Here is a 72,089-nt window from a genome sequence, read left to right as displayed (position 1 = left end):
TTGACAGCAGCGCCGGAGGGGTTAATGCCTCCGATCGGTCCGGGGACCGATCGGAGGCATTAGAGCCGGTTGTCTACTGCTTAAAGCAGTAGACACCCGGCGGGTATGACGGCCGCCCGGGCGGTCGCCATAGTTACAGACCCGACACGCGCCGTACTATTACGGCGCATGTCGGGAAGGGGTTAAATCCTATGAAAATGATGATAAATATAACGTCTATAAAAAGCTGGAGAACACAGAACACGAATGATTACACCACGGGCTATGTTTATTCAAAGAAAACATCTTTGATCAATATTATACCGAGATCTATTTTGAAGAGGTATCAACATCAAGGATCTCTTAAGCGAAGAGTGTCATTTAGCTCTTTGGAGCCAGGATCCGATCTTTCTAATTCAACATACAGTGATAGATAATCCTTCAGAGACATCTGTATTTACACTAACGAATAAAGGAATTCTTTTATGAAAAAGCGCCTTGGTGAGTGCCCCCATTTTTTTCTTCCTTGCAAATTGTCCAACAAGTATTTTTCTGGGTGTGAGAACTTCCCTAAAAAAGGCACAAACAGGCACATCCTGTATTTCCTCCTATAACAAGTGTCAAATTTTCAATAAGGGAGGTTACATATATGTCATGAAATATTTTTCTATTTAAGTTATTAAGCACAGTGCCACCGTTATTTCTTTTTTGCAAAAATTTAAGACACTTTTTTCGGTAGAGCACGCGTTTTTTATAACCAATTTTGACACAGTTATAAAAAATTCAGAAGAAATATTAAAAGAAAAAACTTTCTTCTGAAACACCTTCAGGCATAGTGTTTTTAAAAGATTTTTTTCTTTCTTTATGGAGGAAATGGAAGTTTCAATCCTATTAATATTATAAATGTGAAAGTTTGTGAGTTTGGATGTTTGTGGGTTTGTGTGTTTGGATGTTTGTTCCTCAATCACGCAAAACCCGCTCGACCGATTTGGCTGAAAGTTTCCACAAACATAGTTAATACACCCGATTGCGCAATAGGCTACTTTTCGTCACAACAGCGCACATACGTTTGTGCCAGGACCCCCACAAAACCCAAACTCACACCACCATCTCTGCAATCTCACACACTTTGGACCATAGCAAGCCACAAAATTCATATTGCCCTCTACAGCCTCGCCCCTAACCCCACACAATCACATATACATATACTTTACCACTTTGCCCCTCCCCTTAACGATACTCCAGGAGGCTCTCTTTAACGCTCCGGAGCAGCCATGTTTGCCGACCCCCACCGCTCTGACAATCCGCGACACCACCCACCCATGTCAATACCCCTAGGAAGTCTAATAAATGCAAAAAAAAAGTTTAAAAAAAGTAAAAAAAATATAAAAACAAATAAAAAGGATTAAAAATTCAAATGCATTTTTTTTGTCAAATCCACCCCATTCAGAATTTTTTCCCTGCTTCCCAGTACATTATATAGAATAAATAATGGTGGCATCATGAAGAAAAATTTGTCCCAAGAAAAATTAAGACCTCATATGACTCTGGGAGCGGAGAAATAAAAAAGTTATGGGGTTTAGAAGGAGGGGAGTCAAAAATGAAAAACCAAAATCAAAAAATGCCATCGACGGGAAAGGGTTAACTTCAAATACTTCTGTCCCAAAGTCACTATGTAAAGTTTCTCACAACACCGTATAGCAGCTCAAATACAAAGTAACTTCAACACAAAAGTCTCACGTATTCTCTGAATTACAGCAAAAACAAGATACAAAGTTACATTTCATATCCCATACCTTATACACAGTACGAAAACCTTACCCACGCCTGTATATACCCACTTCTACAATCACCGCAGACTAAGTCGCGGGTACCAGCTAGTAATTAATAATGGGAGAGAAGAGGCACGGGTGTTTTTTTTTTAGATGTTTAATCAAAAGGATGCATTGCAGGTTCTTAGTGTCAAATCTCTGGAACACAGAATTACCAATTTAGCGGAACGAGAAATGAGACATTTTTGGACATTAAACTCTCTCAAATCTTACAATACCTGTAATAGAGTGCCAAGAAGCCTCTAATATATATAAGGAACCATCAATTTTCCAGGAAGATCAAGAGTTCCTAACTGAATGGTGTCAATTACATCTTGAACATTCTTTAAAAATTTTACGTTTGGTTATTTAAACGGAATGAGAAAGAATACGAATCAGTGACATCAGATTTATGTAAAGCTAAAACAATTTGCAACAACTACCCAACGTTTAGAAAAAAGACTATCTGCAGTGCAAGCAGAAGTCAAAGAGAGAAAATGCGACAAATTCATCCGTGATAAAAACGACTTTGATCAAGGGAATATTTTTACTTGGAAGGAGAATAACAAAACATCAAGATGGACTCAGAGAAAACAAAGGAGAAATTACAGAAATTGAAATAGTAACAACAAAAATATTAAATCAGATGAAATAAAGAAACCTCGTAATAGGGATGGATGGACTACAGAAACTGATTCTAGCACATCAGATGATATACACTCACCGGCCACTTTATTAGGTACACCATGCTAGTAACGGGTTGGACCCCCTTTTCCCTTCAGAACTGCCTCAATTCTTCGTGGCATAGATTCAACAAGGTGCTGGAAGCATTCCTCAGAGATTTTGGTCCATATTGACATGATGGCATCACACAGTTGCCGCAGATTTGTCGGCTGCACATCCATGATGCGAATCTCCCGTTCCACCACATCCCAAAGATGCTCTATTGGATTGAGATCTGGTGACTGTGGAGGCCATTGGAGTACAGTGAACTCATTGTCATGTTCAAGAAACCAGTCTGAGATGATTCCAGCTTTATGACATGGCGCATTATCCTGCTGAAAGTAGCCATCAGATGTTGGGTGCATTGTGGTCATAAAGGGATGGACATGGTCAGCAACAATACTCAGGTAGGCTTTGGCGTTGCAACGATGCTCAATTGGTACCAAGGGGCCCAAAGAGTGTCAAGAAAATATTCCCCACACCGTGACACCACCACCACCAGCCTGAACCGTTGATACAAGGCAGGATGGATCCATGCTTTCATGTTGTTGACGCCAAATTCTGACCCTACCATCCGAATGTCGCAGCAGAAATCGAGACTCATCAGACCAGGCAACGTTTTTCCAATCTTCAATTGTCCAATTTCGATGAGCTTGTGCAAATTGTAGCCTCAGTTTCCTGTTCTTAGCTGAAAGGAGTGGCACCCGGTGTGGTCTTCTGCTGCTGTAGCCCATCTGCCTCAAAGTTCGACGTACTGTGCGTTCAGAGATGCTCTTCTGGCTACCTTGGTTGTAACGGGTGGCTATTTGAGTCACTGTTGCCTTTCTATCAGCTCGAACCAGTCTGGCCATTCTCCTCTGACCTCTGGCATCAGCAACGCATTTCCGCCCACAGAACTGCCGCTCACTGGATGTTTTTTCTTTTTCGGACCATTCTCTGTAAACCCTAGAAATGGTTGTGCGTGAAAATCCCAGTAGATCAGCAGTTTCTGAAATACTCAGACCAGCCCTTCTGGCACCAACAACCATGCCACGTTCAAAGGCACTCAAATCACCTTTCTTCCCCATACTGATGCTCGGCTTGAACTGCAGGAGATTGTCTTGACCATGTCTACATGCCTAAATGCACTGAGTTGCCGCCATGTGATTGGCTGATTAGAAATTAAGTGTTAACGAGCAGTTGGACAGGTGTACCTAATAAAGTGGCCGGTGAGTGTATATGGTGGATCTATACAAATAAACCCCAAAAGAAATAATAAAGAAAACAAATCAAAAGAACAAAGTATCCCTTTAGGCCGAACATCGTCAGAAGGGGAGGAAGAAGAACTCCGCATCGGAACAAAAAGAAAGCAGGTGTCCTGGAAGACGTAATCTATAACAAAGTGATGGTGGTCAATTTGACAAATATGAATCTGGACGAAACCTGCCTTTCCCTTCTATCAAAAGCACTGAACTTTTGTATTTCAGAAAATTTCAATGATGTAGATTTCGAAATCGATCTTTTTAAAGGAATAAGAAAGTTGAACCTATATAAGCATTTTAGTACTAAAAACAGCAATGTTGAAGCAAATTTATTAGGAGAAATCCCCTGTACTATAGGGCCATTAGGTTTTTTTTTGTCCAAGACAATTTACAAACAAAAGAAAAAGATGCCCTGCTTGATTTGTTGGATATTCCTAATGAGGATTTAGTTATAGAAAAAATGTGTTCAAGGGAAGTAATCCCTCAAACTTTAATCCCCCACTACAGAGAGGAGGAAATATAGAAATTTTCTGTAATAGAGTTTTACAAGATACAAAGGCTCTAATATATGAGAAGGCATCCACAAATCTAAGTAATAAATAATGAAGGGCTCTAACCAGGTTGAAACAACAAAAACATCTCGTTTTTAAAAAAGCGGACAAGGGCGGCAATACCGTCATTATGAAGAAAGAAAAATATCTTAAAGAAGCAAATAGACAACTAAATAATGGAACGAGTATATAAAAAATTAAAAAGTAATCCAACTTTTGCTATTAACAATAAGATAAAATCATTTTTAAGATCTTATGTAGATAAAAACATTATTTTAAAAAAAAACTGCTGAAAAACTTCTAATTGCCCAAATAAACCTTGCTGGTATTATCTGCCAAAAATTCATAAAAGTATGATAGACCTATAGTGGCGGGCATTGGTTCCGTTACGGAACCTTTATCCCAGTATATAGACTGGCTTTTAAGACCGTGTTTGCCAGCAATACCATCATATTTAAAAGACACAAACGACTTTCTCCTTAATATTGATAGTCTATACTGTGAACCAGAGTATATACTAGCCTCTATAGATATAGAGAGTTTGTACACAAATATACCACATAAAAAAGGCTTAGAAGCGATAACTAAAATTCTAGAAAATGCGGCTGAAGATAAAAATCTAATTGATTTTATTGTTGAAGGTACAGAGTTAGTACTGACCAATAACACTTTCATTTTTGGCGAGCAATGGTTTGTGCAAGTAGATGGTACAGCCATGGGCACGCCCATTGCATGTACATATGCAAATATGTTTTTAGCATATTTTGAAGATATCTATTCTCCAAATAATAAATTTGCAAGCAATATTCGTTTATATTTACGGTATATGGACGATATTTTTGTGTTATGGTCAGGTTCAGATGATTCTTTTTTTAGTTTTGTAGATCTAAATAAAAACAATATGAATATGCACTTTACTGCAAAGATTAGTGATCAAACTCTTGAATTTTTGGACATTAAGGTTATTAAAACTGAAGAAGGTCTTAAAACAGAAATGTTTAGGAAAACAACGGCGACAAATGCCCTTCTTCACTATAAAAGTTTCCATCCATCATATGTAAAAGATGCAATACCGTATGGGCAATTCTTGAGGCTAAAAAGGATAAACACTAACAATGATTCATACCTGAGACAAGCTGAACTATTAAAAAACTGTTTATTACATCAAGGTTATCCTAGCCATATTATTCAGAAAGCCTTCGAAAAAGCTGAAACAGTTAATAAAAAATCAATACTTTATAATCAATCTAAAAAATTTGAAGAAAATCCTAAACGTTTCTGCTTTACCTTTAAATATAGCCCATTAACAAGCTTTTGCTTCAACATGAGGTCTGGTGGATCATGAAAACTAACGCCCTAGGGCCATTAGGTGTAAATGAAAAAAAATGAAATGGGATGGTTTCTATAAAGATACGGAGAAAAAGATGTTAGATTCATATGTATAAATGTATATATTTGTATTCTTCTTTGCATGTCTGTGTGTCTATTTTCTCTTTCCGTTTGGTCTTTTTTTGTTCTTGGCATTTGATCTACAAATGTCTATCTAAACTGTCGGCACGGAGCCGATTGGTTAAGAGACTGCAATTAGCACCTCCCCTTGCTCTTAAATTACTATTAGTCTTGCTCTTTTATTTGTTGTATAGCAAAATGTTGGCATTGATCTGATTGGCCGATATACCATAGCTAGTTCTCATTCTAGTCCGCCATATGGGTGGGAGGAGCTTAAAAGATGGGAGGAGTTTCTTCTTCCTCTGACGTGATAGCCGGATGTAAGCTAATTGGTCGGCTCCTTAACATCATAGTTAGTCCCTCCCCTTGTTTTGAAACATCTACTGGTACAGTGTTGAAAACTACCTGAATGGCTGGCGCATCTTGACCAGTATAGGTGGGAAGAGTTAGAAAAACGGGAGGAGCTTGTTCTCCTCTGACGTTGCGGCCGGCTAAAATCTAATTGGTCGGCTCTTATTTCTAGCAACCAAGAGATGTCATTTGGGCTGTTATATATTCTTTTCTAGTTAAATGTAGGCATCAATCTGATTGGCTTATATTTTTGAGCCAGTTCTCACTCGGGTCCGATTGTGTAGAGGGAGGAGCTAAGAGAAAGGGGGAGTTTTTCCGGTCTCTCTATTGGCTGTATCTTAAATTAACCTTATTATATATACCTGCTAAGGATGGGCGTTTTGATGAACAGCTATATGGCTTGAAAAAGCGCTGTTTGCGCGAAACGGCTGTCGGCTTTTTTTCTTCGCCTTGATGCAAATGTTTTAAGCTCTCCCCATGTTTTTAAGAATGACGAATAAAGGAATTATTTTATGAAAAAGTGCCTTGGTGAGTGCCCCCATTTTTTTCTTCCTTGCAAATTATCTAATTCATCATCTACACCATACAAAGAGAGAAGTCGTTTTCGGAAGTTCTCGAGGTCCTCAAAAACGAATACACCGAGCGGGACGCAAGCATCCCCGCAAAATACAATCATCGGTATCACACTCAATCCAACAGGACTTCACATCAGAATTAACGAGTGTAGCGTCATCTAGGGAAGACGTATTAAATTTATCGCCATATTCCTTTTCACAAACTGAACTTTCAGTCCTTTCAAAAGGGTTAAATTTTGTCCCAACTCGTGATTTTAATTTTTTCCAAGCTATTAAAAACTCAGATAAAGGTGGCAAGGTTGTCATTATGAATCAAGAAGATTATAGGAAAGGTTGTCTTGACATTTTAAATGACAAAACCATGTACAGGAGGTTAGATAGTAATCCCACAGATGAATTTTAGAAAGCTTTAGTTTCTATAGTGGAAAAGGGGGTTAAATTAGGGATTTTTATGCAAAATCAGGCTAAATATTTGATTCCAGAACACCGAATATTGGCCATATTTCATGGTCTTCCCAAGACGCATAAAAAGCAGTTTCCCCCTCCCCTTAGGCCAATCATTGCGGGCATTGGCTCGATTAATGTAAGTATATGCTCATGGTTAGACAGATTATTACAGCCAATGGTGAGCCGCACTCCAGGTTTCATACGAGATACAAAGTCGGTGTTAGGAATGTTGTAAGATTTTTCGTGGAAATCTAAATATTCTTGGGTAGTGGAAAAAAAAAAAAGAAGCTTTAAAAAAAATATGATAAAAAATAAAGTAAATAAGTTCTAAATCCCTCCTTTCCCTAGAATACATATAAAAGTAGAAAATGACTGTGAAACACATACACATTAGATATCCCTGTGTCTACTGAATATAGGGGATCTGCAGGGCTCCTGTTCCGTCGGGAAGGGGTTAATAGGAGCACTGCAGATACCCTATATTCAGTCAGGCTGAATTCCAAGTGGGGGGAAAAACTCAGTCCTTGAGCTCAGGGAAGGGGCAGACAGACAACCAAAACACCCCCTCCCCTTCCCCAGCATCTACTGCACCCAAAACCTCCGACCATTTTAATTTTTGAAATTTTCCAGTAGCTGCTGCTGATTGGTTGTTGGGGCGTCGCTTTGCAGAAAATTTATGTTTAAATATGTGAGAGAACCAGCGTTTTGGCATTTTGTGAGGAGATCTTCAAGCAAGCCCAGGACATGGAGGAACTGCTGCACCAGCTCTTGAGGAAAGCCGAGAGTACCGGAGGGGAAGCCTGGCTGAGGCGCTGCCTCAGTGAAGCACCGGAGGAAGCAGAAAGAATAGAGCCGGCAGCTGAAGACGTCATCTTCGTGGGAGTTCTAGAGGAAGAGGAAGCCGAGCTGCTGGGAGAGGCTGGCAGTGAAGCGGAGGGGGAGAGCGTAGGCGTGGCGCCCGGCAGGCAAGAGGGCTCGCAAAAGCCGGAGAGCGTACACGCCTCCTCCTCCCTCTCAAAGCCGCAGCAGAGGCATTGCAGGCCGGCAGACATCCCATTCGTCGGGCCGTCGCCCCCCCCCCCCGGAGGCGGAGCTAACAGATCACTGGGCGGAGCTTCTCTCGTCGACACCCGGACCAGCGTCAGCACAGCCTGGATTACAGCATGGAGCCGGAGGATCGTCACGTCAGTCACAGGAATCGTCGCGGCAACAGGATGAACACCTGTTTAGAAGGCCTGAGCTATCCAGCCAGCCAGCAGTGCCGAGGGATTCACAGCAGCATCTGTCTTCTTCATCTCCTGGGCTTACAGCGGCATCAGGGAGCAGAACAGAGGAGAACAGAACACCTGCAGATATGGGTGAGAACCTCTCTGTATTGTCTGTCCCTAATAATGATGTTGTTTCTCAATTTGTCTCATTAATGTCACAATGTGTTAATTTGGCTAGGCCAGGCAACCCGCTAGCCAATGCTTGGTGTCCTGGCACATCGGTGTCTGCCACCTCCACACCCACTTTAAGCCGTCTCCCAGTATTGGAGAAGGGTAGCGGGGTGGCGGAGACATGTGCCAAGGAGGCCATAGCATGTGAAGTGACACCACTAGGGTTTCACTTGCCTATTACTTTAAAAGAAAAAATATGGAAAAATGAGTTTGTTGAAATGCTTTCCTTGTTACCCTCTTCAAAAGAATTTATTTTGCGGGGGGACAAGAAGGAGGCTAAGGATGAAGACAGAAAGCGTAATGTTCCTTGTTCTTTCAACAATTGGCTGCAGGCCTTTTGTAATTATGCGGCAGTGTTGGGAGAGCGTGGCCATAATTCCGAGTCCGCAATTGCGCGCATGCACATTCGGCTCTACTAGTGTCAGAGCCGACAGAGGTGAAGCCGCCGAAGAAAGAAGGGGAGGATCCAGCAGAAGATAGAGGCGGCGCAGGATCCTGTTCTCGGGCAGCCGTGGGGACGCCCTCATCGCATTTGCAGCGCTGGGTGCCCGTCCCCATCACTGCCAGAGAACTAATTTACATACAAAACCGGTATTACTAAGGAACAGATAGAAAAAGAGAATTACGCCGGCAGCTCTCCGTGGATAAAATATAACTTTTATTGACAACACATCTTAAAATGACAAAAAATAGATGCAAGTCATGAATTGAAAAAAGAAGAAAAGAATCCCCCTAAAAAACGCAGACGCGTTTCGGAACGTCTGTTCCTTCCTCAGAGCGTATAGAATCTGAATAAATCCAGGTATATATAGGAACCCAACAAAGGGACTTCCGTTCATTAATTGTTAATTCATTCAACCTGAAAACAGGGAGGGTGTAGTTTCTTAGCAACATGGACCTAATACAACTACATCGCTAGGTAGAAATTGCACCGCTAAACAAAAAACTTTCTATCACAAAGAAATACTACATATTTAACATTCATTAAAAAAAGTCATCTCAATATTGTCATACATGAATGATGGCATGGAAGTAATATATGCACAATAATATAAACGTCCCTAGAAACACTGAAACACTAAAATATATAAATTCAATTCATAAATTTTATGTCCTTAATAAAACGCAAAGATTACTTTTCTGACATCAAACTATCCTAGATTTAACCCCTGTTTATCCATTTTTTAATTTACGAGCATGTGGTTATAATAGAAACATTTGAGCACATTTATAGTGAAAGTGTTTGTGGTATCCGATGTAATTTTCAATAAATAATTAGACACTATTCACACATAATGCGTTTACTTCAAAATATTTTTTCTCTAGCCTACACTTGTCTCTCTCACTTCTTCATTATATCTGCGCCACGATACCAGAAGATATGACCCTGCAAATCACAAATGAGTCTAGATTAAATGAATTTCTATATTCCATATACTCACGTGGGTTGACGTGATATGGATTAGCGTTTGTATAATTCCAATATCCCACATTCGCTAAAGGTATTCCCCTAAGAGAATTTCCCCTAGCAGAGGTGGAAATTGGCATAAAGCCTTATTACAACGGGAGGCTTTTTGGATCTTACAATTCAATTGTAGAGCTCCTTTGGGAATGAATGTAAAAACAGATTTAAGTTATATTTATTAATATTGAGTTATTTTATGATGTTTGTCCATAGGGTTCCCCATGGGTTTCTTCTTCTTCTCTCTCTCCTTATTATAATGGTAACCTTAGTATTGAATGTTAATTATTAGGTGATCTTTTTGGGAAACAACATGAAGGAATTCATTTCTTGATATTTTCCTAATTGGTCAGTCTAGACTAAGTGATCCATTATTATAACTAAACAATAATAATAACAAGTAGTGAGAGTAGACAGCAACATAATATTCAGAAAAAAACTGGGATAGTAAGATCATTATAAAATATATTAAAATATTAAAATATTAAAATATATACATTTGTTTAGTTTTTCTCCACCTAGGGTATTGGAAACCATTTTGGTAAAATTTAAATATATCATCTAATGACTATTTATATAAAGTGGTTTTTAAAACCTTCTATTTATTTTATTGCACTTAAAAATAGTTTAAGAAGGTGAAATTTAATCATAGTATAGAGAGAAACATCTTTAATCTATAACATATACATACCTTGATAAATGCATTGGAGAATGTTGGTATCACGATCAAAGAGATCAGAACAAGTATCCATTAGAGTGATAACATATACTTACCAGTGTGATCGCTAGCTATGTCTTGCGGTCTCTGGATAGGCTGATTCGGGCCACGTGACTTGGTACCATGGTGACAGAGTCTCTATATTTCTCAATGTAGAATATACGGCATAGCACTATCTTATAAACCCGCTGATTGGCTGGTTTCGGTCACGTGACCTAGTACTATGGGAACAGAGTCTCTTAGGGGAATACCTTTAGCGAATGTGGGATATTGGAATTATACAAACGCTAATCCATATCACGTCAACCCACGTGAGTATATGGAATATAGAAATTCATTTAATCTAGACTCATTTGTGATTTGCAGGGTCATATCTTCTGGTATCGTGGCGCAGATATAATGAAGAAGTGAGAGAGACAAGTGTAGGCTACAGAAAAAATATTTTGAAGTAAACGCATTATGTGTGAATAGTGTCTAATTATTTATTGAAAATTACATCGGATACCACAAACACTTTCACTATAAATGTGCTCAAATGTTTCTATTATAACCACATGCTCGTAAATTAAAAAATGGATAAACAGGGGTTAAATCTAGGATAGTTTGATGTCAGAAAAGTAATCTTTGCGTTTTATTAAGGACATAAAATTTATGAATTGAATTTATATATTTTAGTGTTTCAGTGTTTCTAGGGACGTTTATATTATTGTGCATATATTACTTCCATGCCATCATTCATGTATGACAATATTGAGATGACTTTTTTTAATGAATGTTAAATATGTAGTATTTCTTTGTGATAGAAAGTTTTTTGTTTAGCGGTGCAATTTCTACCTAGCGATGTAGTTGTATTAGGTCCATGTTGCTAAGAAACTACACCCTCCCTGTTTTCAGGTTGAATGAATTAACAATAATGAACGGAAGTCCCTTTGTTGGGTTCCTATATATACCTGGATTTATTCAGATTCTATACGCTCTGAGGAAGGAACAGACGTTCCGAAACGCGTCTGCGTTTTTTAGGGGGATTCTTTTCTTCTTTTTTCAATTCATGACTTGCATCTATTTTTTGTCATTTTAAGATGTGTTGTCAATAAAAGTTATATTTTATCCACGGAGAGCTGCCGGCGTAATTTTCTTTTTCTATCTGATCCTGCTACGCTCATGGAATAGAGCGTGCCGTGCACCCCGAACTCATTGTTATAAGTCGATATTTCTACATATAAAGGTGAGCGAAAAACTTTTTCTATTTTTGATTACTAAGGAACAGCGCGGCGGAGAGCCCATCTAAAAGTAAGAGAAGAATAGCCTATCTAAAGGCTATTCCGACGTGTTAGCTACAGAAAAAAGATTTTTAATGGTAGAATCCCTTTAAGTTTGAGTTCCGATTGCCTGAAGAAAAGTTGTTAAAAATAAGTTAGTTTGATTGAAATGTTGTCAAGAGAAAAAACTACTCTTAAGGAGATGCAATCATTACTGGGTATGTTGAATTTTGCTACGAGAATTATGCCTATGGGTAGAGTTTTTTTGTAAAAGCCTGTATTATTCCACCAGGGGTTTAAATTCACCAATGAGTCGTATTAGGTTGACTTGGCCCATCAAAGATGATCTGGGACTATGGTTAGAGTTTATTAGTCAATTTAATGGTAAGAGTTACGTCCAGGACGATTTTATTGAATCTGATGCCCTTCAACTGTTCACAGACGCTGCTGGAAGCGTGGGTTATGGGGCATTCTATAATAATCAATGGTCAGCTGAGCGCTGGCCTTTAGCTTGGATTTTGGGTAAGGTAACGAGAAACATAGTAGTTTTGGAACTATTCCCAGCAGTGGTAGCTATCATGTTTAGGGATCTGCATTTAGGAACAAAAGAATTTTGTTACACACCGATAATAAAGGTGTTTGGTTTGCCATTAATACATTATCATCAAAGTGTGTTTTTACTGCACGGTTGTTAAGACATTTAGTTTTATGCTGTTTGAAGTTAAACATATGGTTGAAAGCAAAATTTTTGGAAAGAAAGAACAACCTAATTGCAGATGCAATCTCTCGTTGCCAGTGAGATGTTTTCCGGAAATTGGCTCCAGACGCAGACGAGAAAGGAATCCCCTGCCCCCCACATCCTTGGGATTTGATTTGGGAACAATAACGGCTAGTATAAGGAACTCGGTAACCCCTCGTACATGGGCAGATTATTCTGCCGCATAGAGGGATTGGTTATATTTTTGTAATAATATTAATATTGATTGTTGGGAAGTTAGCGGTAGTTCTGCATTATTGTTTGTGAATAGTTTGTTAAAGGTAAGGCGGTTACTACAGTCTCCACAATAGTTGCTGGTATCTCTTTTTTCTTAAAGCTAAATAGCAAGCCATCACTGCTCAGTTTCTTTCCAGTTAAACAGCTTATAAAAGGGTATAAAAGGAGATTAGTAAGAGATGATAATAGGAGACCAATTACTTTTAAACTATTGGCTGATCTATGGGATGTTTTGGATGCTGTTTGTCGGAACGAATTTGAGACCAGTCTTTTTAGGGTAGCCTTTGTTGTTGCATTTTTTGCAGCATTGCGCATCAGTGAGCTTGTGGCATCCAATGCCAAATCTATTTCTCCATTGATCATTTTGGATGTGTTTGTAAAACAGGATCTAGTTTTCATTAAGGTAAGAAAATGTAAAACTGATCAAGCAGGAAGGGGACAGCTGCTGAAGCTATGGAAGGTAACAGGTAATAAGGTATGTCCTGTAAATAATGTGGTAAGTTGGTGGCCTCTTGGTGAAGGCCCTTTCCTGATTCATTCCAATTTCTCTCCTCTTACAAAATATCAGTTTTCATTTGTTCTTAATAAAGCATTACGTGCATTGGGTTTGACGGATTTTAAGTTTACCTCCCATTCATTTAGAATTGGTGCTGTGACTGAGGCAGCCAGATTGGGTCTTGATGACTCAATAATACAAAGAATTGGGAGATGGAATTCTAAAAGGTTTAATATTTATGTCCGTCCTGAGTTATGTTTAGATGATTAATTATTTTCTCTCTTGAATAGGGAGTAATCTGGTCATCTGGATTTTAGGGCATTCATACATCCATTGGGCAAGGCAGCGCGCTATGAGGAGGACGTATACTGAGAACTTCGCTTTTTCTAACAAACTTTCGGTTCTATGGTGGGGAGTTAGAGGTTTAACTTGGAAGAGATTAGTCGGGGAGGTAAAAATGTTGATTAATGCTTGTCCTTCTCCTGATTTATTAATAGTTCATTGCGGTGGTAATGATGTGTCTAGGGTCGGAACTTTGCCACTGCTCTGTGAAATGAGAAGAGATCTGTCGCTAATAAAATGCTTGCTTCCAAATACGGTTTTAGTTTTTTCAGAGATTGTTCCTCGCTTGATATGGTCAGGCAAGCCTGATCGTTTCTGCGAAAAAATTTGCAAGAGAATTAATAGAGCAATGGCAAAGTTCTTACCCAGTATTTACGGGGTTTCTTACAGGCATATCGACTTGGAAGGATTCAGTGCTGGTTTGTACAGGTTTGATGGTGTGCATTTGTCGGATGTAGGCAACGACATTTTTAATGTTGGTTTGCAAAACATGATTGATACCTGGCTACGGTGTTTTGGGGTGGCCATGGCCTTGTGGGTCAGTCTATCAGCTAACGCTGATAGGACATCTTTTTATGTGGATTAATATTGATTATTTATTGATTATTTATGAATTATTTAATAAATTATTTACTGTTATTTAATTTCCCTTAATAAACACCGTGGCCAAAAGTTCCACTAAAGAAATTATATTTGTTGTGTTGTTATTTTTTAGATATACATATTCATGGTTCAATGGGTTATGTATTAAATGTCTATTAATTTTAGCAATGGGTCATATGGTGCCATGTGGTTGCGGTCTGCAATATGCGGTCCACATCACCCTACTCTAAGTCCAAAACATCCAGAGGATATTTAAAGCGCGGGGTCTAAAAACATGTGAAAAATTTCCAGAATAGTGAATTATCGTCCTTCATAGCATTATCAGTGGAATAAATTCCCACAACAGCAGAGGATAGATTTGAGAGATTATGTAAACGAGAAATGTTCTGGATTTTTAATTGAACACTCACAATCCTAATGGTTTAAAGGTCAGGGAAATTACCAATTAACTCTTGGCCAATTATATCCAGAATCTCTATATTACATACGCAACAAGTAATTATAGTCCTCTAGATTAATACGAGTTTATTCGTACTAAAGATTAACTTTAGACTCGGTTAAAGATGTTTGGGTAGGTCACCCGGATCCCCCCACCTTAGAACAGGCCATGACCCTAGCTGTTCGCATTGACTGGAGACTCCAGGACAGATGTAAAGAGAGGGTAGGGTCTGATTCTGTTAAGCCTTCTGTCTACCACTCTCTTCCTGTTAAAAAAATCTAATTCTCCTCCTGTCACCCCTGGGGACGAGCCTATGCAGCTGGGAGCGCTGAATACCAAGGCTAGACGGGAATATCGTGTCCAGAATAACCTCTGCCTGTATTGTGGTATACCAGGTCATTTCATTCGAGACTGTTCCGTCAAACCACGCACGCCGGCGGAAAACTTCAGGGCCTGAGTGGTAATCGGGAGAACCACTCAGGCCACCAGGTATCTTCTGAATACTCTCATAGATTGATGTTACCTGTTTCTCTGTCCTCTGGAGACAGATCTGTGTCTGGGCAGGCGCTGGTAGATTCTGGGGCTGCCACTAACTTTGTTAAACTTTCATTTATTTCTGCTTTGTGCCTGGATCTCGTGCCATTAGACACTCCCCTAGTGGTGACTGGAGCAAATTTTACTCCCCTGGCCAGGGGTAAAATTAGTTTTAAAACCCCGCTGATCTCTTTACAAGTGGGCTCAATACACACTGAGATCATAAGCTTCTTTGTTATGGAGAATTAGGATTTCCCTGGTTAAGTCTCCATAATCCTACTTTCGATTGGGCCACAAAAAAATTGGTAAAGTGGGAAAATCAATGCTCTTCTCATTGCATAGCTTTGTGTACCTCCAATTGTCTCAGTGAGGAGACGGTTACTCCTGAATTCCTGTCTGACTTTTGCGATGTTTTTGATCCTAAATCTGCTGAGGTTTTACCCCCACATAGACCATATGACTGTGCGATTGAACTCCTTCCAAATTCTAAATACCCAAAGGGAAGGATTTTTAATCTCTCTGCTCCTGAACGGAAGTCTATGCAGGAATACATCCAGGAAAGCCTTCTGAAAGGTCACATTCGTCCATCTAATTCTCCCATGGGAGCAGGTTTCTTTTTTGTGGAAAGATGGGGGTTTGCGACCATGCATAGATTATCGTGAACTAAACAAAATTACTGTTAGAAATCAGTATCCACTTCCACTGATTCCGGACCTATTTAATCAGATTGTGGGTGCCCGCTGGTTTTCTAAGGTTGATCTCCGGGGGGCATACAATCTGATCAGGATCAAGGAGGGAGATGAGTGGAAAACTGCATTCAACACCCCAGAGGGGAACTTTGAGTAGCTGGTTATGCCCTTCGGGTTGTGTAATGCCCCAGCAGTGTTCCAGCCCTTTATTAATGATGTTTTCAGAGATCTCTTAGGACAGTATGTGGTGGTCTATCTGGTTGACATCCTGGTTTTTTCTCCAGATTGGGCTACACATGTGGAACACGTCAGGAATGTTATGTTGCTATTACGCCAAAACAATCTGTTTGCTAAATTATCCAAATGCTTGTTCGGAGTCCAAAAAGTCACTTTCCTGGGTTATGTCATTACCCCTGATTCATTCTGTATGGACCCACTCAAGGTCATGGCAATAAAAAAGTGGGAACGCCCTTCTAGTCTGAAGGCACTGAAATGCTTCCTGGGCTTCTCTAATTACTACCAAAAATTTATTAAAAACTTTTCTATCATTGCCAAGCCATTAACAGATTTAACTAAAAAGGGTGCAGATTTGACCAACTGGTCTTTTGAGGCAGAACAGGCATTTGAACAATTAAGGACATGTTTTGCGGAAGCTCCGGTCTTAATACCACCAGACCTGGAGCAACCCTTTGTTGTGGAGGTTGATGCATCAGAAGTGGGGGTTGGTGCGGTTTTGTCGCAGGGTCCAGAGACTCTCACATGTTTGTGGCCTGTGGCATTTTTCTCCAGGAAGTTCTCCCCTGCAGAGTGCAATTATGATGTGGGTAATCGCGAACTTTTAGCCATCAAATGGGCATTCGAAGAATGGAGACACTTCCTTGAAGGGGCTAAACATAAAATCACAGTCATTACCGATCACAAGAATCTGTTGTATTTCGATGGGGTTAAGCGACTATCCCCTAGACAGGCTCGATGGGCCTTGTTCTTCATGCGTTTTAATTTTGTGGTAACTTATCGTCCTGGTACTAAAAATGTGCGAGCCGATGCTCTCTCCCATAGTTTTTCTCCCAGTGGTGAGCAAGAGATTGTGCCCAAAAAATTCCTGTCCCCTGGTGTGGTAATGGCCACCATAAACCCTGATCTTGCTTTATTTTATTATTTGTAACCCCCAACCTTCGTCTCCGTGTGTTGGAGGAGATTCATTGCTCCCCTTTAGCAGGACATCCTGTCCTGGCATCTTTGGTACCAAGTATTTGCTCTCTCGCTCTTACTGGTGGCCTAGCTGGTCCCGGGATGTACATGAGTTTGTAATAGCCTGTGAGATATGCGCTAGGATGAAGGTACCTAGAAGGTTACCAGAGGGCCTTCTTCATCCTCTTCCGGTACCTAGTAGACCGTGGTCCCATCTGTCAATGGACTTCATTACAGATTTGCCCTGTTCCCAAGGGAAAACTGTGATTTGGGTGGTTGTGGATAGGTTCTCAAAAATGTGTCACTTTGTACCCCTCAAGAAAATCCCAAGTGCTCCACGTCTAGCCTTGGACTTCATTAATCATATACTCCGTCTACACGGCATCCCTGAAAATATTGTATCCGATCGTGGTGTGCAATTTGTCTCTAAATTTTGGAAAGAATTTTGTGGTCGTTTGGGAATCTCTCTGTCTTTTTCGTCAGCATTCCATCCTGAGACAAATGGTCAGACGGAGAGATTCAACCAAACCTTGGAGCAATATCTAAGGTGTTTTGTGTCTGATGCTCAGGAAAAATGGAGAGCCTGTCATAATTTGATAAGGATTTAAAATTTTCCCCATACTGTTGGTTCATCAAGTCAGAATTCATTATCTCCTGAACAAACCTGAACTGGACTGAAGGTACATTGGAGACCAGGTAGTAACACCCACCCAGGCCTTCCTGTGTGGAAGAGGCTGGTCCAACAGGATTGGGATGGAGTAACAAATTCTGAAAAGTCATTGGAAAATTCTGGACATCTGGGTCATCTAAATCAAGGTAAAAACATATGCCTGAGTTTGTATGTAACTTGTATTTGTAGGGTCCATAGAGTTCACACTTGGGCGGTAACCCCAGGGTTCTGGGTTAGAGCACCAAGACTAAGTCCAAAACCATTGTGAGAAGGGTTACAGGAAATCATTTTGGATCCCATGCTAAAGATAGTACTGTAGGATAAGCCGTCTATGATCTGTCATTGCATGTTATCTGTTTCTTTGTCTTTCTTAATGTTGCTTGTGTGAAGTTCTAATTTTTGGTTCCTATTTTTTACCATATGTAATGTCACTTTATCTAGAGACACCAGGATGTGTCGTTCATGGTTTGTTTCTGTTTTTATTATTATGATATTCTATATTCTAGACGAGGTAGATATCTTAGAGAAAATAAGGTGGTTTATTTACATGCTGTACCTTACTTTTAGAATAAGATATTTGTATATTACACTTCTATAGAATTCTAAGAATTACTATAAAATTGTTACTAATGTGAAAACTAGTGTGGGCAGTTTCCACACGATCCCCTTGTCATGGCCAGCCTGGCTGGGTGACACCTGTGCGTCCAGCTGCGTCAGTGAGTATTGTCAGCCCCCATAACTGTACTAACTATAGTGATACTGTGTGACTGATGGACACAAGAATCCCTGACTGTTGTGTGTCTGAAGTGACTGTAGAAGGGATTCAAACTAGGTGCGGGCTCAAAAGCCAAACCTTGTGGACATTCTCATACGTGTCCGTGTGCTAGAATAGAAGGAAGGGTTGAATCTCACGGTAGAATTCATCTTCGGTGACAGGCAAACACTTTGTGTCCTAATAAAGGAACTCCCCGAGAAGAGAAGTGTCTTAAGACATTATCCTGAAACTAATGCCTGCCAGTGCTGTGTGATTGGCATTAGTTATAATTAACGTCATTATATGCCTTGTCCACAATGTATTAGTAGTGTTACTCTTACCAGAGATACAAGAAACAGAATACATTTTTGGTATATATCTTTTATAATATAGTCTCAATTTGGACTTTTTATAGAGGATCTGACAGTGATCCATTTACATGCTTTTCCTCATCCTCAGTACTTTAATTTTTCCGTGGTAAGATATTGAGGAAGATAAGAATTATATACCAAGATCTGTAAGATCATTCGGTTGTCCCATTAGCAATGATGCAGTGGATGAAGGTATTGATATAGGTTAATAAACATGAATTATCATTATAGTCCATGTCCTCAGTGTATTACAGCTGTCACCTTTGACAAGTAAATCATTTAAGACATTTTTGGAGATTACAGAATACATAGGAGGTTAATTCCTCTTATTGTCTCTTTTAGGGGTAACTTTGAATATAAATGATAACCTATATATTGTCTACTGGAAGATATTTTCGGGACAACGTTGTCCTAGATCCTAGATAAGAGATATATACTGGTTATATTTGAAGAAATTGAGTATTTACAAGGTTGTTTGACTTCACAAGATGAAGACATAGAAGTATAATACATAATGGGTATTCATTCCTGTAAAATGGGTAGATGTGGACTGCACTAAGCCCGCAGATGGACAAGCATAGCAACTGAGTGGATATGCTAAACTTATGCATCAACAAAATCCCAATAATACCAAATCTTTACAGAAATGGAAAAAAGAATTTTGGTTTTAATGGTAAATTGATAGTGGAAAATGGTAGCAAATTAGTAAGATCTAGATAAATGTGGAGGAATTAAATAAAAATGGGCTAAAGAGGAGGCTGATGCAATGAAGAGGTGTCAGAGGGGCTGGGGTGCCTAAACTTAGGATGTCAAAAAGATGGAACTTTGAATGTTGAAAGATGTACAAATGTGATAACATAGACATAAAGAATGGTTATCAGACTGGTTTAACAGACAAGCAATGTGTTGCAATGCCTAAAGGTTTGGTATCAGTGTTTGTTATGGTATTTAGGAGGAAGGGCATAGCCCTAGCGCTTCGGCGCCATCTTTAATCTAAATGCCCTGCGTGACCAGGAGTCTGGACCTGCCTTAGATGTAGATAGTAAAATCTGTTATTGTTATGAACCATGCCCCAATAAATCAGGACTGGCATCGCTGTAGCGTGTAGACTGATAGATGAGCTGCCGCATTCACAATAGATTGTAGAAGGGAGAGTTTAGTGAGGGGAAGACCGATTAGTAAGGAGATACAGACGTCAAGTCAAGAGTGAATCAGAGAGACAATAAGTGTCTTTAATGTTTCCATGGTAAGGAAAGGACACATTTTGGAGATGTTATTGAGGTGGAAATAATATAGGTGTGCAAATAATCGGATATGGGGGGGGAGTGAAGCAAATTTCTGAGTCAAACATAACCCTGAGGCAATAGGCATACTGCCTAAGAGTTATGGTAAGGCCGGAGACTGAAATGGAAAGTTATACAGGTCTCTTAGAAGGTGGAAACAGCAGTAGTCCAGTATCTGAGAGATTCAATGAGTGAATGCATAATAGAAACAGCAAAGAAACAGTCACTGATGTTCTGTATTACTGCAGGTGTGATGTCACGGGATGAAGTATATCGTTGGGTGTTGTCAGCATAAAGATGGTACTGGAAGCCAAATCTAGTAATGGTTTGTCCAATAGGTAGAACAGCAAGGAGAAGAAACAGAGCCCACAAACGATACACTGAGATATGAGGAGAACCAGGAGAGCGAAGTCTGCGAGGCGGGTAGAGTGGACAATAGTGAGGAGTTGGTGGTCAGCAGTGTCAAATGCTGCTGAGACATCCAGAAGAATAAGAGGATAGATACCATTAGAGTTAGCGGTCAGGGGATAATTGGAGACATTTGTGAGGGCCGTTTCAGAGTGTGGAAGCCAAATTGTAAAGGACCAAGAGCCGCCTGTGGAGTGGGCAATTATATCCCGACGGATTTTATCAATTTTGTCATGGAAAGAGGTCAAGTATTCTGCAGAGAGGTCTGTAAATGGCGCCTGCAACTTGGGAATGAGTAAAAAGTGAAAAGTTTTTAAAGACTCTTGGAAAATATGCTTGTTTGGCGAGGTGAAGGGCAGAGCTATAAGTTTTGAGCATAAACATGAAGTGGAGGAAATCCGCAGGTATATGTGATTTTCTCCACGTTCAGCACACCTAGAGCACCGCTGACGAAAACACGTCTGTGACGAGTGCTAGGGTTGCTGCCCCATCCAGTGCGCTTTTAAGGGTTTCATTATTGAAAGTGAGAGTGAAGAGATGAGGGGCGGTAAGGACTGTAGAGCGTCTGAGAGGAGGCGATATGGTGGTTTACAATGACTAGCTTGTCTTTTCTCTTATGTTACCAATAATATTTGTTGTTCTATAACCTCACATTCATACATGAAACTCGGTCTGTGTGTTCGCCAGATTGAAAAAAAAAAATTCGGAATAGTGCGCTGTGATCGGGACTGCTAGCATAATAGTAATCTATGCTGCCAGTCGCTGCCTCCTAGCAGGGTAACTGGCCCTGACATACACGGTAGTATTCCTCTGGCCCAGGAGATATACTTTACCACTATACCTTGGACACTTTTATATGGCATCAGTACACTACAGCGTAGTCCGACATTCTGTACTATATACTGCTCAGTTTTCAGAATTTTATTTTTCTAAATATATTACTTTTGGGAAATGGTATAAAGGTAGTGTATCAGCCGGGAAAATAACTATATACCACAGTACCTTATAGTGCTATGCTATATAGTGCTTTATTTTGTTGTGATTCCGTTTTATTACTATGCACATGAAGTAAGAGTGTATCAGCGGCAAGTTTATATTTTTTACCAGGAAAGGGATAGCCACTTCACAACAGCGCCCCATTCTGCCCTTCCATTACTCTCAGAATTGCTCACACTTATGTGATACAACCAATGACTTGTGTCATATAATATGCATATTAGGCTATGTTTACATTCCTGTTATGACCAAAAATAAGATTTTTTTTCCCTGAAAAAAAGGGCTAGGGCTTATTTTCAGGGTAAGTAATTTTTCAGGCAACAGAGCAAATCAGAATCTTTTCTAATTTTCTTCAGACGCATTTTGGAAAATGGTTATGGTTAATAACCTTATTATCAGTCAGAATTGATGGTGCGGGGTCAGTGGGTCTTAAATTTACTGGAACTCTCTGTCTCTCTAAACACATTGTGTGGCAGTGGCTCTGTGACCTCTTTTCCTTTACGTTAAAGGGGAGGTGCTGTAGTGGCATCTGTGAGAGCAAGAAGGGGTGGCATCTGACTTCTGGTCACATAGAGCCCACAGCACAGCAGTGGCTAGAAGGCAGGACCCAGGAGGCGGCACTCAGCAGTGAACTTGGATGGTGGAATTAAGGAGCGGGATTTTGCTCTGATGTGGCAGGAGGTAGCGAGACACTTGTCCAGGACGGTTAGGAGCCACAATCTGCCTATTCTCTGTGACGTCACATAACCTAGCGATGACTATAAAAAGAGCTTATTTTTGAAGCAGGGATTATATATCAAACGTACCCCAAAACCATACATAATCAAGCTAGGGCTTATTTTTGGAGAAACAGGGTAGTCTGTTGTTGCTTTTATCTGTCAGAATGAGAGTGATGGAATGACTGATGCAGACTGAGCCCTCCCCATCTACAGTCACTTGTTAAAAAAACAAGGTAGCGGCTTTATTCCTTCATGTTTGATTATTTGTCATTTATACTGCGCTTTTGTCTCTGACCAATTGATGCCTGATCTACGACGATCCATTTCAGTTTTATTGTAACATTGATGCCTATATAAGCCTGATACAAACTGAAGGTCTTTGCTTTCTATCATCTTTCTATCCCTTTTTTAAAAAAAAATATAAATGGTCAATAGAAAATTAAAAATTGCTTTTTTATATAACTGATCCTTTAAGCCACTGTATAAAAGATTTACTTATAAGCTAGGGCTACTTGAGGACGTGTCATGCGGTATAAAGTTGCAGTGTAGCTCTATTGTGCTGCATTGTACCATGCAACATCCCGCAACCCCAACGTAACAGCTGCAGAAAAGCCAAACCGGTTAGATTTTAGTTGTAGGTTGGATATAATATTTTTATACGCTTTTATAATAGACTTGAGTGGAAATTGTATCTGAGTCTGCACACGCCTCTACCTGTTAAGCCTATTGTATAAAAAAAAAAAAAAAAAAAAATTACAGTTTCAAGGTTCTTGCAACCAAAATCCCTCAGGTTGTGATTTCCGTGTTGCAGACATGTGATGTCACGTGTTACAGTGAACGCCTTAGAACTGCAGTGAAATTTAGGACTAGTCTGCATTTTTACTTCCAAATCACAACTCTGAGAAAGTTGTGCAACAACAAGTGACACAAGTGCTGTATGGTGCAGGCCTGGTATATAGCGCCATTATATACACTACATGTGCACATACACTGCAAGCCTGGTATATAGCACCATTATATACACTGCAGGCCTGGTATATAGCGCCATTATATACACTACATGTGCACATACACTGCAGGCCTGGTATATAGCACCATTATATACACTGCAGGCCTGGTATATAGCGCCATTATATACACTGCAGGCCTGGTATATAGCGCCATTATATACACTGCAGGCCTGGTATATAGCACCATTATATACACTACAGGCCTGGTATATAGCACCATTATTATATACACTACAGGCCTGGTATATAGCATCATTATATACACTGCAGGCCTAGTATACAGCACCATTATATACACTGCAGGCCTGGTATATAGCACCATTATATACACTGCAGGCCTGGTATATAGCACCATTATATACACTGCAGGCCTGGTATATAGCACCATTATATACACTGCAGGCCTGGTATATTGCACCATTATATACACTGCAGGCCTGGTATATAGCACCATTATATACACTGTAGGCCTGGTATATAGCACCATTATATACACTGCAGGCCTGGTATATAGCACCATTATATACACTGCAGGCCTGGTATATGGCACCATTATATACACTGCAGGCCTGGTATATAGCACCATTATATACACTGCAGGCCTGGTATATAGCACCATTATATACACTGTAGGCCTAGTATATAGCACCATTATATACACTGCAGGCCTGGTATATAGCGCCATGTTATACACTGCAGGCCTGGTATATAGCACCATTATATACACTGCAGGCCTGGTATATTGCACCATTATATACACTGCAGGCCTGGTATATGGCACCATTATATACACTGCAGGCCTGGTATATAGCACCATTATATACACTGCAGGCCTGGTATATAGCACCATTATATTATATACACTGCAGGCCTGGTATATAGCACCATTATACACTGCAGGCCTGGTATATAGCGCCATGTTATACATACAATGCTCCTGTACAGTGAGGCCGAGCTCACCAGCTCTCACTTGTACACTATTCCCATTATGTGACTAATCTCTCCCGCCTACACAAGCCCTGACTACAACAAGCGGCTCCTGTGGCCGCACATGTGACCCGCTCACTGCCCTCTGCTAGACTAACGGAAGTGCGCAGCCTAGAGCCGGCCTGCCTGACCACGTGACCGTGACATCACCAAAGGTCCTATTAGCTGCTATGGGACGTCTTCTTATAGCACATGTAGGTCACGTGACTGTGATGTCATCAAAGGTCCTGTAGCCTCTAGAATGTGACATCTGCAGGACCATTATTGTGCAGGATTCAGTGTGTCCTATATAAGTCTGTATATAGTGTGTGATCTACTGGGATCTCCATAGCTATGTATATAAGCCTGTATATAGTGTGTGATATACTGGGATCTCCATAGCTATGTATATAAGCCTGTATATAGTGTGTGATCTACTGGGATCTCCATAGCTATGTATATAACTCTGTATATAGTGTGTGATCTACTGGTATCTCCATAGCTATGTATATAAGTCTGTATATAGTGTGTGATCTACTGGGATCTCCATAGCTATGTATATAAGCCTGTATATAGTGTGTGATATACTGGGATCTCCATAGCTATGTATATAAGCCTGTATATAGTGTGTGATCTACTGGGATCTCCATAGCTATGTATATAAGTCTGTATATAGTGTGTGATATACTGGGATCTCCATAGCTATGTATATAAGTCTGTATATAGTGTAGTGATGTATGGAGTGTAGTGTGTGATATACTGAGATCTCCATAGCTATGTAAGTCTGTATATAGTATATATGTGTTATATATAGTGTATACATTTATATAGTACTGGGATGTCTTATATAGCTGTGTACCTATAGACACCTAATGTAAGTCTGTGTTAGATTTCCATTGTAACTGTCCCCAGTGTGAATATGTCAGGTTGAGACATCCCAGCCCACCCCGCTCTGCCCACATTTATGAATGGCTTGATAAATTGCCCCAATGTCTTGTACAGTATTGTATGTAGGTGTGTATCTAGTATATACTTCATATATGATATTCTTATGGCTCTTTCTCCTCTTCTTTCTTAGATTCCTGATGTGCCGAACACTAAAGTCTCCTTCAGAAAAAAAGAAGTCTTTTCCTTGATAGTCTAAAAAGAATGGGCGAAGACACAAAACACATTGTTGGCAGGATATTAAACCGCACCATAGAGATCATTCACTTGTTAACTGGAGAGGTGAGGGAATAATTTCACCTGACATAACCATTAAAGGGGTTGGCTAGTTTCATTACACATTCAGGATTGTGCTGCAGCCAATACCTACACCTCCCGTAGATCCATACCATACCTACGCCTCCGGTAGGTCCATACCATACCAACACCTCCGGTAGGTCCATACCATACCTACTAGAGATGAGCGAGTACTGTTCGGATCAGCCGATCTGAACAGCACGCACGCATTGAAATGAATGGACGTAGCTGACGCGGGGGGTTAAGCGGCCGGCCGGTGTCAAAGCGGAAGTACCAGGTGCTTCCATTCATTTCAATGCGTGCGTGCTGTTCAGATCGGCTGATCCGAACAGTACTCGCTCATCTCTAATACCTACGCCTCCGGTAGATCCATACCATACCTACGCCTCCGGTAGATCCATACCATACCTACGCTTCCGGTAGATCCATACCATACCTACGCCTCCGGTAGATCCATACCATACCTATGCCTCCGGTAGGTCCATACCATACCTACACCTCCGGTAGGTCCATACCATACCTACGCCTCCGGTAGGTCCATACCATACCTACGCCTTCGGTAGGTCCATACAATAACTACGCCTCTGGTAGGTCCATACCTACGCCTCCGGTAGGTCCATACCATAACTACGCCTCCGGTAGGTCCAGCTATTTTGCCAACTTTCCAATCTGATGAGGTTTTGAAAATAAAGTGTTACCTCCCAGAGTCCCAGAAGAACTAGCAAGTCATCTGAGCCTGGTGAAATGCTCCTGTATCCACCATTCTATACAAAACCAGGGTATGTTATATTTTGGTCATGTTATACACACAGGAGCGTTTGACACATTTTTGTGTCCCTGTGAACAAAAGTGGGTGTTGCCCTCCTCCCAAAAAAGGTTTAGTCTTGATGAAAGAGAACGTGGCCTCATCCTAGAAAATTTTTGCAAATTATTCTCCCAGAAGGGCATATCCCAAAGTTGGCAGGTAATATTATAAGAGTAGCAACATCGAAACATTGCTGTTGATGCTTGGTCCCCTAGACCACGATTGCACACACACTACTCTCTATGTTGGGCTGCTGATGGACAGGACCCTTCATCAGCCAACATGTCTGGACACTACTTCACTTATAATACGCGGAGAGTTGTTGCTAAGCAGTGCAGCAGCTGTATCTACGCGCAAAACTATTATTAGTTGGTGCCAATATTTCATGAAACTGGACAACACCTTTAACCCCTTCCTGCCGATGGCATTTTTTGATTTTCATTTTTTGTTTTTGACTCCCCTCCTTCTAAACCCCATAACTTTTTTATTTTTCCGCTCCCAGAGCCATATGAGGTCTTAATCTTTGCAGGACAAATTTTTCTTCATGATGCCACCATTAATTATTCTGTATAATGTACTGGGAAGCTGGAAAAAAATCAGAATGGGGTGGATTTGAAGAAAAAATGCATTTCTGCGACATTCTTACGGGCTTCGGTTTTGCGGCGTTCACTGTACAGCCAAAATGACATGTCCCCTGTATTCTGTGTTTCGGTATGATTCCGGGGATACCAAATTTATATGGTTTTATTTACATTTTAACCCCTTAAATAAAATCCAAAACTGTGTTAAAAAATTTTTTTTCTAAAAGTCGCCATATTCTGACACATAACTTTTTTATACGTCCGTGCACGGGGATGCATAGGGCGTCTTTTTTGCGGGGCCGGGTGTACTTTTTAGTTCTACCATTTTCGGGAAATGTTATTACTTTGATCACTTTTTAGTCAAATTTATATAAGAATCAAAACAGTGAAAAAACAGCAGTTTGGTACTTTTGACTATTTTTTCCGCTACAGCGTTTAGCGTACAGCAAAAATATTTTTATAGATTTGTAGAGCGGGCAATTTCGGACACAGGGATACCCAACACGTATGTGTTTCACGGTATTTAACTACTTTTATATGTGTTGTAGGGGTCATTCCGTGTCAAGTGAACCAATGATTTTTCCCTCTATATTTTTAATTCTTTTGAGATTTTGTTATTTGGTAATAGTGTGTCAGAGAATACAAAATGTGAAGAAAAAAAAATTCTAGAAATTTTTTGTTATTTTTAATTGATTTTCAAAGTTCAGAAAAAGTGCGAATTTCTGTGTTGCCTGCCTTTACATTTCTCCTCATAACTTAGGCTAGAAAAAAGATAGAGAAACAAAATAAACGCCATTCTACTCAGAACTACACAGGCTTTCACCAAATATGTCACAAGAGTATCTTTGTTAATATTTTACCCATGTGAACGCAAACGCAACATTTTAAAACGCATTTCCGAAAAAAATGTTTTATTTAAAAATTTCAAAAAAATGCACATGGGCTTGTTATGCCCTTAGCCACATCTGTACCAAAATTCAAGTTGGGATAGCAATGGGATAATATTTTCAAATATAACTATTAGTGTCATTCCGTAAATCTTGAATTCAGATCTGTCCTTCTGATCTGAAGGAGAGTTTGTTAAAACATCGGTTACAGGAAGCAGAACCCATCCAAGGGACTCAGCAATACCACACTTTCATTCCATGTAGTGAAACAGAAATAAAAACAAGGATTTTTTCATTCAGCAATGACAGTGAAGTCCATGAAGTGGTAGAAGGCGGCACAAGATTGGCAATGGATGACCTAACTGGTTACGTGTCCTGTGAATATGATCGGCGCTGGTGGCTGGCTACTGTACTTTCCAAAGATTGTGAAAATGAAGACATAAAATTGACTTTTTTGCATCCTTCTGGTCCAGCACCATCCTTTGTGTATCCAAGAAAACCAGACATTTTACAAGTCAACAAAAATCAGATATTAACTCAGGTGGAGCCTAACACCATGACAGGCCATACATACTCTTTGACACAAAAGGAAATGGCCATTGCTAGTAAGCGCTTATGGCCAAGATTACATGTCACTCACTAGAAAGGACAAATTGATGATAAAAGGCCAGTAGTTTAAAAATGTCCTATTAATTGTTTGATTAGTTCATATTGTATAGAATGAGGATTTATCTACTGGACTATTTTTCTTAATAAATTACATGTTTAGTGATATAATAAAAAACAATTGTTACATGTAGAAATAGGTTTTATAAATATTGGTTCTTGTACTCTCGTTACTATATAATTAGGATGAGACTATTTAGAAAATCGCACTTGAGGATATGAGCAGCTTTTTTCTTTCAGTTTGTTCAATGCATTCAGGTTGAAAATGCTGAACAAGCTGTGTTCTGATGATAAGATGTATTTGTTCTGGCACTTACAGGATTTGTTTTTTATGTTTTTTTATTGTTGCATATAAATTTTGAATTCAGCAAGTTGTAATTTGAAAAGAAAAAAGGAAGAAGCCACACAAACATAAAATCAGATGATTCAAGGCTTAAAAAAAAAATTAAAAAAAATTGATCCCAATTTGGTCCCAAGTTGAAAACCTGTACAAATATAACCAAGAACACAAGTAACACAGATGCATTTTTTCACAATTTTAAAACATACTATTTTTTCACAATTGCGCATCAAAATTTTGAATTTGATTTCTCCAAAACAAAATATAAAGAAACATCGTCTTGTGACATATCAAATGAAAGCCGGTACCGCTCTGAGAAAAATGATGCCTCTCCCACCTATTTATCTTAATTCTAGCCCAAGATATGTTAAAAAATGTAAAGCCATACCAGGCCAAAATTCACACTTTTTCAAAACTTTAGAAGTCTATAAAAAATTAACTGATGAAGAAAAAAATTCAAAACTTTTTATTTGTAATTACCTTAAGTTGTACTTCATTAAAAATAAAAAAAATCTAAAGACGTCAGGTAAAAAAAATATTCCTATTTGGATCACTTGATATGGAATGACCCGTAGGGAAAGGGGGGTGATTTGAATTTTTAATACTTTTTTTTAAAAAAAAAACTATTATTTTTTTGTATTTATTAGACCCCCTAGGGGTCTGATCACTAATGCAATGCATTACAATGCTAATGCATTGCAAAGTACCGGCACTTCTATTGCAGGCTATGTAACTTAGCCTGCAATAGAAGCAGCTGTCATAGTAACGTGACATCGGCGCCAGAGCTTACTCCAGGTGCCAGCAATCACCAAGAAAATGGCGGCGCCCACGCGCTGCTGGGAAAACAGCGCCTCAGTCAGCTTTGACCGAGGTGTCGAAAGAGTTAATGCCTCCCGGACCGATTAGCGCCGGTTGTCTACAGTGTAAAGCAGGAGGAAAACCATGTAACTACAGACAAAGCCCTTACAGATGTTGTCTTTGGTTGGATTTGAACCTAGGACTCTAGTGTTGCAAGGTTGCAGTGCTAACCACTGAGCCACCATGCTGCCTTCATTGTCATTGTTTCTAAATTTGACTGCCTCAGGTTATTCTATCCTGGTCAAATCAGGCTTTTTCCTGGCAATACCCAAAAGTGGACCTTCTGGGATGAGGTTTGCCAACAGAAATGTAGATGTCTGACAGTGTTGCTTTCCATGTACAGGGTTATACACTAACAAAGAAGATTACAGGTGAGAGTGAAGGATGGAGCAGAAACCAGATCTCCATAAAAGTTTCTCCATTACACTCACTGATACATGAGAGAAACCGCTATCAGGAGATCCTGGACCTGACCAACAAGATCACTGAGCTGCTGACTGGAGAGGTGAGTGCTGCTGGATATTGTACAGTAACACAAGGGAGGTATCTGGGTGATAACTGTAGGTGACAGTGTTTGTGGAGGTATAAGCCGTATCTTAGCCACGGATACAAGGCACAAGCTTTCAGCTCTGTTCTCATGGCAGTGTAGCAAAAATCTAAGCAAAGATGCTGCGTGTAATACTGACCTCTGCACCGAAATACTTTAGGGGCTTGTACTTTGTGTATAAATTGTAAGCGCTGTACGTTAGCTCATTTATCCTTCCGATAAAGGTTCAGAATTTAACTTCTTAAATGGACCAGGTTCCTGTAAGGAGTGAGGACTAGAGATGAGCGAACACTAAAATGTTCGAGGTTCGAAATTCGATTCGAACAGCCGCTCAATGTTCGTGTGTTCGAACGGGTTTCGAACCCCATTATAGTCTATGGGGAACAGATACTCGTTAAGGGGGAAACCCAAATCCGTGTCTGGAGGGTCACCAAGTCCACTATGACACCCCAGGAAATGATGCCAACACCTCTGGAATGACACTGGGACAGCAGGGGAAGCATGTCTGGGGGCATCTAACACACCAAAGACCCTCTATTACCCCAACATCACAGCCTAACAACTACACACTTTACACACTCAATACCACCTCTCTGACAGTAGGAAAACACCTTGAAACATGTGTATTTGGCACTTGCAGTGAGGAGAGCTTGTCACCAGCAGTGAATTTGGCCCTTGTAGTAAGTTGAGGTTGGCACCAACATTTGTTTTGAAAATCAGGGTGGATTGAGCCTCTAACCAGCAGAGTTTGGGCAAATTCATGGTGGAGGGAGCCTCTAAAAACCCCAGTTTGGACCAATTCATGGTGGAGGGAGCCTCTAACCAGCCCAGTTTGGGCAAATTCATGGTGGAGGGAGCCTCTAAAAAACCCAGTTTGGACCAATTCATGGTGGAGGGAGCCTCTAACCAGCCCAGTTTGGGCAAATTCATGGTGGAGGGAGCCTCTAACCAGCCCAGTTTGGACCAATTAATGGTGGAGGGAGCCTCTAACCAGCCCAGTTTGGACCAATTAATGGTGGAGGGAGCCTCTAACCACCCCAGTTTGGACCAATTCATGGTGGAGGGAGCCTCTAAACAGCCCAGTTTGGGCAAATTCATGGTGGAGGGAGCCTCTAAAAAACCCAGTTTGGACCAATTCATGGTGGAGGGAGCCTCTAACCAGCCCAGTTTGGACCAATTAATGGTGGAGGGAGCCTCTAAACAGCCAAGTTTGGACCAATTCATGGTGGAGGGAGCCTCTAAAAACCCCAGTTTGGACCAATTCATGGTGGAGGGAGCCTCTAACCAGCCCAGTTTGGGCAAATTCATGGTGGAGGGAGCCTCTAAACAGCCCAGTTTGGGCAAATTCATGGTGGAGGGAGCCTCTAACCAGCCCAGTTTGGACCAATTAATGGTGGAGGGAGCCTCTAACCAGCCCAGTTTGGACCAATTAATGGTGGAGGGAGCCTCTAACCAGCCCAGTTTGGACCAATTAATGGTGGAGGGAGCCTCTAACCACCCCAGTTTGGACCAATTCATGGTGGAGGGAGCCTCTAAACAGCCAAGTTTGGACCAATTCATGGTGGAGGGAGCCTCTAACCAGCCCAGTTTGGACCAATTAATGGTGGAGGGAGCCTCTAAACAGCCAAGTTTTGGGAAATTCATGGTGGAGGGAGCCTCTAACCAGCCCAGTTTGGACCAATTCATGGTGGAGGGAGCCTCTAAACAGCCCAGTTTGGGCAAATTCATGGTGGAGGGAGCCTCTAAAAAACCCAGTTTGGACCAATTCATGGTGGAGGGAGCCTCTAACCACCCCAGTTTGGACCAATTCATGGTGGAGGGAGCCTCTAACCAGCCCAGTTTGGACCAATTCATGGTGGAGGGAGCCTCTAAAAAACCCAGTTTGGACCAATTCATGGTGGAGGGAGCCTCTAAACAGCCCAGTTTGGGCAAATTCATGGTGGAGGGAGCCTCTAACCAGCCCAGTTTGGACCAATTAATGGTGGAGGGAGCCTCTAACCAGCCCAGTTTGGACCAATTAATGGTGGAGGGAGCCTCTAACCACCCCAGTTTGGACCAATTCATGGTGGAGGGAGCCTCTAACCAGCCCAGTTTGGACCAATTCATGGTGGAGGGAGCCTCTAAAAAACCCAGTTTGGACCAATTCATGGTGGAGGGAGCCTCTAAACAGCCCAGTTTGGGCAAATTCATGGTGGAGGGAGCCTCTAAACAGCCCAGTTTGGGCAAATTCATGGTGGAGGGAGCCTCTAACCAGCCCAGTTTGGACCAATTAATGGTGGAGGGAGCCTCTAACCAGCCCAGTTTGGACCAATTCATGGTGGAGGGAGCCTCTAAACAGCCCAGTTTGGGCAAATTCATGGTGGAAGGAGCCTCTAACCAGCAGAGTTGTGGGAAAGCAGGGTGGAGGGAGCCTCTAACCAGCAGAATTGGTGGAAATCAGGGTGGAGGGAGCCTCTAACCAGCAGAGTTGGGGGAAATCATGTTGGAGGGAGCCTAGTATTAGCAGAATTGTGCAACGCTTATGGTGGATGAGTATGAGGATGCGGAGGAATTGGAGAGGTTGAGTACAGACATGGAGTTTCATGTTGGGGTGCTTTACACAGGTGGGCACAAAAATGAAGGCTCTATCCAGTGGTGGTTCATTTTTATCAAAGTGAGCCGGTCGGCACTCTCAGCTGACAGACGGGTGCGCTTGTCAGTGATGATGCCACCGGCTGCACTGAACACCCTCTCAGATAGGACGCTGGCGGCAGGACAGGACAGCACCTCCAAGGCATATAGGGCAAGTTCAAGCCACAGGTCCAACTTCGACACCCAATACGTGTAGGGCGCAGAGGGGTCGGAGAGGACAGGGCTGTGGTCGGAAAGGTATTCCCGCAACATGCGCCTATACTTCTCACGCCTGGTGACACTAGGACCCTCCGTGGCGGCACTTTGGCGAGGGGGTGCCATCAAGGTGTCCCAGACCTTAGACAGTGTGCCCCTCGTTTGTGTGGACCGGTGAGAACTTGGTTGCCTACTGGAGGAACTGCCCTCCCTGCCGCCGTCACATGCTGGAAACATCTCCATCATATTCTGCACCAATTGCCTGTGGCAAGCATTGATGCGATTGGCCCTCCCCTCTACCGGAATAAAAGACGAGATGTTGTTTTTATACCGGGGGTCAAGGATAGCAAAGATCCAGTACTGGTTGTCCTCCATGATTTTGACAATACGCTTGTCGGTTGTAAAGCACCCCAACATGAACTCAGCCATGTCTGCCACAGTGTTAGTTGGCATGACTCCTCTGGCCCCACCGGAAAGTTCAATCTCCATTTCCTCCTCATCCTCCATGTCTACCCATCCGCGCTGCAACAATGGGACGATTCGAAGTTGCCCGGAAGCCTCCTGTATCACCATCACATCATCGGACAACTCTTCTTCCTCCTCCTCCTCCTCCTCCTCCTCCATTAAACGCAGTGAAGCGGACAGATGTGTGGACCTACTCTCCAGCTGTGACGGATCGGATGCTATCCCTAACTCCTCTGTGTGATCTGAGTTATCCCTGATGTCAATCAGGGATTCTCTCAGAACACACAAGAGCGGGATTGTAAGGCTCACCATCGCATCCTCAGAGCTCACCCTCCTTGTGGACTCCTCAAAGACCCGTAGGATGTCACAAAGGTCTCTCATCCATGGCCACTCATGGATGTGAAACTGAGGCAGCTGACTTTGTGGCACCCTAGGGTTTTGTAGCTGGTATTCCATCAAAGGTCTCTGCTGCTCAACCACTCTATTCAACATCTGAAACGTTGAGTTCCAGCGTGTGGGGACGTCGCACAAAAGCCGGTGTTGTGGCACATGCAGGCGTTGCTGGAGAGATTTTAAGCTAGCAGCGGCTACTGTCGACTTGCGAAAGTGGGCGCACATGCGCCGCACTTTCACCAGTAGCTCTGGAACATTGGGGTAGCTCTTTAGGAAACGTTGCACCACTAGGTTGAAGACGTGGGCCAGGCATGGAACATGTTGGAGTCCGGCAAGCTCCAGAGCTGCTACCAGGTTCCGGCCGTTATCACAAACGACCATGCCTGGGCCCAGGTGCAGCGGCTCAAACCATATTGCCGTCTCATCGAGGAGGGCATCCCTCACCTCGGAGGCAGTGTGCTGTCTGTCCCCCAAGCTGATCAGCTTCAGCACAGCCTGCTGACGTCTACCAACGCCAGTGCTGCAACGTTTCCAACTCGTAGCTGGGGTCAATCTAACAGCGGAGGAGGAGGCGGTGGCGGAGGAGGAGGCGGTGGCGGAGGAGGAGGCGGTAGAGGAGGAGGAGGAGGGGGGTGTTCTTCTCGTGTCCCTGCCAGGAATGTTAGGCGGGGAGACGAGGTACACCGGGCCAGTTTGGGAAGCAGTCCCAGCCTCAACTACATTTACCCAGTGTGCCGTCAGTGAAATGTAGCGTCCCTGTCCGCATGCACTTGTCCACGCGTCGGTGGTCAAGTGGACCTTTGTGCAAAGCGCGGAACTAAGGGCCCGCCTGATGTTGAGTGACACGTGCTGGTGCAAGGCGGGGACGGCACACCGGGAGAAGTAGTGACGGCTAGGGACGGCATAGCGAGGTGCCGCAGTTGCCATCAGGTCCAGGAAGGCGGGAGTTTCAACAAGCCGGAACGCCAACATCTCCTGGGCCAGCAGTTTAGCGATGTTGGCGTTCAAGGCTTGCGCGTGTGGGTGGTTAGCAGTGTATTTCTGCCGCCGCTCCAATGTCTGAGAGATGGTGGGTTGTTGTAAAGAAACGCCTGATGGTGCCTTTGATGGTGCAGGAGAAGGAGATAAGACAGGACCAGGGGAGGATGAGGTAGAAGTCAACAAAGTGGCGGAGGCAGATGAAGTGGTGTCCTGGCTCGTCCTCTGGAGTGCATCGCCAGCACAGTCAGCAGTGGCAGTGGCAGAGGCAGAGGCAGTGGCAGAGGCAGTGGCAGTGGCGTGAACGGCAGGCGGCCTTTGTCCTGCCGTTGCTGCCTGCCACTGATTCCAGTGCTTGGATTCCAAATGACGGCGCATTGAAGTGGTGGACAGGTTGCTCTTCTCAGAGCCCCTAATCAATTTCGAGAGGCAAATTGTGCAGACAACACTATATCTGTCCTCGGCGCATTCCTTGAAAAAACTCCACACCTTCGAGAAACGTGCCCTCGAGGTGGGAGTTTTTCGGGGCTGGGTACGAACTGGAACATCTTGGGAGATTCCGGGTGTGGCCTGGCTTCGCCTAAGCTGCTGACCTCTGCCTCTGCCTCTAGCTACCCTTTTTGGTGCTGCACCTGCCTCAACATCCACACTACTTTCCCCGCTTGACATCCCCCCTGTCCAGGTCGGGTCAGTGTCCTCATCATCCACCACTTCCTCTTCCAACTCCTGTCTCATCTCCTCCTCCCGCACAATGCGCCGGTCAACTGGATGCCCTGACGGCAACTGCGTCACATCATCGTCGATGAGGGTGGGTTGCTGGTCATCCACCACCAAATCGAACGGAGATGGAGGAGACTCTAGTGTTTGAGCATCTGGACACAGATGCTCCTCTGTTAGGTTCGTGGAATCGTGACGTGGAGAGGCAGGTTGAGGGACAATGAAAAGGAGCGGAGAACAGCTCTGGGGAGCAGGGACAGTTTGGGTTATTGTTCTGTAAAGCTTCGGAATTTTGGGAGGAAGGAAGACAAGACTGTTGGGTAATAGGAGGAGAGGAGGCAGAGTCTGACTGGCTGCTGGACAATGTGCTGTAAGCGTTCTCTGACAGCCATTGCAAGACCTGTTCCTGGTTCTCGGGCCTACTAAGGTTTGTACCCTGCAGTTTAGTTAATGTGGCAAGCAACCCTGGCACTGTGGAGTGGCGCAATGCTTGCTGCCCCACAGGAGTAGGCACGGGACGCCCTGTGGCTTCACTGCTACCTTGCTCCCCAGAACCATTCCCCCGACCTCGCCCACGGCCTCGTCCACGTCCCTTTCCGGGAGCCTTGCGCATTTTGAATTCCTAGTTAGAAATTGGCACTGTATACCAGTAGTAAAAATTGTGGGTGCACGTAACCCCAATATATTCTTTGAATTCCCAGTCAGACACTGGCACTATATGGCAGTAGCAAGAAATGAGGGTATTTGTATTCCCAATATACTCTTTGAATTCCCAGTCAGACAATGGCACTGTATACCAGTAGTAAAAATTGTGGGTGCACGTAACCCCAATATATTCTTTGAATTACCAGTCAGAAACTGGCACTATATGGCAGTAGCAAGAAATGAGGGTATTTATAACCCCAATATATTCTTTGAATTCCCAGTCAGACAATGGCACTGTATACCAGTAGTAAAAATTGTGGGTGCACGTAACCACAATATATTCTTTGAATTACCAGTCAGAAACTGGCACTATATGGCAGTAGCAAGAAATGAGGGTATTTGTATTCCCAATATACTCTTTGAATTCCCAGTCAGACAATGGCACTGTATACCAGTAGTAAAAATTGTGGGTGCACGTAACCCCAATATATTCTTTGAATTACCAGTCAGAAACTGGCACTATATGGCAGTAGCAAGAAATGAGGGTATTTATAACCCCAATATATTCTTTGAATTCCCAGTCAGACAATGGCACTGTATACCAGTAGTAAAAATTGTGGGTGCACGTAACCCCAATATATTCTTTGAATTACCAGTCAGAAACTGGCACTATATGGCAGTAGCAAGAAATGAGGGTATTTATAACCCCAATATATTCTTTGAATTCCCAGTCAGACAATGGCACTGTATACCAGTAGTAAAAATTGTGGGTGCACGTAACCCCAATATATTCTTTGAATTACCAGTCAGAAACTGGCACTATATGGCAGTAGCAAGAAATGAGGGTATTTATAACCCCAATATATTCTTTGAATTCCCAGTCAGACAATGGCACTGTATACCAGTAGTAAAAATTGTGGGTGCACGTAACCCCAATATATTCTTTGAATTCCCAGTCAGAAACTGGCACTATATGGCAGTAGCAAGAAATGAGGGTATTTGTATTCCCAATATACTCTTTGAATTCCCAGTCAGACAATGGCACTGTATACCAGTAGTAAAAATTGTGGGTGCACGTAACCCCAATATATTCTTTGAATTACCAGTCAGAAACTGGCACTATATGGCAGTAGCAAGAAATGAGGGTATTTATAACCCCAATATATTCTTTGAATTCCCAGTCAGACAATGGCACTGTATACCAGTAGTAAAAATTGTGGGTGCACGTAACCCCAATATATTCCTTAAATTACCAGTCAGAAACTGGCACTATATGGCAGTAGCAAGAAATGAGGGTATTTGTATTCCCAATATACTCTTTGAATTCCCAGTCAGACAATGGCACTGTATACCAGTAGTAAAAATTGTGGGTGCACGTAACCCCAATATATTCTTTGAATTACCAGTCAGAAACTGGCACTATATGGCAGTAGCAAGAAATGAGGGTATTTATAACCCCAATATATTCTTTGAATTCCCAGTCAGACAATGGCACTGTATACCAGTAGTAAAAATTGTGGGTGCACGTAACCCCAATATATTCTTTGAATTACCAGTCAGAAACTGGCACTATATGGCAGTAGCAAGAAATGAGGGTATTTATAACCCCAATATATTCTTTGAATTCCCAGTCAGACAATGGCACTGTATACCAGTAGTAAAAATTGTGGGTGCACGTAACCCCAATATATTCTTTGAATTCCCAGTCAGACACTGGCACTATATGGCAGTAGCAAGAAATGAGGGTATTTGTATTCCCAATATATTCTTTGAATTCCCAGTCAGACAATGGCACTGTATACCAGTAGTAAAAATTGTGGGTGCACGTAACCCCAATATATTCTTTGAATTACCAGTCAGACACTGGCACTATATGGCAGTAGCAAGAAATGAGGGTATTTGTATTCCCAATATATTCTTTGAATTCCCAGTCAGACAATGGCACTGTATACCAGTAGTAAAAATTGTGGGTGCACGTAACCCCAATATATTCTTTGAATTCCCAGTCAGACACTGGCACTATATGGCAGTAGCAAGAAATGAGGGTATTTGTATTCCCAATATATTCTTTGAATTCCCAGTCAGACAATGGCACTGTATACCAGTAGTAAAAATTGTGGGTGCACGTAACCCCAATATATTCTTTGAATTACCAGTCAGAAACTGGCACTATATGGCAGTAGCAAGAAATGAGGGTATTTGTATTCCCAATATATTCTTTGAATTCCCAGTCAGACAATGGCACTGTATACCAGTAGTAAAAATTGTGGGTGTATATAGCCCCAATTCTATTGCTAGGGGACTTGCAGGGTATTTCTGGGGTGAAGGTGGGGGGGCACACCGTTGGAACGGGTATCGGGGTATATATCGGGTATACGGGAATACACTGACAGTGTATTCCATTCAGGATCCTGGGAAAGCTGGGTTGCGGCGATTGAGCCCGTCAGTGCCACGTTACACTGACAAGCTTCTCCCTGGAATTTAGCTCTTACAAGAGCTGTTGTGGTTGTCTTCTCCTTCCTATCCTAGCCTGTCCCTGCCTACCCAGAATCTAAGCCCTAGCTAGCTGGACGGAAACCTCCGTCCTCGGTGAATTGCAAGCTCAGAATGACGCGAACCTGGGCGGCGCTGTTCTTTTAAATTAGAGGTCACATGTTTTCGGCAGCCAATGGGTTTTGCCTACTTTTTTCAACGTCACCGGTGTCGTAGTTCCTGTCCCACCTACCCTGCGCTACCCTGTTCGATAGAACACTGTTCGCTCATCTCTAGTGAGGACGTCACTGTCTACTTCTCAATGGAGGAGGGGGAGTATTTAGAAGGTCACAAGGATTAGTATGAGGACATTATTATGGAGAATCCCCAGGTTCCCACATCATTAGGTAAGAGGAGACCTAGCTTGACTATAAAGGAGAGCGCAGATAAGTGTATGTCACCAAGAAATAGCTCTGCTTGCTTCTTCTGCAGAAGAATCCTGTATAAAGAACCTACTAGAGGAATTCTCCACAATTCCTACCCAGAATTGGCCAGGGCAAAGTTGCAGTACCGTAGAAGATGATGAGGTAGCCGGAACTGAGATCTCGCCAAGAGCTGTTCAGTGTTTACTTCTCTTATTATATTACTAGTAGAATACCCGCGGCTTCACTCACGGAAAACATGTTAAATTATTGGTTACGCTAAAGTAAAATTTTCAGTGTCATACTGAAATTGACATTTTCAGAGCTACAGTAAATCTTTTTTTCCACTTTAAATTTTTATTATTTTGGCATTTTACTACTTTGTTGTAACATTGATGTGAACAACAACTTTTTTTTCATTTCAACATTTTTATTATTATTTATTACATATTGAATACATATTATGTAGTATAAACTATTACAACTATTTTTTTAACTATTTATTTTTTTTACCAAATATTAAAATTTCTGCACCTTACAGAAACATATAAAACATTTACACCAAGGGTGTAACTACCGGGGTAGCAGCTGCCACAGGGTCCGGGACATTAGGGGGTCCTGCACCAGGCGTGACCGCTGCGTTTTGTTTTTTTAATAGGCCATTACTGGCTGGAGTTACTCCAGATGGTAACATGCCATATTTACATACCGATCCTGGCAGCGGCCCCACAAACATTATTATACTCGAGGGTCTGAAAAGACCACCGAGTTTAATGACCGGAGGCCCAGGAGAGGTAAGGGAACTTGACAAACTGTGTTACTTAACTGTCCAGGACGGCTTCAGGCCTACTTGTGCGACGTTCCTGACGTCACATGACCGGGGAGGGGAGGCTGGGTCGCAATGCAAAGGATGCAGGCCCCCCGGGTCATGTGACAACCCGGACGTCATTGAAGATGACCGCCATCAGCGGGAAGTACAGCAAAGCCAGAGATAAGTAAGTAACAGTGTTTTTTTATGTTTGTATCCCTCCTGGGTCTCCAATTATTATACTCTGGGGTCTCAAAAGCCCCCAGAGTATAATAATTGTTCACAGTTATCTACAATGGGGCATAATGCTGGGTGAAGGGGCCACTGTGAGGTATAATATTGTGTGATGGGGCCACTATGGGGCATAATACTGTGTGCAGGGGCCACTATGGGGTATAATACTGTGTGCAGGGGCCACTATGGGGTATAATACTGTGTGCAGGAATGTGGGGGGAGGTGGGTTGGTCGGGGTCTTCAGTGTCAGGAGGGGGCCCACGTCAAAAGCCCCGCCATTCCTAGTTATGCCACTGATTTACACCCAATTAACAACATAGTGCAGCCCTTCCCCCTCCCTCCAGTGTAATCTATAAGTAGTTCACGGACAAAAGAGTAAAATTGGTTTCCAGTTACACAACTATCTATTGTAGGGCGTCAGTGATGAAAGCTCCTGTATAGTCAGCAATAATGACAATGTTACTATCAGGCAGTTTTCGCCTGACTAATATTGCTGCTCAGTAAGGCTGCTTGCAAACTACAGTAACACTACAGTCTCCGGTCTGTAGATTCTACATCTCCATAGACTTCAATGGAGCCTGCAAAATTCACAGCTTTGTGCAAAACGAAGTCTATGGAACCGCCAAATCCATGGCCTGGAGGCCTGTGAAAATACTGTCGTGTGCAAGCAGCCACTAAGGATACCAGACATGTTTTATCAGTGCATGCGTGCGTGAACATGTGTGTGATCCATGTGTATGTATGCGTGTGCGCATGCACGTGTGTATGGTCCGTGTATATGTATGTGTGTATGTGCGCATGTGTTTCTGCGTATACAGAGCAAGTGTCCATGCGTGCAGTAGTTGTGTGTGAGTATGCATGTGCTAAGTTCGTCCGTGTGCGTCCATCTGAGTGTGTTTCCATGCGTGTGTAGTCCGTGTGTGTGCATGTGGTGTTTATGGGGTGGTGTTTGTGTTGTGTGTGTCTAGAGTGGTCTGGTGTTTGTGTGGTGTTGTGCTTGTGGGTTGGTGTATGTGTGCTGTCTGTGTGATGTTCATATGGTGTTTGTGAAATGTTTGTGTGTTGTGTGTGGTGGTGCGGCCCCTTTAGCAGCGACTCTTTGGCGCCGTCGCTATAATCCGTCCCTGTCAGTCACAACTGTTTTCCCCTCAGCACTTTCACATTTCCCCATTATATGTATAGGGACTAAATTTGGGGGCTCAAATCTCATGATTGGGGGACGCTAGTGAGATGTAACATGCGAAGTATTCTGCTCCTGTGGGTGGAGAGGGGCTGTGCCAAATTTCACCCAAATCAGGCAAGAACTGTGGATTTGTATAGAGCAGACTTATACAGATTTTGACTTTTATATGTATAGATAATAATAGTGGTTATTAATGTTTTGTACATGATGATATATTTTATGTATTGGAATTAGCCGGAATATCTCTCGGATATTAAAGATGAAGTTATCCCAAGTGAAGAAGAGATATATGAAGTAGTGATCGAGCAGTGTAAAGAGGAGAATATTTCTATAGATATTGGCACAGGTGAGTGAAAACCATCATCCCACTATAATCACACATTAGATTTCAGCTCTTACAATCTGGAGACGTTTGCTCACAGAGGCACAGGACAATACAGACAATGGCAGCCCTCCAGAGGTTAGTGATTAGAGATGAGCGAACAGTGTTCTATCGAACTCATGTTCGATCGGATATTAGGCTGTTCGGCATGTTCGAATCGAATCGAACACCGCGTGGTAAAGTGCGCCATTACTCGATTCCCCTCCCACCTTCCCTGGCGCCTTTTTTGCTCCAATAACAGCGCAGGGTAGGTGGGACAGGAACTACGACACCGGTGACGTTGAGAAAAGTAGGCAAAACCCATTGGCTGCCGAAAACATGTGACCTCTAATTTAAAAGAACAGCGCCGCCCAGGTTCGCGTCATTCTGAGCTTGCAATTCACCGAGGACGGAGGTTTCCGTCCAGCTAGCTAGGGCTTAGATTCTGGGTAGGCAGGGACAGGCTAGGATAGGAAGGAGAAGACAACCACAACAGCTCTTGTAAGAGCTAAATTCCAGGGAGAAGCTTGTCAGTGTAACGTGGCACTGACGGGCTCAATCGCCGCAACCCAGCTTTCCCAGGATCCTGAATGGAATACACTGTCAGTGTATTCCCGTATACCCGATATATACCCCGATACCCGTTCCAACGGTGTGCCCCCCCACCTTCACCCCAGAAATACCCTGCAAGTCCCCTAGCAATAGAATTGGGGCTATATACACCCACAATTTTTACTACTGGTATACAGTGCCATTGTCTGACTGGGAATTCAAAGAATATATTGGGGTTATAAATACCCTCATTTCTTGCTACTGCCATATAGTGCCATTGTCTGACTGGGAATTCAAAGAATATATTGGGGTTACGTGCACCCACAATTTTTACTACTGGTATACAGTGCCATTGTCTGACTGGGAATTCAAAGAATATATTGGGGTTATAAATACCCTCATTTCTTGCTACTGCCATATAGTGCCAGTTTCTGACTGGTAATTCAAAGAATATATTGGGGTTACGTGCACCCACAATTTTTACTACTGGTATACAGTGCCATTGTCTGACTGGGAATTCAAAGAATATATTGGGAATACAAATACCCTCATTTCTTGCTACTGCCATATAGTGCCAGTTTCTGACTGGTAATTCAAAGAATATATTGGGGTTACGTGCACCCACAATTTTTACTACTGGTATACAGTGCCATTGTCTGACTGGGAATTCAAAGAATATATTGGGAATACAAATACCCTCATTTCTTGCTACTGCCATATAGTGCCAGTGTCTGACTGGGAATTCAAAGAATATATTGGGGTTACGTGCACCCACAATTTTTACTACTGGTATACAGTGCCATTGTCTGACTGGGAATTCAAAGAATATATTGGGAATACAAATACCCTCATTTCTTGCTACTGCCATATAGTGCCAGTTTCTGACTGGTAATTCAAAGAATATATTGGGGTTACGTGCACCCACAATTTTTACTACTGGTATACAGTGCCATTGTCTGACTGGGAATTCAAAGAATATATTGGGAATACAAATACCCTCATTTCTTGCTACTGCCATATAGTGCCAGTTTCTGACTGGTAATTCAAAGAATATATTGTGGTTACGTGCACCCACAATTTTTACTACTGGTATACAGTGCCATTGTCTGACTGGGAATTCAAAGAATATATTGGGAATACAAATACCCTCATTTCTTGCTACTGCCATATAGTGCCAGTTTCTGACTGGTAATTCAAAGAATATATTGTGGTTACGTGCACCCACAATTTTTACTACTGGTATACAGTGCCATTGTCTGACTGGGAATTCAAAGAATATATTGGGAATACAAATACCCTCATTTCTTGCTACTGCCATATAGTGCCAGTGTCTGACTGGGAATTCAAAGAATATATTGGGGTTACGTGCACCCACAATTTTTACTACTGGTATACAGTGCCATTGTCTGACTGGGAATTCAAAGAATATATTGGGAATACAAATACCCTCATTTCTTGCTACTGCCATATAGTGCCAGTTTCTGACTGGGAATTCAAAGAATATATTGGGGTTATAAATACCCTCATTTCTTGCTACTGCCATATAGTGCCAGTTTCTGACTGGTAATTCAAAGAATATATTGTGGTTACGTGCACCCACAATTTTTACTACTGGTATACAGTGCCATTGTCTGACTGGGAATTCAAAGAATATATTGGGAATACAAATACCCTCATTTCTTGCTACAGCCATATAGTGCCAGTGTCTGACTGGGAATTCAAAGAATATATTGGGGTTACGTGCACCCACAATTTTTACTACTGGTATACAGTGCCATTGTCTGACTGGGAATTCAAAGAATATATTGGGAATACAAATACCCTCATTTCTTGCTACTGCCATATAGTGCCAGTGTCTGACTGGTAATTCAAAGAATATATTGTGGTTACGTGCACCCACAATTTTTACTACTGGTATACAGTGCCATTGTCTGACTGGGAATTCAAAGAATATATTGGGAATACAAATACCCTCATTTCTTGCTACTGCCATATAGTGCCAGTTTCTGACTGGTAATTCAAAGAATATATTGGGGTTATAAATACCCTCATTTCTTGCTACTGCCATATAGTGCCAGTTTCTGACTGGTAATTCAAAGAATATATTGTGGTTACGTGCACCCACAATTTTTACTACTGGTATACAGTGCCATTGTCTGACTGGGAATTCAAAGAATATATTGGGAATACAAATACCCTCATTTCTTGCTACAGCCATATAGTGCCAGTGTCTGACTGGGAATTCAAAGAATATATTGGGGTTACGTGCACCCACAATTTTTACTACTGGTATACAGTGCCATTGTCTGACTGGGAATTCAAAGAATATATTGGGAATACAAATACCCTCATTTCTTGCTACTGCCATATAGTGCCAGTGTCTGACTGGTAATTCAAAGAATATATTGGGGTTACGTGCACCCACAATTTTTACTACTGGTATACAGTGCCAATTTCTAACTAGGAATTCAAAATGCGCAAGGCTCCCGGAAAGGGACGTGGACGAGGCCGTGGGCGAGGTCGGGGGAATGGTTCTGGGGAGCAAGGTAGCAGTGAAGCCACAGGGCGTCCCGTGCCTACTCCTGTGGGGCAGCAAGCATTGCGCCACTCCACAGTGCCAGGGTTGCTTGCCACATTAACTAAACTGCAGGGTACAAACCTTAGTAGGCCCGAGAACCAGGAACAGGTCTTGCAATGGCTGTCAGAGAACGCTTACAGCACATTGTCCAGCAGCCAGTCAGACTCTGCCTCCTCTCCTCCTATTACCCAACAGTCTTGTCTTCCTTCCTCCCAAAATTCCGAAGCTTTACAGAACAATAACCCAAACTGTCCCTGCTCCCCAGAGCTGTTCTCCGCTCCTTTCATTGTCCCTCAACCTGCCTCTCCACGTCACGATTCCACGAACCTAACAGAGGAGCATCTGTGTCCAGATGCTCAAACACTAGAGTCTCCTCCATCTCCGTTCGATTTGGTGGTGGATGACCAGCAACCCACCCTCATCGACGATGATGTGACGCAGTTGCCGTCAGGGCATCCAGTTGACCGGCGCATTGTGCGGGAGGAGGAGATGAGACAGGAGTTGGAAGAGGAAGTGGTGGATGATGAGGACACTGACCCGACCTGGACAGGGGGGATGTCAAGCGGGGAAAGTAGTGTGGATGTTGAGGCAGGTGCAGCACCAAAAAGGGTAGCTAGAGGCAGAGGCAGAGGTCAGCAGCTTAGGCGAAGCCAGGCCACACCCGGAATCTCCCAAGATGTTCCAGTTCGTACCCAGCCCCGAAAAACTCCCACCTCGAGGGCACGTTTCTCGAAGGTGTGGAGTTTTTTCAAGGAATGCGCCGAGGACAGATATAGTGTTGTCTGCACAATTTGCCTCTCGAAATTGATTAGGGGCTCTGAGAAGAGCAACCTGTCCACCACTTCAATGCGCCGTCATTTGGAATCCAAGCACTGGAATCAGTGGCAGGCAGCAACGGCAGGACAAAGGCCGCCTGCCGTTCACGCCACTGCCACTGCCTCTGCCACTGCCTCTGCCACTGCCACTGCTGACTGTGCTGGCGATGCACTCCAGAGGACGAGCCAGGACACCACTTCATCTGCCTCCGCCACTTTGTTGACTTCTACCTCATCCTCCCCTGGTCCTGTCTTATCTCCTTCTCCTGCACCATCAAAGGCACCATCAGGCGTTTCTTTACAACAACCCACCATCTCTCAGACATTGGAGCGGCGGCAGAAATACACTGCTAACCACCCACACGCGCAAGCCTTGAACGCCAACATCGCTAAACTGCTGGCCCAGGAGATGTTGGCGTTCCGGCTTGTTGAAACTCCCGCCTTCCTGGACCTGATGGCAACTGCGGCACCTCGCTATGCCGTCCCTAGCCGTCACTACTTCTCCCGGTGTGCCGTCCTCGCCTTGCACCAGCACGTGTCACTCAACATCAGGCGGGCCCTTAGTTCCGCGCTTTGCACAAAGGTCCACTTGACCACCGACGCGTGGACAAGTGCATGCGGACAGGGACGCTACATTTCACTGACGGCACACTGGGTGAATGTAGTTGAGGCTGGGACTGCTTCCCAAACTGGCCCGGTGTACCTCGTCTCCCCGCCTAACATTCCTGGCAGGGACACGAGAAGAACACCCCCCTCCTCCTCCTCTACCGCCTCCTCCTCCGCCACCGCCTCCTCCTCCGCCACCGCCTCCTCCTCCGCTGTTAGATTGACCCCAGCTACGAGTTGGAAACGTTGCAGCACTGGCGTTGGTAGACGTCAGCAGGCTGTGCTGAAGCTGATCAGCTTGGGGGACAGACAGCACACTGCCTCCGAGGTGAGGGATGCCCTCCTCGATGAGACGGCAATATGGTTTGAGCCGCTGCACCTGGGCCCAGGCATGGTCGTTTGTGATAACGGCCGGAACCTGGTAGCAGCTCTGGAGCTTGCCGGACTCCAACATGTTCCATGCCTGGCCCACGTCTTCAACCTAGTGGTGCAACGTTTCCTAAAGAGCTACCCCAATGTTCCAGAGCTACTGGTGAAAGTGCGGCGCATGTGCGCCCACTTTCGCAAGTCGACAGTAGCCGCTGCTAGCTTAAAATCTCTCCAGCAACGCCTGCATGTGCCACAACACCGGCTTTTGTGCGACGTCCCCACACGCTGGAACTCAACGTTTCAGATGTTGAATAGAGTGGTTGAGCAGCAGAGACCTTTGATGGAATACCAGCTACAAAACCCTAGGGTGCCACAAAGTCAGCTGCCTCAGTTTCACATCCATGAGTGGCCATGGATGAGAGACCTTTGTGACATCCTACGGGTCTTTGAGGAGTCCACAAGGAGGGTGAGCTCTGAGGATGCGATGGTGAGCCTTACAATCCCGCTCTTGTGTGTTCTGAGAGAATCCCTGATTGACATCAGGGATAACTCAGATCACACAGAGGAGTTAGGGATAGCATCCGATCCGTCACAGCTGGAGAGTAGGTCCACACATCTGTCCGCTTCATCGCGTTTAATGGAGGAGGAGGAGGAGGGGGAGGAGGAAGAAGAGTTGTCCGATGATGTGATGGTGATACAGGAGGCTTCCGGGCAACTTCGAATCGTCCCATTGTTGCAGCGCGGATGGGTAGACATGGAGGATGAGGAGGAAATGGAGATTGAACTTTCCGGTGGGGCCAGAGGAGTCATGCCAACTAACACTGTGGCAGACATGGCTGAGTTCATGTTGGGGTGCTTTACAACCGACAAGCGTATTGTCAAAATCATGGAGGACAACCAGTACTGGATCTTTGCTATCCTTGACCCCCGGTATAAAAACAACATCTCGTCTTTTATTCCGGTAGAGGGGAGGGCCAATCGCATCAATGCTTGCCACAGGCAATTGGTGCAGAATATGATGGAGATGTTTCCAGCATGTGACGGCGGCAGGGAGGGCAGTTCCTCCAGTAGGCAACCAAGTTCTCACCGGTCCACACAAACGAGGGGCACACTGTCTAAGGTCTGGGACACCTTGATGGCACCCCCTCGCCAAAGTGCCGCCACGGAGGGTCCTAGTGTCACCAGGCGTGAGAAGTATAGGCGCATGTTGCGGGAATACCTTTCCGACCACAGCCCTGTCCTCTCCGACCCCTCTGCGCCCTACACGTATTGGGTGTCGAAGTTGGACCTGTGGCTTGAACTTGCCCTATATGCCTTGGAGGTGCTGTCCTGTCCTGCCGCCAGCGTCCTATCTGAGAGGGTGTTCAGTGCAGCCGGTGGCATCATCACTGACAAGCGCACCCGTCTGTCAGCTGAGAGTGCCGACCGGCTCACTTTGATAAAAATGAACCACCACTGGATAGAGCCTTCATTTTTGTGCCCACCTGTGTAAAGCACCCCAACATGAAACTCCATGTCTGTACTCAACCTCTCCAATTCCTCCGCATCCTCATACTCATCCACCATAAGCGTTGCACAATTCTGCTAATACTAGGCTCCCTCCAACATGATTTCCCCCAACTCTGCTGGTTAGAGGCTCCCTCCACCCTGATTTCCACCAACTCTGCTGGTTAGAGGCTCCCTCCACCCTGCTTTCCCACAACTCTGCTGGTTAGAGGCTTCCTCCACCATGAATTTGCCCAAACTGGGCTGGTTAGAGGCTCCCTCCACCATGAATTGGTCCAAACTGGGGTTTTTAGAGGCTCCCTCCACCATGAATTTGCCAAAACTGGGCTGTTTAGAGGCTCCCTCCACCATGAATTGGTCCAAATTGGGGTTTTTAGAGGCTCCCTCCACCATGAATTTGCCCAAACTGGGCTGGTTAGAGGCTCCCTCCACCATGAATTGGTCCAAACTGGGCTGGTTAGAGGCTCCCTCCACCATGAATTGGTCCAAATTGGGGTTTTTAGAGGCTCCCTCCACCATGAATTGGTCCAAACTGGGCTGTTTAGAGGCTCCCTCCACCATGAATTGGTCCAAACTGGGGTTTTTAGAGGCTCCCTCCATCATGAATTGGTCCAAACTGGGTTTTTTAGAGGCTCCCTCCACCATGAATTGGTCCAAACTGGGGTTTTTAGAGGCTCCCTCCACCATGAATTGGTCCAAACTGGGGTTTTTAGAGGCTCCCTCCACCATGAATTGGTCCAAACTGGGGTTTTTAGAGGCTCCCTCCACCATGAATTTGCCCAAACTGGGCTGTTTAGAGGCTCCCTCCACCATGAATTGGTCCAAACTGGGCTGTTTAGAGGCTCCCTCCACCATGAATTGGTCCAAACTGGGGTTTTTAGAGGCTCCCTCCACCATGAATTGGTCCAAACTGGGGTTTTTAGAGGCTCCCTCCACCATGAATTTGCCCAAACTGGGCTGTTTAGAGGCTCCCTCCACCATGAATTTGCCCAAACTGGGCTGTTTAGAGGCTCCCTCCACCATGAATTTGCCCAAACTGGGCTGTTTAGAGGCTCCCTCCACCATGAATTTGCCCAAACTGGGCTGGTTAGAGGCTCCCTCCACCATGAATTGGTCCAAACTGGGGTTTTTAGAGGCTCCCTCCACCATGAATTGGTCCAAACTTGGCTGTTTAGAGGCTCCCTCCACCATTAATTGGTCCAAACTGGGCTGGTTAGAGGCTCCCTCCACCATGAATTGGTCCAAACTGGGTTTTTTAGAGGCTCCCTCCACCATGAATTGGTCCAAACTGGGGTTTTTAGAGGCTCCCTCCACCATGAATTGGTCCAAACTGGGCTGTTTAGCGGCTCCCTCCACCATTAATTGGTCCAAACTGGGCTGGTTAGAGGCTCCCTCCACCATGAATTTGCCCAAACTGGGCTGTTTAGAGGCTCCCTCCACCATGAATTTGCCCAAACTGGGCTGGTTAGAGGCTCCCTCCACCATGAATTGGTCCAAACTGGGGTTTTTAGAGGCTCCCTCCACCATGAATTGGTCCAAACTTGGCTGTTTAGAGGCTCCCTCCACCATTAATTGGTCCAAACTGGGCTGGTTAGAGGCTCCCTCCACCATGAATTGGTCCAAACTGGGTTTTTTAGAGGCTCCCTCCACCATGAATTTGCCCAAACTGGGCTGTTTAGAGGCTCCCTCCACCATGAATTGGTCCAAACTGGGCTGGTTAGAGGCTCCCTCCACCATGAATTTCCCAAAACTTGGCTGTTTAGAGGCTCCCTCCACCATGAATTGGTCCAAACTGGGCTGGTTAGAGGCTCCCTCCACCATGAATTTGCCCAAACTGGGCTGTTTAGAGGCTCCCTCCACCATGAATTGGTCCAAACTGGGTTTTTTAGAGGCTCCCTCCACCATGAATTGGTCCAAACTGGGCTGTTTAGAGGCTCCCTCCACCATGAATTTGCCCAAACTGGGCTGGTTAGAGGCTCCCTCCACCATGAATTGGTCCAAACTGGGCTGGTTAGAGGCTCCCTCCACCATGAATTTGCCCAAACTGGGCTGTTTAGAGGCTCCCTCCACCATGAATTGGTCCAAACTGGGTTTTTTAGAGGCTCCCTCCACCATGAATTGGTCCAAACTGGGCTGTTTAGAGGCTCCCTCCACCATGAATTTGCCCAAACTGGGCTGGTTAGAGGCTCCCTCCACCATTAATTGGTCCAAACTGGGCTGGTTAGAGGCTCCCTCCACCATGAATTTGCCCAAACTGGGCTGGTTAGAGGCTCCCTCCACCATGAATTTGCCCAAACTGGGCTGGTTAGAGGCTCCCTCCACCATGAATTGGTCCAAACTGGGTTTTTTAGAGGCTCCCTCCACCATGAATTTGCCCAAACTGGGCTGGTTAGAGGCTCCCTCCACCATGAATTGGTCCAAACTGGGTTTTTTAGAGGCTCCCTCCACCATGAATTTGCCCACACTGGGCTGGTTAGAGGCTCCCTCCACCATGAATTTGCCCAAACTCTGCTGGTTAGAGGCTCAATCCACCCTGATTTTCAAAACAAATGTTGGTGCCAACCTCAACTTACTACAAGGGCCAAATTCACTGCTGGTGACAAGCTCTCCTCACTGCAAGTGCCAAATACACATGTTTCAAGGTGTTTTCCTACTGTCAGAGATGTGGTATTGAGTGTGTAAAGTGTGTAGTTGTTAGGCTGTGATGTTGGGGTAATAGAGGGTCTTTGGTGTGTTAGATGCCCCCAGACATGCTTCCCCTGCTGTCCCAGTGTCATTCCAGAGGTGTTGGCATCATTTCCTGGGGTGTCATAGTGGACTTGGTGACCCTCCAGACACGGATTTGGGTTTCCCCCTTAACGAGTATATGTTCCCCATAGACTATAATGGGGTTCGAAACCCATTCGAACACACGAACATTGAGCGGCTGTTCGAATCGAATTTCGAACCTCGAACATTTTAGTGTTCGCTCATCTCTATTAGTGATGTTTCAACTATTCTCTACAATTTTTTATTTTTTTTTACAACCAGTACCATGGCGCCACTATTCGACATTTTCATTTACTTATTTATGTAGATTTATTTAATGTATTTAGACCCAAGTATTGTTACAAATTACATATACTGGGGTATTATACTGTTAAAGAAGAAGATGGGATGATTGTATGAATCACTTTCAATATACATTGGCATGCAAATGTCTGGACACCCCTAGTCAAAATGACTGTTATTGTGAACAGTTAAAGGGATTCTACCATTAAACTATCTTTTTTTTCTAATGAACACGTCAGAATAGCCTTAAGAAAGGCTATACGTCTCCTACCTTTAGACGTGGTCTCCGCCGCGCCGTTCCGTAGAAATACCGATTTTAACCGGTATGCAAATGAGCTCTCCGCAGCAATGAGGGCGGGCCCCAGCACTGAAACACCGATGAGCGCGTCTCCATTGCTGCCCAGAGCTCTTTCCTGCGCCGCCTCCTTCTTCTGCAGCAACTCTGCCTCTTCTGGCTTCTCTTGCTCTTGTAGTTCTATAGAGGAGCATAGAGAGGCCACCCCAAAATGGCCTCCGGCCAGCTCCTGTATTGAACTGCAAGAGCGGCTACCCAAAATGGCCACCGGCCGGCTCCTGTATTGAACTGCAAGAGTGGCTACCACAAAATGGCCAGCTCCTGTATTGAACTGCAAGAGCTGCTACCCCAAAATGGCCGCCGGCCGGCTCCTGTTTTGAACTGCAAGAGTGGCTACCCCAAAATGGCCGCCGGCCGGCTCCTGTATTGAACTGCAAGAGCGGCTACCCAAAAATGGCCGCCGGCCAGCTCCTGTATTGAACTGCAAGAGCGGCTACCCAAAAATGGCCGCCGGCCAGCTCCTGTATTGAACTGCAAGAGCGGCTACCCAAAAATGGCTGCCGGCTGGCGGCCATTTTTGGGTAGCTGCTCTTGCAGTTCAATACAGGAGCCGGCAGCCATTTTGGGGTGGCCTCTCTATGCTCCTCTATAGAACTACAAGAGCAAGAGAAGCCAGAAGAGGCGGAGTTGCTGCAGAAGAAGGAGGCGGCGTAGGAAAGAGCTCTGGGCAGCAATGGGGACGCGCTCATCGGCCTTTCAGTGCTGGGGCCCGCCCTCATTGCTGCGGAGAGCTCATTTGCATACCGGTTTTGGTATTTCTACGGAACTGCGTGGCGGAGACCACGTCTAAAGGTAGGAGACGTATAGCCTTTCTTAAGGCTATTCCAACGTGGTAATTAGAAAAAATAGTAGTTTAATGGTAGAATCCCTTTAAACAATTTGAAGACATAACATTTACTAGATCACAGCTAACTATTAGAGATGAGTGAACACTGTTTGGATCAGCCGATCCGAACAGCACGCACCCATAGAAATGAATGGAAGCACCTGTGAAGCTGACTTTGCCGGCGGCCGGCCGGCGTCACAGGTGCTTCCATTCATTTCTATGGGTGCGTGCTGTTCGGATCGGCTGATCCAAACAGTGTTCGCTCATCTCTACTAACTATATGCTCAGCATGACGTAATAGTACTGAGCAAGAAGGGATTGATGTCAACTAGCAGTGCATCTGTAAAAAACGGCCAGTACATGACTGCATACGGAGGATTAGCTGTTTTGTGTTTGGTTTTTTTTTGGTTTTCTTTTTCACAGACCCATACATGTGAATTGCCAGAGATGAGTAGAGAAATGAGAAAAAAAATGTCTGATATTTTTAAGGGATAGCACATGGACAGAAAAGTAGTCATTGTGAAAGGACCCTTAATATACTTTAGGGCTAGTTCACAGGGGGCAAGAGGGGGTGAATTTCGGCGCGGAATCTGTCTCAAAATCTGCCCCCTCACAATAGAGGTCTATGCAGACCGCTAGCGTTCTCTTTTTTCCACTAGCGGTTTGTTCCCGCTAGCGGACAATAGAAGTGAGCTGCCGTTTCTTCAGGTGGATTCCGCGACTGAATCAGCCACAGCGTCCGCCTCACGGCAGCACCCTCCGGACTAGGCCCATTTATTTGGGCCTAATCTGGAGCGGAAAGCTGCAACGTGCAGGCACTACAGCAGAATACGGTTGCAGCAGCCGCGACGGAATGTGCACACACAGAATCTCCGTGTGAACGAGCCCTAATAAACTTCATATAGGAACATGTTACTAATATTCTTGTGCTTTCTGAAACTAATTCATGTAATTTGTTTTTGCTTCTAACAGATGTCTGCCCCAAAACCGTCGAGGATCCTCTCTTTTTAGCCCCAGATTATACAGCAGAATATAATGATCCTTATGGAGAACATGCCATGGCCTCCTATATCCCCTCAGCTTTTCACAGCAAAGACCTATCTTCTGATCCCATTAACCACAAAGAACCTTCATCTGATCAGTCCCCGAGTCCCCAACAAGTTCCGGGTTACAGAGCAGGGAAACTATTTACTTGTTTTGAATGTGGGAAACATTTCAAGACGATAATAAATTTCTCTGCGCACCAAAGAATTCACAGAAATGAGAAGCCATTTTCATGTTCAGAATGTGGCAAAGGCTTTAACCATAAATCGGATCTTGTTAGACATCAGAGAATTCACACAGGGGTGAAGCCATTTCTATGTTCGGAATGCGGGAGATGTTTTACCGTGAAATCGCATCTTGTTGACCATCAGAAAATCCACACAGGAGAGAAGCCACATACGTGTTCAGAATGTGGGAAATGTTTTACAAGGAGATCACATGTTGTTAGACATCAGATGACTCATACGGGAGAGAAGCCATATTCATGTCCAGAATGTGGGAAAGGTTTTAGTATAAAATCACATCTTGTTGGACACCAGAGAACTCACACAGGAGAGAAGCCATATTCATGTCCAGAATGTGGGAAATGTTTTACTCTAAAAGCACAGCTGGTTGGACATCGGAGAATTCATACGGAGGAGAAGCCATATTCATGTCCTGCTTGTGGCAAGGGCTTTACCCAGAAATCAGCTCTTGTTAAACACCAGAAGCTTCATGGTGCTGAAGCTGTTTGTATGTTCAGATTGTAGGATCAGCAATGGGTGAAGTAGAAAATACAACAATTTCCCCTCCGATATCTTATTCTTTGATCTTCTGGTCTCAAATTGAAATAAAAACTGAGGAACGTTTCAAGATGTGATACGTGTCTCAGAATATAGCAAAGTTCTTGGCACTTCTCACTGAAGATCTGTTTATGCTGAAAAGCAACTGATTATGTCAGAAGTTCTCCCCCATTGCTCTGTGTGCGGCAGGAAAGTACTCCGCCCTATACCCAGTGATACCTGCCAAAAATGAAGGAGGTTTCTGCAAAGATTCGACTAGACTGTTTACAGCAAATCCTACAAATGGGCTGAACATTGGCAACTATTTAGTTATTTAACAGTTTCTGTTTCTTTATTGAACTGTTAAATACAGAACAATAAAGCAAAATTTCCATCCAGTCAATTCCATTGCGGTGTGTGTCGAAAATCAGTGGTTGAAAAACTGCTGTAAGTTTAATTTTTTCATCTAATGGTTTCAGTTTAAAAGAATGGAGAACCAACGGATCCCATTGTAGTCAGTGGGGTCCGTCGGGGTATGTGGGTGTCCGTTGTTTTAGTGACGTGCCTGTATTTTATTCTGGTCCTCCAATGGACCAGAACAACAGAATCTATAACGCTGATGTGAACATAGTGTAACATCCTAAAACAGGCTGCTGTGAAGTTCCCACTAGCAATTATCCAACTAAGCATTGCCAGAGAGAGTCTGTTCTGTAAAGCTGTATACATTGTAATACGTAAAGCTGTAGTATTTGCCAAAGGGGAAATGGTCACTTCAAAGGGTTACATCTCTGATTTTATACCACCTGGTTATGTAAATCTGTAAAATAAAATGGGAGTTACACTTTAAGGCGACATGGTGAGCCACAGTGAGTAAAAACCTACATGTAGGATTTAGCTGTCTGCTTGAAAAATCGGACATCTTTGTGAACGGACACTTAAGTACAGACACAAACTGCAAAGAACGCACATGATGTCCCTTTTAAATCAATGCAAAATGTAACAAACACAGCTAGTGTCCGATGCTAATGTCAGCGCAAGATTTTGCGCGGACACTAGCTGTCGAACACTGACGCTAGTGTGAACCCTGCCTAAGACATTCTTTCTATAATAATAATATAATAATAAATTTTATTTATATAGCGCCAACATATTCCGCAGCGCTGTACAATTTGTAGGGTTCAAATACAGACAGAAAGATACATTACAAAGAAAGTCACTTCACACAATGGGACTGAGGGCCCTGCTCGCAAGAGCTTACAATCTATGACGTAGAGGGGGTGACACAAGAGGTAGCAGGGGCGGCATTGCTTATACAGTATTCAGACAATGTTGTAATAGAGGTGACTGTCATTACACAAACATAAGACTTTATGAGCCGTCACTATAAACTGGTGCGCAAAACTGAAGTGCTTAATTCAGATGCCAAAGGGCTCAATTTTTGTCTCATCTGACCACAGCACCTTCTCCCAATCACTCACAGAGTCATCCATATGTATTTAACATATGAGGTCTTAATCTTTGCGGGACACATTTTTCTTCATGATGCCACCATTAATTATTCTATATAATGTACTGGGAAGTTGGAAAAAAATTCAGAATGGGGTGAATTTGAAGAAAAAAAGCATTTCTGCAACTTTCAGGCCTCGGTTTTACGGCGTTCACTGTGCAGCCAAAATGACATGTCCCCTGTATTCTGTGTTTCGGTACGATTCCAGGGATACCAAATTTATATGGTTTTATTTACATTTTAACCCCTTAAAAAAAATCCAAAACTGTGTTAAAAGTCGCCATATTCCGACAGCCGTAACTTTTGTATACGTCAGTGTACGGGGATGCATAGGGTGTCGTTTTTTGCGGGGCCGGGTGTACTTTTTAGTTCTACCATTTACGGGAAATGTTATTGCTTTGATCACTTTTTATTCAAATTTTATCAGAATCAAAACAGTGAAAATACGGCGGTTTGGCACTTTTGACTATTTTTCCCGCTACGGCTTTTACCGTACAGGAAAAATATTTTTATAGATTTGTAGAGCGGGCGATTTCGGACGCGGGTATACCTAACATGTATATGTTTCACAGTATTTAAAGAGGACCTTTCATCAGATCGGGCACATGCAGTTCTATATACTGCTGGAAAGCTGACAGTGCGCTGAATTCAGCGCACTGTCGGCTTTCCCGATCTGTGCCCGGTGTAAAGCGCTATCGGTCCCGGTACCATAGGGCTTTATAGTCAGAAGAGCGTTTCTGACACTTAGCCAGGGACGCCCTTCTGCCCAGCAGCGCCTACCACGCTGTACTGTGGAGCGGGGAATAACGCCCCCTCCCTCTGCTCACACAGCTCTTCCATAGACGAGTATTATCAGGAGGGGAGGGGGCGCGTTCCTCCCCGCTCACATTGTACAGTGCGATAGGCGCTGCTGGGCAGAAGGGCGTCCCTGGCTAAGTGTCAGAAACGCCCTTCTGACGGTAAAGCGCTGCGGTACCGGGACCAATAGCGCTTTACCCTGGGCACAGATCGGGAAAGCCGACAGTGCGCTGAATTCAGCGCACTGTCAGCTTTCCAGCAGTATATAAAACTGCATGTGCCCAATCTGATGAAAGGTCCTCTTTAAGTACTTTTTATATATGTTCTAGGGAAAGGGGGGTGATTTGAATTTTTTATACTTTTTGATAGTTTTTTTTTTTTTTATTTGCACTAATGCAAATAAATTAATTTATCACTAATGCAATGCATTACAATAATCATCATTTCTTTTGCAGGCTGCATAGACCAGCCTACAAAAGAAAGAGAAAGCACACTGGCCCGGAGCCTTTACAAGGCTCCCGGCTGTCATGGAAACGTGACGTCGGCCCTGGAGCATGCTCCAGGCGCCGGCGATCACTGGCAAAATGGCGGCGCCCATGTGCCGCCGGGACAATGGCGCCTCCGGAGCCTTTGACCGCGGCGCCGGAGGAGTTAATGTCTGCATAAAGCAGTAGACACCCGGTAACTATAGCGGCCGCCTGGCTCCTGGGCGGTCGCCATAGTTACACACCCGGCATGCACCGTAATAGTACGGCGAATGTCGGGAAAGGGTTAAAGATGGGTCGTGACAGGGTCTTCCAGCAGGACAATGACCCAAAACATACAGCCAAGGCAATAAAGAAGTGGCTCAAAAAGCAGCACATTAAGGTCATGGAGTGGCCTAGCCGGTCTCCAGAACTTAATCCCATAGAAAACTTATGGAGGGAGCTGAAGCTCCGAGTTTCTGCTCTTTGCCGCCGTTCAGTTGAAAACAGTTTTTGTCCTGGAGTGCAAATGAGTCTCCAGACAACACATGGGGTGTCCCCTGTGCTGGCTGAAGACTCTCCAGCAACACCTCCAACTTCTACAGCTGCGCCTCTCTGCCGCATCCTTTGTGTAATCTTCTTCCAACAGATCCTGCATTCAAAAGCTAAATTCTGCGCATGCACGGTCAGCTCTGCCATCGGGTCGTTCTACTGTGGCCGTTTACACGTTCCTGTAGATCAAAAAACATCAACAAAAAAATACAGGCAAGTTATTGGACCCCCCTCCCCACTGAGTACTGACACAAACTGTACCTGTCATCCCCATGTCATTTTGTATTACCAGACAATGTAGCGCAGCATGTTGTGTCCAACATTTTAGGATAGATCAGTGACAGAGAAGTACCCTCAACAGAGTCCCACAAGTATGACACAGACACATCACCGCCCCTCCTTTCTGATCACTGACCTAGTCCATCCTACAGGTCTTTGTGCTGCTGGACCCCTCCTCTGCTGCTGATACCAGGCTCCTATCCATTAGAGCTGGGGCCCCTGATGGCGGTATTACCAGAACTACCGTAATGGCGTATGGTGCGCAGTTCAGCCCCATTCACTTGAATACCATGTGAGCATTGAATATGACATCAGTGGCCTTTGAACTGTATGACGGTGGTGTCAATCAGCACTTCTGTAGGGGTGCCGGGGGCCTAATACTGTCCACGCTGACAATCTGCTTACAGGGTAGGCAGGTAGACATGAGAGCAGCTGCGGCTATGAATTCTGGGGCTGGTTTGTTGTCTGTCTCTATAGCTCTGCACGGGAGCTGCGAACACAAGGCGATCGCACATATGTAATCCCAGTTATTTGCAGAGTCTCCTCAGTTGTTATTTTAGATGCAATAAAACCATGTTTGGAATATGATATACAGTATGTTACCTGCTGACCCGCACAGACAGAAAACTAAGATTTTTCCCAATCCTTTTTTCCCACTGATCCAAATTTTAGGCCCCGAAGCCACTTTGTTAGGCTGGGTTCACACTAGTGTCGGTGTCCGTAGCTAATGTCCGCGCAAGATTGTAGCATCACACACTAAGGGAGCGTTCACACCACCGTCGGTGTCCGACAGCTAGTGTCCGCTGCTAATGTCCGTTCAAAATCTTGTGCGGACATTAGCACCGGACACTAGCTGCATACCTTCCAACTTTTGAAGAACCGAAAGAGTGACAAAATGTCAGAGGGACAAAACGGCAAATTTAGCCCTCCCCACTTTTGTGTTGACTCCGCCCATTCTCATTAATATTTCGTGTGCCCGCACACAGTATAATCCTCCTACAGTCACCTGTAAATTATATGTCCCCCCTCTATCTCTCCCTCAGTTTCATATACACCCTTCATCTGCCCCCAGATTCATGTCCCCCCTCCATCTCTGCCCCCAGATTCATGTCTCCCTCCATCTCTGCCCCCAGATTCATGTCCCCCCTCCATCTCTGCCCCCAGATTCATGTCTCCCTCCATCTCTGCCCCTAGTGTCATGCCATCCTCTACTTCATCTGCCCCCAGATTCATGTTCCACCTCCACATTAAACTTACCTTTTCCTCGTTCCCCCACTGCACTCTGCGCGCCTCTCTCTCTCACTGGCGCACAGTCGTAGACGCGATGTGATGTCATCACATCGCGTCCACAAGCCAGTAGCCGGCGGCAGCGGCGAAGCGAGGAGCTGACCTGTGTCAGCTCCTTGCTTCAGCCGCGTATGTGTTCAACTCAGATTTGCGTCCTCTGGACGCAGATCTGAGTTGAAATCGGGACATACCTCCCTCCAACCGGGACCGCGGGACATGTCACCGGAATCGTGAAAGTCCCGCGGAAATCGGGACGGTTGGGAGGTATGTAGCTGTGTCCGTGACATTTTGCATTCATTTAAATGGAGATCGGGTGCATTCTTTTACAGTCCGTGCCTGTCCTTAACTGTCCGTTTATAAAGATGTACGACTTTTGTCTGTGTCAGGTCATTACTTTACCCGGACCAGAGGGGGGTCTGGTACAATGAATATTATATGTTTATATCTCATTGTAAGTCTTTTAGATGAAATGCCTTGGCTACATTTGCCCCATAAGACTGTGTCCATCCCAGATACAATATATATCCTATATACCCTTTGTATCTATCCACTGGCTGGAGTAATAAAGTAACTCCTGGCAGGACACCTCTCTTTACCTTACTTAACATGGCGCTGTCTGGGCAGCTACTTGGAGCACGTGACAGGAGACGTCGCAGGAAAGTTCACGCCCACTTATTGACGTCATTGAACCTAATCAACAACGAGGTTAGAGCAGCTTCGGGCCGTGGAGTGGTGGACCCCCCTCTTAAAAGGGCGATGCAGGTGAGGATTGTGGGGTTTCAATGTGTAGCCTCTTTAAGGTGCCATCCGGGCCCCGGGTGAGTGACGTCACTGATGGCTAGATTAGTGCTGTGTGAGCGCTGACGGGGCGGGGGTAGGACTACAAGTCCCAGCATGCTCGCCTTGCTGCTTGTGGCTTCCCATGAATCCCGGCCGGCCATTTATGTGTTAATTGTGTGTTGTGTATGGAGCTCGTGTAGAGACTGCACAACATTGTCAGCCATTGGCTTGTACAAGTGACCAAAGGCTCAGAACTGAGTAACATGCTCATGGAGACCTCATTATATTACATTATATGTGACCATGTCTGTGACATTATATGTGACATGTCTGTGATATTACATTATATGTGGCCATGTCTGGCTTATGCAGGACAATGAGAGTTGTGGTCAAAGTTACCATGAAGCCTTGACCTTTACAAACAGACTCGTACAGGGGCTTATATTACAGGACTACAATAGGGAATACGTCCATCATATACCTCAAAATCTTACCATAGAAGGTCTACTATGTGTTGGATTGCTACTCCTTGCTATAAACCTGGCCATATACATTAGATCTTGGATGGCCAGCTAGTCATTGATGGAATCGTTCTTATATAAGGGCTAGTTCACACGTAAATTAGGAAGTGTTTTTTGGACCTTGCCTTTCTTTTTGCTTCCAAAAACGCCAGGCGGTTTTCCCCTCCTGTAAAGTGGATGGGCCGCAAAAAACACACTGCGTTTTTTCCATGTATTTTTTTTTTCAAAATCCCGCACGCAAAAAAACTCGCGTTTTTCGCTTCCCATTCTCTTCTATTCAGGCTGAAAATGACTGATGAAAGGTCATGTCGCTTCTTTTTTCCCCTAGTGGAAAAAAAACGCTAGAGGAAAAACAAAAGCTAGCCCTCTACATAGACCACCATTCAATGGAGGTGGATTTTACGGCAAAATCCACTGTCAAAATCCGCCTCCTTGTCGCCGTGTGAACTAGCCCTAAGAGGTCAGCAGACTCCTATTCTCAAGACTGAGGTGGGACCGGTGTCCTCGGACGTGTAGCCTATCATGGGGATGCCATAAATACATAGTTGGGAATACGCCTTTAACTTTTACAGCAGTTGTCTTAGGCAGGGTAATTCATCACAAAATAACCAAAATTGTAAGTCAGCGCAGATAAAGGGATTCTAAATATTAGAATCCCTTTTTGAGTTAATACCACATCGGAATAGCCTTAGGAAAGGCTATTCATCCTCGACCGTTATAATTCTGCTCTGCGCTGCTGTTCCATTGATATTCAGTTTTTTCCCGCTGCAAATGTGTCTCCAGACAACAAATGCCCCCATCCCCTGTTCTGCCTGAAGACTCTTCAATGGCGTCTCAATCTTCTTCAGTTGCGCCTCTCCGCTGCCTCCTCATTGCCGGCCGGGCCGAGCCTGTGTTTGTGATGGAAATTCAGCGCATGCTCAGTCAGTTCTGCCATCGGGCTTTGGGCAGAGCCGACTGCGCATGTCTGTTTGGCCATTTTACTGTGGCCACTTACAGGAACAGTACACTCGTGTAAGCGGGCACAGTAACATGGCCGAACAGACATGCACAGTTGGCTCTGCCCAAAGTCCAATGGCAGAGCTTACTGAGCATGTGCAGAATTTCCATCCCAACACAGGCTTGGCGATGACGACACGGAAGACGTGGTGGAGAGGCATGGCTGAAGAAGATGGAGGTGTCGCTGGAGAGTCTTAAGACAGCACAGGGGACGGCCCCTGTGCTGTCTGGAGACTCATTTGAATACCGGGAAAAAACGGAATATCAATGGAACGGCAACGCGGAGCAGAATTATAAAGGTAGGAGACGAATAGCATTTCTTAAGGCTATTCCAACATGGTAGTTCCTCAAAAAGGGATTCTAATGATAGAATCCCTTTAATGGATGTGAATTTGCCCATATCCATTATTTCACTTACAAGTGCGTCTCAATAAATTAGAATATCATCAAAAGTAATTAATAATTTTTGCTTATGATGATGGGAGAATGACAAGGCCAGGCAGAGATTTGAAGTCTCACTTTGGCCCTGTTTTCTTGCGTCCATGCTGGGATTATCATTATTGTTTATTGTGCCCATAGATGGACAGCAAGGAATGTATAGAGACCGATCATATCACATAACCTGTCATATTACATCAGTACAATAACAGCAATAAATCTGATTATGGAAGAAATAACCAGGCTATTAAAATCTAAGTGAAATTAGAATGAAAGTGGAAATAAATGTGGAGTAAACGTGAAAAAACCTAAATTTGGTATCGCCGTGATTATACTGACCCACAGAATTGTTTCTTGGCTTCTCAGTACATTGTAAGGAATATTAAACGGTGCCTTTATGAAGTACAGTTTGTCCTGCAAAAACTAAGCCTTCATACAGCTCTGTGAATGGGTTTTGGAAGCTGAGGAGTAATGACGGGTCCTCTTTAAGGGGAGGGGTGTGGAAGCGTGTGAGTGTTTGGGTAGAGGGCACCTATATATGTTCTATAAGAATGTATGCCAAGCTGAGTATGTGTTACTCCGGAATACGCTGGAAGGTTTACACCCATTGTTTTCTGCACTGCGCAGACTTACCATAGCTGTTGGTTGAATTCTCATTTCTCCAATGTATATTCCCCATACACTTGTATTCGCGTGCGTATGCATTTATTCTGAATGGGGGGAGGGTGGTCTACCCAGGGGTACAGAAGAATATTCAGACAGCTTCTCTCTTTTTCTTACAAGCTTGAATGTGTGTCCTGTACTTTCTGTGTAAGAATGGTGAATGTAACATGTACAATGTACGCTGCAAGCCCCACACCCATACACCTTCCATAGGTATACATCAGCATGTCTCACAAAGATGAGGGGATTGCCGAGTCTAGCTTTCATAGGTCCATTTTCTTCCAGGAAGCTGCTCGACGTGAGAAGAGGCGTCTTCTAGATGCCCAACGAGGAAAGTGCCGAATCCGTCTTGGCACCCATCTTGCTGAGTGGTGCGCCCTGAAAGATCATTTGGGTTTTTCTTTGCACTCTCAGCTTGCCAAATTCTTGCTGGACAGGTCAGTATAGATGTACGGTCCCTCAGTACACCATTCTAGTCTAACCTGACTGTTACCATTGCCCAGCAGTGTGTTCTACTTGATGTCCACCATTGGTCACATTGGTTCTTGAGCTGTAGGTGACCTAATGACACTTTCTTCTGTCTTCACAGTTATAGGACAACAAGCAGCCCTGGCCCTGCAGGTAAGACGGATTTAGGCTCTGGCTACATCACAATAGAGATCACTGGTGTATACATGTCAACGGAGTAAATTTAACTTGTCACATATACTGTGAAAAAAGATATAGAAACAAATTCCTAAAATTCAGGTGTTTTTTATACATCCTGTCATCTAAAAATGGAATAGTTATTAAAGTGATTAAAAAGTCCAATTCAACACAAGATAATATCAATGCAATACCACATACAGTAGATAGATAATATCAATGAAAACTACAACTTTTTCCACAAAGTATACAAAACTACTTTGATGGTAAAAAAAAAAGAGAGATGGCCTTTAGAGAATATTTTAAAAACTTTTAAGGGCTCTTTGTCATGCAAAAGTAGTAAAATGGGAGGAAAAAAAACTAACTAAAAAAAACTAGTGTATACGGTATACATACATATATATATATGTATATATATACAGTCCTATGAAAAAGTTTGGGCACCCCTATTAATCTTAATCATTTTTAGTTCTAAATATTTTGGTATTTGCAACAGCCATTTCAGTTTGATATATCTAATAACTGATGGACACAGTAATATTTCAGGATTGAAATGAGGTTTATTGTACTAACAGAAAATGCGCAATATGCATTAAACCAAAATTTGACCGGTGCAAAAGTATGGGCACCTCAACAGAAAAGTGACATTAATATTTAGTACATCCTCCTTTTGCAAAGATAATAGCCTCTAGTCGCTTCCTGTAGCTTTTAATCAGTTCCTGGATCCTGGATAAAGGTATTTTGGACAAACAATTCAAGTTCAGTTAAGTTAGATGGTCGCCGAGCATGGACAGCCCGCTTCAAATCATCCCACAGATGTTCAATGATATTCAGGTCTGGGGACTGGGATGGCCATTCCAGAACATTGTAATTGTTCCTCTGCATGAATGCCTGAGGATTTGGAGCGGTGTTTTGGATCATTGTCTTGCTGAAATATCCATCCCCGGCGTAACTTCAACTTCGTCACTGATTCTTGAACATTATTCTCAAGAATCTGCTGATACTGAGTGGAATCCATGCGACCCTCAACTTTAACAAGATTCTTGATGCCGGCATTGGCCACACAGCCCCAAAGCATGATGGAATCTCCACCAAATTTTACAGTTGGTAGCATGTGTTTTTCTTGGAATGCTGTTTCTTTTTGGACGCCTTTTTTTTATAACCAAACAACTCAATTTTTGTTTCCAAAATGAAGCTGCCTTGTCCAAATGTGCTTTTTCATACCTCAGGCAACTCTATTTGTGGCATACGTGCAGAAACGGCTTCTTTCTCATCACTCTCCCATACAGCTTCTATTTGTGCAAAGTGCGCTGTATAGTTGACCGATGCACAGTGACACCATCTGCAGCAAGATGATGCTGCAGCTCTTTGGAGGTGGTCTGTGGATTGTCCTTGACTGTTCTCACCATTCTTCTTCTCTGCCTTTCTGATATTTTTCTTGGCCTGCCACTTCTGGGCTTAACAAGAACTGTCCCTGTGGTCTTCCATTTCCTTACTATGTTCCTCACAGTGGAAACTGACAGGTTAAATCTCTGAGACAGCTTTTTGTATCCTTCCGCTGAACAACTATGTTGAACAATCTTTGTTTTCAGATCATTTGAGAGTTGTTTTGAGTAGCCCATGATGCCACTCTTCAGAGGAGATTCAAATAGTAGAACAACTTGCAATTGGCCACCTTAAATACCTTTTCTCATGATTGGATACACCTGGCTATGAAGTTCAAAGCTCACTGAGGTTACAAAACCAATTTTGTGCTTCAGTAAGTCAGTAAAAAGTACTTAGGAGTATTCAAATCAATAAAATGATAAGGGTGCCCATACTTTTGCACCGGTCAAATTTTGGTTTAATGCATATTGCGCATTTTCTGTTAGTACAATAAACCTCATTTCAATCCTGAAATATTACTGTGTCCATCAGTTATTAGATATATCAAACTGAAATGGCTATTGCAAACACCAAAATATTTAGAACTAAAAATGATTAAGATTAATAGGGGTGCCCAAACTTTTTCATAGGACTGTATATATATATATATATATATATATATATATATATATATATATATATATATATATATATACATAAGACTGACCTCCACAATCACAGGATTCAAGAAGGCCCTGAAGACTCACCTATTCAGGAAGGCCTACAACCTCCAATAACACTATCACCGCACCACCATCTGTACAGTCTCCCCCTCTCCTTCTGTCTCTACCCCCTTCCCTCATAGATTGTAAGCCCTCGCGGGCAGGGCCCTCTACCCCACTGTGCCAGTCTGTCATTGTTAGTATTATATCTACCTGTATATTCTGTGTATTGTATGTAAACCCCAAATGTAAAGCACCATGGAATTAATGGTGCTATATAAATAATAATAATAAATAATATATATATATATATATATATATATATATATATATATATATATATAATATTGCATTGCAATACCTTACAAAAATTGTCATTTCTTTTGCAGGGTGCATAGAGCAGCCTGCAAAAGAGAAGCACTGCTGGCCGGGGAGCCTTTACAGGAGCTCTGAGGGGAATCCCCAGCCGGCCGTACCTGAAGGAGAACTGCAGCCAGCCGCCAGCAGGAGCGCTGAGGGGAATCCCCGGCAGAAGCGCTTCTGCCGGCGGCCGGCCGCAGTTCCTATCTAAAGGATCGCACTTGAGAAAGCGGTCGCGCCCACTCCCTCCAGCAGCATGGCGGCACCTGCCCAGACCCCTCGTACGGGGACATCGTAGAGCATCTCTACTGTAACCGTTACAGCGGAGATGTCCTAGCTCCCCATGCCTGCAATCTCTGATTGCAGGCATGATTGCAGGGAGCTCCGAGGTGCCAGTTGGTATGGCGACCGCTCTGAAGCAGAGCGGCACCATTATACAGTCCTATGAAAAAGTTTGGGCACCCCTATTAATCTTAATCATTTTTAGTTCTAAATATTTTGGTGTTTGCAACAGCCATTTCAGTTTGATATATCTAATAACTGATGGACACAGTAATATTTCAGGATTGAAATGAGGTTTATTGTACTAACAGAAAATGCGCAATATGCATTAAACCAAAATTTGACCGGTGCAAAAATATGGGCACCTCAACAGAAAAGTGACATTAATATTTAGTACATCCTCCTTTTGCAAAGATAACAGCCTCTAGTCGCTTCCTGTAGCTTTTAATCAGTTCCTGGATCCTGGATGAAGGTATTTTGGACCATTTCTTTCTACAAAACAATTCAAGTTCAGTTAAGTTTGATGGTCGCCGAACATGGACAGCCCGCTCTCAAATGATCTGAAAACAAAGATTGTTCAACATAGTTGTTCAGGGGAAGGATACAAAACGTTGTCTCAGAGATTTAACCTGTCAGTTTCCACTGTGAGGAACATAGTAAGGAAATGGAAGACCACAGGGACAGTTCTTGTTAAGCCCAGAAATGGCAGGCCAAGAAAAATATCAGAAAGGCAGAGAAGAAGAATGGTGAGAACAGTCAAGGACAATCCACAGACCACCTCCAAAGAGCTGCAGCATCATCTTGCTGCAGATGGTGTCACTGTGCATCAGTCAACTATACAGCGCACTTTGCACAAGGAGAAGCTGTATGGGAGAGTGATGAGAAAGAAGCCGTTTCTGCACGTACGCCACAAATAGAGTTGCCTGAGGTATGAAAAAGCACATTTGGACAAGGCAGCTTCATTTTGGAAACAAAAATTGAGTTGTTTGGTTATAAAAAAAGGTGTTATGCATGGCGTCCAAAAAGAAACAGCATTCCAAGAAAAACACATGCTACCCACTGTAAAATTTGGTGGAGGTTCCATCATGCTTTGGGGCTGTGTGGCCAATGCCGGCATCGGGAATCTTGTTAAAGTTGAGGGTCGCATGGATTCCACTCAGTATCAGCAGATTCTTGAGAATAATGTTCAAGAATCAGTGACGAAGTTGAAGTTACGCCGGGGATGGATATTTCAGCACGACAATGATCCAAAACACCGCTCCAAATCCTCAGGCATTCATGCAGAGGAACAATGACAATGTTCTGGAATGGCCATCCCAGTCCCCAGACCTGAATATCATTGAACATCTGTGGGATGATTTGAAGCGGGCTGTCCATGCTCGGCGACCATCTAACTTAACTGAACTTGAATTGTTTGTCCAAAATACCTTTATCCAGGATCCAGGAACTGATTAAAAGCTACAGGAAGCGACTAGAGGCTGTTATCTTTGCAAAAGGAGGATCTACTAAATATTAATGTCACTTTTCTGTTGAGGTGCCCATACTTTTGCACCGGTCAAATTTTGGTTTAATGCATATTGCACATTTTCTGTTAGTACAATAAACCTCATTTCAATCCTGAAATATTACTGTGTCCATCAGTTATTAGATATATCAAACTGAAATGGCTGTTGCAAATACCAAAATATTTAGAACTAAAAATGATTAAGATTAATAGGGGTGCCCAAACTTTTTCATAGGACTGTAGTTACAGACCCGGCATCCGGACCGGGCATACAGACACCAGGGCGGGTGCCGGGCCTCAGCATCACCGCGCTCATAGCAGGAGTGTAGCGATGCTGTTAATTTCAAACTGCAGAAGTACTTACGGTACTTCTGCTAGCAGGCCCGGAACGCAGATACACACCGGGTGCGGGCCTGAGCTTACGTGGCCACGTCACCCCGTGTGTGATGGAGTGTGGGGGGGGGGTCTGTGTTCCGGGCCTGCTAGCAGAAGTACCGTAAGTACTTCTGCAGTTTGAAATGAGCAGCATCGCTACGCTCCTGCTATGAGCGTGGCAATGCTGCGGCCCGGCACCCGTCCCAGTCTGGATGCCGGGTCTGCAACTATGATATTGCTGAATTACCGTAATGACCCGAGTATAAGCCGAGGCGGACTTTTTCAGCACAAAAACTGTGCTGAAACACTCGGCTTTTATTCGAGTATATATGGTATATATAGTAAGCATAACACCCCCTCCTCAGGGGTTAATAAAAGGATTAAAAAATTAAAAAATGATTATGTTGTAAATAGCGAAACTGGCTGTCAAGTGGTTAAGGAGACAGTTATTTAGGACCTTATAGTAAAAAAAAATTTATATTCAGTATAGTCATATAGTCATTGGGGTCTGCCGGTGTCCATGTATAACCGCTGTTTTACCGGTCTGGCTCTCTGTCGTTCTGGTTCCCTGGCTGATCGGAACGATGGAGACCGCAGCGATAATGTGAACCAAATGTAAAGCCAGAAGTACTTCAGGTTATTCAAGTAATAGGCAGAGAGCTGTGGTGACCCGGCGCCATCACTATACTGTGGACAGGGCTGCAGCTCTGCACCTACTACTTGAAGCTGTTTCGGGTCTCGTCCTGTGCAGTAGATTCTATCGCCGGAACGTGACCAGATGAGTGAGGAGGGTGGTGTGCTGCATCCCTATTATTGGAAACGTGGATAGCTCATCAATATGAAAGACACATAAGGCCAGGAAGCTCCTATAAAAAATGTTACTATGTTTTTGTGTCCTTCAAAAAAAGAAAAAGAACATTGAAGTCTCTGTAACTGGATGGGCATCTGCATCTGGATGGGCAACTGTGATACAGTATATACGTATATTTCTTTTTTTTTTTTCTCCTTTTTGTTTTCTTAGTAGTTCCAGAAGCGATCGCCCTGCTTTCTGTGTCGATCCCTTCTCTTCATCGTCTGGCTTGCTTATGTCACCAACATGGTAGAGACTGCAATTCTCCCCCAACCATCTCGGCACATCCATGTTCCGTGGAGGCCTCTGAAACACCAGCTTTGTTATGGGGTTGCAAAGAAAATCATCAGTTTTATTGGGATCCGCACGATTGCAATGTGGGGCTTGATAGTAATAACACAGAGGAAGATGTCCCAGGATTGTCATCTATGCAACAGAACAGGAGAATGGAGCAGGAGAACGTCCCTAAGATAACGGTAGAGGAAGGAGATGTGAGTAATACAGAGAGCCTGGTACAGAGAACAGAACCCGAGAGCCCGGCCTTACCAGAAATAAGTCAGATGACATGTCCAGAGCAAAGTCAGGATGTCGGGAGAGTCACCCAGTGCACGTCTGAAGACAGACTGACCACTGGAAGTGAATGGCCACTGACAACCAATGTGTCTGAAGAGCAGCCGGAAACAATAACCGATGAGGGTCTGTGTCATATAGGACATGAAATACTTGTTTCCTCAGCAGAGGTTGGAGACACCGAAGATGAAGATACAGGACCTCAGAGCATTGAGGTATCGGAAGATACCCAAGACAGCATCTCCATGGACCTAGTTAAGAAGAAGCCTGACACAGCCAGCTCTGGTAAAGCATAATGTGTCATCTTAAAGGGGATGTATATCAGATAATGACCTATTATTTACTAATAAGTTATCCAGAGACACAATACAACACATATATGAAATACTGCCCCGGGATAGCTGCCGCCTTAGTTGGTTTTTATTTATTCTTATAATTTAGCCATCAATCATGTATTACGATACAGGAAACACTATTCTACTATTAGATATGCATCACATGATTGATGGATCTACTTCCTGCTGAATTTGCAAAATAACCAGAAGAAAATATAATCTAATTAGGATGTTAGTTATCCTGGGAGCAGGAGTCAATAAAGGGTCATAATCCTGTATAAAAAAAAATAAATCTAAAAATCCTGTAGTTTTCAATGTGGCCTTGGGATTCCTAATAGTCTGACGCTTCCTGTCCTATAGAGATCACTTCTCAGCAGTCATCTCATTGTCATGAGAGGTAGGATTACAGTAGTAGGTCACATATACACATACACTATACATAACAGGTAATGGTCATGTCTCCTTGCACAATGACTTCTACACCAGAGAGCATGCCCATAACGCAAAATGACTATATACATAATTACATACACAAATTAGGAAAAATATACCATAAGAAAATACAATAGATTAGAGAAAATATTATGTTTTAGTATGTGGTTTTAAGCAGCAAAACCATCTCAGTGATCCGTTCCCTTCAGTGTTTTCTTTTATTCCTTGTATAAACTTGTATTTCAATATAATTTCATCTTTTGCTAATTTCAACCTTCTTGTAGGTCGAGCATGCAGACATCTGAGAACTCAGCCCGCACAGTCATACCAAGAAGCCTTAGAGACTGAACCAAAGACAGTATTGTCCTTACCTTGTAGACGGTCTCCTCGTAGCAGCAAGGGTTGTCGTACAAGAGCAGATGCTAAACAGCAAGTTCAGCTGAGCAATGTCGCCAGAGGTAGCAGTGACGTGAAAGGTATAAAACAGTCACCAGATCCAGCAAATGTCCAGATGGAAACATTTCTCAAGCAAATTCCTTCTTGCAGGTCAATATATTGATGTCCTTCTTGGATCAGATGCTAATACCGATCTGTCCAGGAGAAGTCCTCAACAGAAGTCCTCAACACAAGATGTTACTAAGCAAGAAACACGTTTGGAGAACTTTGAAAGGTAACAGATGGACGCAAATTATATTATATATCCTGGTTAGCTAGAGGAATATTGTATGATTATGGGGGGAATACTAAGGTCCTGGAGATGTCTGTGGGAAATACTGTTCCCAATATGCTACCTGGCACCACTGCTACAAAACTGTACCCACTGAGAGAAAATCTCTACCCTCTTAGACCCCCTTAGTAACTGGACTTCTAACTCATTCATAGAGAGAACTGTGCGGCTGTGTAATCCCAGCTGTATAGTTCACTTTATCCCTTCTGATCTCTATTCTCAGTGCAGGGTAGAAAGAGTAAAGCTGAAATTATCTTACATAACAAATTACTATTGGTGACTGGAGCCATTACTGGGTCCTGCTGCTGGGTACCAATTATTACCCCCTTCACGACGCTAGACCAGAAGGGAAGCTGATATTTATGTTCACAGAGGAGCCGGAATGTCACTGTAACCCTTATACCGTCTCGGGACACAAGCCTGGGGCAGAATAAGGCTTACAATTACTTTCTAGTGTCTGACTATCCTATGATACTAGGGATTTTTGTTTTAACCCATTAATTTTCCTAGGCAATCAACAAAAAGGGATGTGTCCAGGAATTAGAACAATCCATGCAGAGGCCCAGGGAGGTGTAGAATAAAAAAAAAATATTCACCTCTCCCGGGCGCTCTCTTTTCTGCCACTGGTGTCCACTCAGGCTCGTGCCCCATGTAACCATTCGAAACAATCAGTGACTTCAGCGGTTGCTAGAGAAGGAACGTTGACGTCACTCACATATGTCATTGGCTCCTTACCAGTGACTGATGAGACCACTGATTGGTCTCGGCAGTCATATGGAGCACAGGACTTCTGGCAACAAGGCCCCAGCTCAAGCCTGAAGTGACACTGACATAGAAGTACTGACAAAGACTGGTGAGTATTTATTTTATTTTACATTTTCCCTGGCCTGGACACTGGTTGCTCCAATTCCTGGACAACTCCTTTAACACTTTCAAATATTAATAGAGATGAGCGAGTACTATTCGAAACTCATGTTTCAAATAACACGCGCCCATAAGAATGAATGGAAGCGGCTGGCACGCAGACTTTGCCGGCGACTGGCCGCCTAACCCCTCTGCGTGCCGGCTGCGTCCGTTCATTCCTATGGGTGCGTGCTATTTGAAATGGGAGTTTCGAATAGTACTCATTCATCTCTAAATATTATTATCTTTAGGCTCCTGGCAATATTTACATGCCAGGAGCTGCGCCACTCATTTGCTGTACAAACTATACCAGTGGTTTTAGTTATTGTCCTATTGGAGTCCATGGATCAGCCCTACAGTACCTAAAG

At 43.6% G+C, this 72,089-nt stretch overlaps 2 protein-coding genes across 2 annotated transcripts in view; both read left to right on the top strand.

The window, feature by feature from the left end:
* The first annotated feature begins 24,724 nt into the window (after window positions 1-24,724).
* Window positions 24,725-54,761, top strand: LOC142182934 (uncharacterized). Its single transcript, XM_075257752.1, has 5 exons — window positions 24,725-24,784; window positions 25,549-25,697; window positions 30,193-30,354; window positions 41,774-41,885; window positions 53,531-54,761. The coding sequence occupies exons 2-5, from the start codon at window positions 25,620-25,622 to the stop codon at window positions 54,349-54,351; spliced, it is 1,173 nt and encodes a 390-aa protein (XP_075113853.1). The 5' UTR covers window positions 24,725-24,784; window positions 25,549-25,619; the 3' UTR covers window positions 54,352-54,761.
* A 5,178-nt stretch (window positions 54,762-59,939) lies between these two features.
* The window catches only part of LOC142182925 (zinc finger protein 692-like), a 26,497-nt gene continuing 14,347 nt past the window's right edge, over window positions 59,940-72,089 (top strand). Inside the window, exons 1-6 of the mRNA XM_075257736.1 lie at window positions 59,940-60,012; window positions 62,937-63,088; window positions 63,241-63,272; window positions 68,926-69,609; window positions 70,376-70,567; window positions 70,638-70,761. Of these exons, the coding sequence (XP_075113837.1) occupies window positions 60,007-60,012; window positions 62,937-63,088; window positions 63,241-63,272; window positions 68,926-69,609; window positions 70,376-70,567; window positions 70,638-70,761 (1,190 nt within the window). The 5' untranslated portion in view covers window positions 59,940-60,006. The remainder of the gene's footprint in view (window positions 60,013-62,936; window positions 63,089-63,240; window positions 63,273-68,925; window positions 69,610-70,375; window positions 70,568-70,637; window positions 70,762-72,089) is intronic.

This window comes from Leptodactylus fuscus, chromosome 10 (assembly GCF_031893055.1).
Source record: "Leptodactylus fuscus isolate aLepFus1 chromosome 10, aLepFus1.hap2, whole genome shotgun sequence".
Taxonomy (NCBI): Eukaryota; Metazoa; Chordata; class Amphibia; order Anura; family Leptodactylidae; genus Leptodactylus; species Leptodactylus fuscus.
Note: the sequence above shows the minus strand (reverse complement) of the source record. Positions and strands in the feature narration are given on the sequence as shown.

Coding starts and splice junctions, on each gene's coding strand:
- LOC142182934 (XM_075257752.1), top strand. CDS start 25,620: ATGGGCGAAGACACAAAACACATTGTTGGCAGGATATTAAACCGCACC. Junction 25,698..30,192: donor TTCACTTGTTAACTGGAGAG/GTGAGGGAATAA, acceptor TTCCATGTACAG/GGTTATACACTAACAAAGAA. Junction 41,886..53,530: donor TTCTATAGATATTGGCACAG/GTGAGTGAAAAC, acceptor TGCTTCTAACAG/ATGTCTGCCCCAAAACCGTC.